Consider the following 72,089-nt stretch of genomic DNA (forward strand, 5'->3'; position numbering starts at 1 on the left):
TAAATTTTATGCAACTTGGGCTCTAAATTAAATGACTTGACTCCCTAGATTGTAATAATTTCACTTAATTGGATGGCAAAGTCCTAAGACATCAGAGCTAACCTTTTGTGATAATTAATATGCCTAGTGTTTTTATAACAAAGGGTTTGTGCTGTTTCAGCCCTTCGTAACCTGGCTTTGTAACCCTTTGTAGCCGTCCTTAATTTCTACCTTAGCAGGAGGAAATACACCAGAGGAGATTCATCTTTTACTACTTACTTCCTGTACTTTGCATAATTTATTTATTTACAATGATAATAAAATAATAGACTTTAAAAGATATGTTTAAAAATCACTTTTTGTTGTGTGGCTTCCACTGATGTCTTACCGAAATTCTTTGCTAGCTGGTGGTGACGATGACACCATGTCTGTCATTAGTGGAATCAGCAGTAGGGGGTCAACTGTGCGGAGTAAAAAGTCAAAACCATCTACAGGAAAACGGAAAGTAGTCGAGGGCATGCAACTTTCACTCACTGAAGAAAGCAGTAGTAGTGACAGTATGTGGTTAAGCAGAGAACAAACATTGCACACCCCTGTTATGATGCAGACACCCCAGCTCACGTCCACTATTATGAGAGAACCCAAAAGATTACGGCCTGAGGATAGCTTCATGAGTGTCTATCCAATGCAGACTGAGCATCATCAAACTCCTCTTGATTATAACACGCAGGTAACATGGATGTTAGCTCAAAGACAACAAGAGGAAGCAAGGCAACAGCAGGAGAGAGCAGCAATGAGCTATGTTAAACTGCGAACTAATCTTCAGCATGCCATTCGGCGTGGTACAAGCCTAATGGAAGATGATGAAGAGCCAATTGTTGAAGATGTTATGATGTCCTCAGAAGGAAGGATTGAGGATCTTAATGAGGGAATGGATTTTGACACCATGGATATAGACTTGCCACCATCAAAGAACAGACGAGAGAGAACAGAACTGAAGCCTGATTTCTTTGATCCAGCTTCAATTATGGATGAATCAGTTCTTGGGGTGTCAATGTTTTAATACCAGTACACAAATAAATCTGTGGTGAAGTCATTTTCTAAGTGGAAGAGGAAATTTTAAAATAAAAGTGTGGTAGATACAGTGAAATTCTGTACAGATTTTTCTCTAAGGAGAATATGACACGCTTATGCTTACCAAGATCCAAGTGCATTGAGGGGCAGTTTTGTTTGCCTGAAAAAAGTAAAGGACAAGTAAACGATTTGATGATAAGCTACAGTTTTTCTTAGAAAGTAAATATTTTATTTATGCGCTGTTAGTTGGCTTTTAAATCAATTATTTCATGCTTTTTTTAAAAAACTATAACAATCTGAAGAGGCATTTGGTACAGATAAGAATCCTCTCACATTTATTTACTGGTTGTACTAATTAATGATGACCTCTGCTGGATTTCTGTTTACATCTAAGAAACGTTAAGGATGAATTTATTCCCTGACCCTGAAATTGTAGGATAGGAATGTTTTTAGCATTCTAAATTTAAATGCTTAAAACATCAATCAACAAAACTTTGTTTTAAATATTGTAATTGTGGAGAAAAGTTAAACTTATAAGCAGAACTTTTACAATTTTTTCATCTAAAATGTATTTTAAGATATTTTTAAAATCCAAGAGCTTCTCTATACTTTTCAGAACTATCCAGATGCAGTGAACTGCCAGAAGGTAACCAGTTTCAAACATGCTTATCCCACTATCAACCCTGAAAGTTTGCTTGTCCTTTAAGATAAAAATGTAATGTTGTGATATTCCTTCCAGTAGTGCCACTGTATTTTGTCTCCAAATAAAAGAAGCTTATTGTAGTATGTTTGCAGAAAAATTCTAAACAAAAATTATACAGCTTATTAGAGTGTGGGAATAGGGATCTAAATTTTAAATAAAATTATATATATATATAAATTGGTGCTGATTTTATAATTGCGCAGTTTGTTTAGTTTTTTCTTACTTTTAAATTCCAACTTAAAATTATGAGGTTTCAGAAATATATTGAAAGTTTAACAATGTTTAAAAATAGAAAAGCATGAGTGTTCATGCTTTAAAATGATTTTTAAATTTGTATTTTATATTGTTTTATCTATCTGTCTTTGCAAGCAGTCTTCAGGTTAAAGATACTTCTAACAGGTTACAGTACATTTCCTCTGTATGTAAATTAGATGGGATAATAGAATTCATAACCCATAATATTCTTTGAAAGCTAAGCTTTAAACTTCATTTTATGTCCTTTCACAAATGAATTAGTTTCAAACAGAAAGTGGCTACTTGCCATTTTGACATCAACTCATTTTGCGAGGCTTAGGCAGCTAGACATCGTTTAAAACAAAATATTAACTTATATTACATGTGTATCTATCTTTTTGTCAGTCGTCTCTCAGTTCTTGAGGTATATTATTTTAATCATTCCATGCCTTAATATGCTTGCAATACAAGAATATCTTCAGATGGGTGAATACCAAAAGGCTTCCAGTTTTTAGAGTCAGAAATCAACAAGCATTGGGCTGTGGTAGCCAAAAACCATAGATTAGCTAAAAGATCCTGATGAAATACAATTATTTTATTAAATCATGGTTAATAACAAATGAAACCAGACTTGTCTAACAGATTTTCCATCAACAAATATTGTTATGTGCAAAAGTATTGCATATGTTGTTGTTTTACACACCACTGCATTTACTAGAACTGCTGAGAGGACTGTATATATGATTTTAAACCTAAGTTGATTTTTTTCCTCACTCTTGAAAGGAGTACTTCTTTGTGAAAGCAGTTCTTACAGCTTTGTTTTCAACCAGCTAAAAATGTTTTATATATTACTCTAACCTGTTGTCCTCCACATTCTATTGTCCTAATTGTACTGTTTTCTGATTTGTATTTATGTCTTGAGACAGTAACTTTTTGAATAAAAATAAACCTACAGTAAAAAAAAAAAAAAAAAAAAAAAAATCACTTTTTGTGTTTTCACATTTTCCTGGTATCTAAAAATGGAGTAGTGAACTAGATGATTTCATAATGTTTATAGCTCAAGAATTCTGTGACCTTTCCTTCATTGAAAATTCAAGGTAAATTTCAGCTCTTTCCAGGATATTGGTTAAGGAGAATTGGTGGGTTTGAATGTTGTCTAACAGTTTTTGAGCTGTCAGCAGAATCTTTTGATAATAATCAATTAAGTTTCAGATTCTGTCAATATTTCCCCTACAACCTAAGAATCAGTGATCTTATGGAAAGAGAAAATTACCCTTTTCCTTTTCAGCAGTTACAATACTTAAAAAATATCTGCATCTCTTCCTCTTCCTCCCTTCCTCCCCTCCTCCCCCCGCCCCCTCCCTCTCCTCTCTCTCTCTCTCTCTCTCTCTCTCACACTCTTTTTCTACCCTACGTGCTGATAGTACTCTTTGTTCATTGACTATGTGGGAAATGATCATCTTTTAATTTTCTTAAGAACTGGAAAAAGTTCCCTCGGAAAAAAAAAGGGCTCTCAGTGGTTAACTGAGTTAAATACAGAAATCAAATTGTATGGGAAAATGGTGAAGCCTTTCCTTACAACTCCCTAGAGATGTTCTCATGAAAAAAGAAAACAGGGGAGGCAGCTTCAGGACAGTTTAACTTTGGCTTAATTTCTGCCATCTTCCCTTCAAAGTCACTATTAAGAGCCACTAAGATTCAAGGGTAGTGGTTCTCCACCTGATGATACTTGGGAGATGAAGTTTATCAGAAGAGATAAAAGTGCAATGTTTTCTTTGAAAATCATTAAGAAGTAGCCACATGTATAATACTGATACAGTAATGCAGGGCAGAAAACGAATTTTTAAATGAGCAATGGCTGTTTCTGAGCTGTGTTCACAGGTAAGGAGCACATTACTAAGATAAATAAAACTTATTTCATCAATTCATATCATGAAAAAATTTCAGTGCAAAAAACCTCATTTATTTTATTTTGTGAAATGTATAAATTTCAAAGAAAAAGTTTAAAACAAAATAAGAAAGTAAATTTAAATATGTGAAGGATTATATATTATGTCATGTTTTAAATCTTTTAGCAGGATTGTGAGTTAAAAAGTTTGAAACCATGATACAAGAATATATTGAACCAGGACATTGAGGCTGACTGTTGTTTTACAGTATTATGGGGCCTCTGGCAGTTTTTATAACAGAAACTTCCAAAAGATGATTTTCTTGAAGAAAATCTTCCATAGAACATATTTCACTGAAGACAGTTCTGGGTTACTTTACTTGAATATAATTCTTCAAGTTTATAATATATTAAAATATGCTGTTATCATTACCATTTGATATTTACTGATTACCTGAACATATGACTACGTAAGACATTCTAAGCATGTTCCATGTATAATCCTGTGTAATAGCACCGTAATCTTTTTTTTTTCTTTTTCGGTACTGATAAGTGAATCCAAGGACCCTTAACCACTGAGGCACATACCCAGCCTTTTTTTGTATTTTACTTAGAGACAAGGTCTCACTGAGTTGCTTAGGGCCTTGCTAAGTTGCTGAGCTGGCTTTGAACTTGTGATCCTCCTGCTTCAGCCTCCCAAGATGCTGGGATTACAGGCATATGCCACTATGCTGGGTAGCACCATAATCTTAATGAGGCCACTACTATTACTAATTGTGAATGAGAAAAAGAGGCTCAATAAAATTAATTAGCTTAAGAATGCACTTAGTAAAACAGTGGTAGTGAGAGGATTATTTGCCCCAGACAGTTTGATTTAGGGGCTACTATTTTTAACTACTTTCCTATTATACTTTTGTGATATTCCTGTTACCCCCTATTGATATTATATATTGATAGTATTTCTATTTGGACATTATTCTTCAGAGCATGAGAAGAATCAGAAGGATAGAGAACCAGAAGAATGTAGAATTGTTGTTTTAGTATCTGGATGTCAGGCTGAGTTCTCAAATGACTGACATCATGGTTACTACACTAACCTCTTGAATTGCTCATTCAAGCAATTTTGGACATCTAACATTGGGAGACCTTATTGGTTTTACATCAATTCACTCAAACTCATTTTCCGTGGGATAAATATGTAAACTATTTTGTGTAAGTAATAACTTCACACGGGCTCAGATAGTATTCTTAGGGGGTAGGTATTTTTACTTAAAAATGGTTATAAACTATTCAGGGTTACTTGGTCCTTTTTGTTAATTCTAAAATGTCATACTGCCATTAAGGGAAATTTAGTGTGTGTTGGCACACAGCTAGGACCTGTGAAATTCTAATGCAAATCCTTTTTGACAGTTGTGTATTCTGAGAAAGCGAGCTTTTATGTAGTGCACTAAAAATAAAATTTAGGAGAAATTAGGATTCTTGTCAGTCCTTCCCTACTCTTAGGATGGCTAGAGATTTCCCATATCATAATACATGACAGAATCTGAGGCCATTCATTCAATTAACATTTTGGGTGCCTACTATACATAAGCCATTATAAAAAAAAAATAGGACATGGTTCCTACTCTCAAGGAAAGGAAACATAACTATAAAATAAATAGAATAAGAAAAAGGAAACATTAGTGGTTCTAATAAAGTGTTATAGGTTTGAATTATAAAGGAGTTAATCCATTTCAGCTGGAGTAATCAGAGCAGGTATCTGGACAGCATGATATTAAAAAATGTCAGTGGAAAAAGTTTCAGTTTATTTGAGGACATGATCTTAGTCAACTCGGCATTTCAAACCAGCTAACCAGTTTTTCAAAAGCTTGTGACTATCTGATGCAATTACTGAATCTTCTTGGCCCAAGCTGAGTTAGTTGGAGGTTAGCTGATTTTGTCAAAGAACTAGGGTCAGTTAACATTTGTGTGGTTCCACGTGCTCGTTTCATTTCTTTCATAAACCACAAGGTCAAATGACCTTTTCAGTAACTTAAATTTTAAAGTTTACCCAGAATGTTTTCTCTGGTTCCTTGTAACTTTGTGTGAGAGAAATCATGAGAAAATTCAGCAGAGGCTTAAGTGTGTCCACTTATGTCAATGAGTCATCTGCTCCGAGTCCTGGACTCCCCACTTCTTCCTGCCTCATTGGTGCTGATTGCTTCTACTCTACTAATCAAAGTGGTTTGTCTGAGCTGTGCTGAAGTTAAGGATCCAGTGAGGGTGAAACACATCACGGGTAATTGAAATTGTCAGCTGAAGTGAGAACCCAAGGAGATGAATGTGGATATGTAACATATTTCTTTAAATTTGTACCTGAACTTATTTCAAGATAAGTATTCAATATTTTAAGTTGGAAACAACCCTGAGTTAATGCTGTATTGAGAGATATCTCATTTCAGAGCAGGGGAATCAAAAATAGTATGTCCAAAAACAATAATATTGGAGAATTTCCCCAAAGTGTCATTTCTGGGTTTCTTATACATGTCTTAGAATCCATCTGTACCCAAAGTAGCCTGATAAACCTGGTTAATTTGGTGGATTTGGCAGCTATGTGGCTTGGTATCTCTAAATAGAAACTCTTGAATCTACTGGTGGACCCAGTGTAGAAGTTGTGATTTGTCAACTGAAGGAGCAGATAAAAAATAAATGGTGAAAAGACTTGAAGATGGCTAAATGGAATGTCTAGCAATCACTTGCTTCTCCACAAAGAAGGACCAAAACAGCAGGTGTTTATCTGCATTTTGAGGTGAGTGACCATAGAGAACACTGGAATTCCAAAGTAGAGAAATGAAACTGAAAAATCCAGACCTGGGATAGCAGCATAACAAGAGAAATGAAATATCCCCTCACTTGTCAATCCTGCTCCATAGATGAGGGAGGGGGAGTCTCCTCTCTGCGTGGGTAAAGGTGAGAGTTGCAGCAAGCCCTGTCGATGTGAACACTGACAATCCTAGCTATTTGAATGTTTCACAGCCCTTGCAGGCCCTTGCCCTAAATAGATAACAGAACTGACATCTGCACAGTAGTCTGGCTTTGGAAAAGAATTCACTTTACCTCCCAGTGAACCCTCAGGGTACTGTGCCAAAAGTCATCTTAGGAAGAGATTTATTGTCTGAATTTGGAATACTTTAGCGGTCAGAAACCCCCTCATATTCCAGTTTGGGACCCCACAGACATTTCACTGTACTGGTTTAGTGGGTGGTTGCCTCATAAGCCGAACTTGTCTTGGAAAAGTGACAGACACAAACCCTCCAAAGAATGCTACCTAGTGAGGAATTATTGTTGCAATGTGGAGGGAAGTGGAGAGTATTGAATCAGGAGGCCTGCCTATGAGACCAGGGATGTGGCCAGTCGCATGTGGTTTCAGGTGGGTTCCAGGACTGAGGGTAGTCGCCTGCATGGTTCCTGCCTCCCCCTTTCTAGCACTGTGCACGAATGCCTGTTGTTAACAAGGCAAAGAAAGAATTCTTGAGTTTCCATTACTCTCCCACCCACAGAGATGTGCTGGGGCAGTTTTGAGCAATGCCACCTCACCTGTCTGGAGCCCCACCCCTGAGGTGCACAGCCTAAGTAGTTTCCAAGAGAAACAGCCCAGCAAAGGTCATATTCCAACTCCCTCTTTCCTGCAATCACCTCAGCTGAGAGGTCATTTTCCCTAATCCAGCCAGGACTCACTCCTGCTGAATCCCTGATGGCATGAGAATTGAAAGAATAGGGTGGAGAAAAGCCCCTGGGTGCCATCCTGTCCCCAGGTATGCCTATGTAGGAGGGGCCTGAGGTTCCACTCTTAGGCGGGCACACCCTTAGTGGCAGCAGAGAGGAAAAACAACTTTTCTTGCCTCCACACCTATGCGAATTCCCTGCATCGACCACCCCCACACTTTGATCATGCACTGCTGACAAGACTGGGTGTGGGTGCCACAGAGGGGTTTGTAATTCCTGCTTCCACCCTGAACCCATACCAGTGTTTAATCAGAGTACAAATACTTCAAGTCCTTCACCACTACCGAATCAGTCAGCACTGTAGACCCATTCAAGTAGCAAAGTCACTTATGTCTGAGGAAATTCCCATCACTCAGTTGGTGCCATCACTCCCATTGTAGGAGTAACCAGATAGGGTGCACCCTCTGTTATCTACACCACACTTTCCTGAACTGCTGGAGTGTCCCCGTTTCTGAGCAACTTGCAAAGGCAGAGGATCTCTCAAACTCTGATAAGGTACTTGCTGTGCCCACACTCACCAAGAAACCTCACAACCTAAGAAACTACAGGGAGATTACACCATGAAACCCAGTTGGAAATAAACTAATACATCATGACACTTCTTTGGGAGAAAGCTGCTTACTCACAAGATCATCCTATAAAAATGATAGAGGTATCCTTTTTACCAGATGTAAAAATATAAACATAGGAACACAAGAAATGTTAAAAACAAAGTAACATGACACCTGAAGTTTATATCTCTTTAGTAACAGATTTAAAAGACCATTCAAGTGGATGAAATCCCTAATACAGTAACTTTTAACAAGCTCAATGAGATTTGAGAGAATATAAATACTTAATTGAAATTAGCAAGAAAATGCAGGATATGAATGAGAAATTCAGCAAAGAGAGATTTTGAGAAGAAATAACAAGAAATCTTAGAAATGAACAATATAAGTCACATAAAAATTCAGTTGAAAGCCTCAGCACACTAGATCAAGTGGAAGAAAAATATCAAAGCTTGAAGACAGGTCTTTTAAAATATCACATTTAGATAGAAATAAAGGAAAAATTAATAAGGGGAAAGAACAAACAGTATACTAGGTCTTTGGTACCCCATTAAAAGATCAAACATCTTCAACATTGGCATACCTGAAGAGGAAGAAATAAATGTTATGAACAGGAAAATCTATAAAATAATAGAAAACTTTCCTAACATCTAGAAACACATAGACATCCAGGTACAGGAGACCTACAGAACCACAAACAGACATGACTAGCAAAGATCCACAACATGACATTATAGTCAAACTATTGAAAGCACAGGACAAAGAAAGAATTTTAAAATCTGTAAAAGAAAATTGCCAACTTGTTTTTAAGGGTGACGCCATTAGACTAACAGAGATTTTTTAGAAGAAATCTAACATGCGAGGAGGCTATAGATGATGTATTTCCAGTGCTAAAATAAAATAAACGCCAATCAAGATTACTATACTCAGCAAGTCTATCCTTCAAAATCTAAGAAAAAATAATCATCCTTCAAGATAAGAGAAGCCTAAAGGAATTCATAATCACTAGACCAGTCTTCCAAAAGATGCTCAAAGGGAGTCCTACACCCAAAAGTGGAAGAAAGATAACTACCATCAAGATAGCATGCAAAAGTATAAATCTCGCTAGAAAAGTAGATAGACAAATGAGAAAAAGAAAAGAAGCAAACATTATCAATACAATGCAATAAACCCTCAAACCACAAGGATGAATAAGAGAGGAAATTGAGTAAAGTATATTCGAAACAACCTTCCAGAGAGTCAACAAATCAATAGGTTCCAGTCCATACTTTTCATTAATAACTCTGAATCTTAATTCTCTAATTAAAAAATAAAGGTTAGTTGAAAGGATTAAAAATAAAAACCTTACAATATACTTCCCACAAGAAACTCTTCTACCAGTAAGGACACACAGACTGAAAGTAAATGCATAGGAAAGAATATTACAAGCAAATGGAATCTGAAAACAAGCAGGAGTAGTGTACCTGTATCTGGGGTGGGTAGGGGGAGACTTCAAGATAAAAACAGCAAGAAGAGACAGAGAAAGTAACTTCATAATAATCTAGGGATCAATTCATAAGGAAGATATAACAATTCTAATGCACTTAATAGTGGAAAGCTCAATTTTATAGAACAAATGCTATTAGATCTAATGGGAGAAATAGGTTCTAATAGTTGCAGATTTTAATACCCAGCTCTCACTATTGGATAGACCATTCAGACAGAAAATCAACAAATATCAATTAAATTATATGTAGGTCAAACAAACTTAGATATTTATACAACATTCTACCCAACAGATGTTTCTCTTCATCAGTGCCTGGAATTTTCTCTAGAATGGGCCATATATTAGGGCACTAAACAAGTATTAACAAGTTAAAAAAATTGAAATCATATCCTGTATCTTTTCTTATCACAATGGAATTACAACAAAAATGAATAATAAGAGAAACTTCAGAAATTATAGAAAGATGGAGACTGAGCCACACACTTTTGAACAAACAGTGAGTTGTTGAGTAAGTCAGAAAGAAAACTTAAAAATTCTTTGAAAGAAATGAAAATGGAAATACTGTGGGATATGGCAAAAGCAGAGGGAAGTTTATAGCAATGAGTGCCTATATTAAAAAAAGAAAGATTAAAATTAAACAAACTAAAATCATACTCCACATTAGTAGTAGGAATGTTGTAAAGATCAGAGTAGAAATAAATGAAATAAAGTCTAAAAGAACAATACAAATAATCAAAGAAACGAAGAATTGGTTCTTTGAAAAGCTAAATAAGATCACTGAACCTTTAGTTAAACCAAACAAAAGAGAAGACACAAATAAAATTAAAGATGAAATAGGACATAGTACAACTGATACAGCAGAAATTCAAAGTTTTGTTAGGGATTATTTGAAAAACTATATGCTAACAAATTGGGAAAAACTGCAGGATATTGGCATAAAAACCAGAAAAAGAGACCAATTAGAACAGAATAGAGAATCCATGCTTCTACAGCTGAACCTCAACAAAGGTGCTAAAAACATACTTTGGAAAAAGAACAGCCTCTTTAACAAATGGTACCAGGGAAAACTGGACATCCACATGCAGGAGATTTAAGATTAACTCCTGTCTCTCACCTTGTACAGAAATCAACCCAAAATGAACCAAAGACCTTAATGTAAGACCTGAAACTTCTAGAGGAAAGCATAGGGGAAACATTTCAAGATCCTAGTACAGGCAATAATTTTCTGGCTGGGATTCCAAAAGCATAGGAAAAAAAAAAAATCAAGAATTGACAAATGGGATTATATCAAACCAAAAAGCTTCTGTGCAGCAAAGGAAATAATAAAGGGAAGAGACAACCTACAGAATGGCTGAAAGCACTTTCCAGTTGTTCGTCTGACTCAACTCAAAAAATTTAACATCACCCCCTCTTAAATAACTCAATTAAAAATGAGAAAATGATCTGAACAGACACTTCTCAATAGAATACAAATGACTAATAAATGTATAAAAATTCTTAATATCATTAGCAATCAGGAAAATACATATCAAAACTTTAATGAGATACCGTCTCACCCCAGTTAGAATGGCTATTATCAAAAAGACAAAAACTAAGTGCTGGTGAGGTTGTGGAGAAAAAAGAAACCTTATACACTGTTAGTGGGAATGTTAATTAGTACAGTTACTGTGTGGAAAGTTAAAGAGTCTCCTGAAAAAACTAAAGACTATCTACCATATGTTTTAACTAGTTCACTCCTGTGTACATATTTAAAGGGAATGAAGTCTGCATACCAAACACATTGCATACTCTCATTTATTTATTTAAAATATTTTATTTTTATTACTTTATTTTTAATAGATTTATTTACTTTTTGCTTGTGCTGGGAATTTAGGTTTATCCTTTCTTACTTAATTCATTTTTAGTACTGGGGATTAAACCCAGGGCCACTTAACCACTGAATCACATCCCCAGCCCTTTTTATGTTTTCTTTCTTACATTTTGTTTTATTTTTATTTAATTTATTTTTATTATCTTGCTAAGTTGCTGAGGCTGGCTCTTGAATTTGTGATCCTCCTGCCTTAGCCTCCCAAATGGCTGGGATTACATGTGTGTGCTACCAGGCCTGGTTTGCATACCACAGTTACTGCAGCTCCATTCACAATGACTAAAATAGGGAGTCAGTCTAGGTGCTCTCAATGGATAAAGAAAGGATGGCATATATACACAATGGAATATTATCAGTCACAAAGAATAATGAAATTATGTCATTTATAAGAAAATGGATGGAATCAGAGGATATCATGTTGAGGGAAATAAGCCAGACACATAAAGACAAGTATGTGGAAAAAAGATGACTTGAAAGCAGAAAGTAGAAGGATTACTAGTGACTAGGAAGGATGTGGAGGTGTAGGATAAGGGGGAGAGGGAGGGAAGTGCCAGGTGGATGGACTTGATCAATGAATGATGTATGAATGTATGGAACCATCACTGTGAAGACCATTAATTTATAGAATTAATATGTGTTAATAATTTCAATACAAAAGTAAAAAGAAAATTTAAGAGTAATTTTTGTATAGTAATTTTTTAAAATTGTAAACAAATGGGATACATGTTGTTTCTCTGTTTGTACATGGCCTAAAGGCATACCATTTGTGTAATCATAAATTTACATAGGGTAATGTTGTTTGACTCATTCTGCCATTTTTCCCTTCCCCCCAAACCTCCCACCCCTCTTTTCCCTCTATACAGTCCTTCCATCCTCCATTCTTGCCCCCCTCCCTAACCCTAACTCTAACCCTAACACTAACCCCTCCCACCCCCCATTATGTGTTCTTATCCACTTATTAGCGATATCATTCGTCCTTTGGTTTTTTGAGATTTGCTTATCTCACTTAGCATGATATTCTCCAATTTCATCCATTTGCCTGCAAATGCCATGATTTTATCATTCTTTATGGCTGAGTAATACTCCACTGTGTGTGTGTGTGTGTGTGTGTGTATATATATATATATATATATATATATATATATATATATATATATACCACAGTTTCTTTATCCATTCATCAATTGAAGGACATCTAGGTTGGTTCCACAATCTGGCTATTGTGAATTGAGCAGCTATGAACATTGATGTGGCTGTATCTCTGTAGTATGCTGATTTTAAGTCCTTTGGGTATAGGCCAAGGAGTGGGATAGCTGGGTCAAATGGTGGTTCCATTCCAAGTTTTCTAAGGAATCCCCACACTGCTTTCCAGAGTGGCTGCACTAATTTGCAGCCCCACCAGCAATGTATGAGTGTACCTTTCTCCCCACATCCTTGCCAACACCTGTTGTTGCTTGTATTCTTGATAATCGCCATTCTAATTGGGGTGAGATGGAATCTTAGGGTAGTTTTGATTTGCATTTCTCTTATTACTAGAGATATTGAACATTTTTCTATATGTTTGTTGATTGCTTATAGATCTTCTTCTGTGAAGTGTCTGTTCATTTCCTTAGCCCATTTGTCAACTGGATTATTTGCATTCTTGGTGTAGAGTTTTTTCAGTTCTTTATAGATTCTGGAGATTAGTGCTCTATCTGAAGTATGATTGGCAAAGATTTTCTCCCACTCTGTAGGCTCTCTCTTCGCATTGCTGATAGTTTCCTTTGCTGAGAGAAAGCTTTTTAGTTTGAATCTATCCCAGTTATTAATTCTTGCTTTTATTTCTTGTGCTATGGGAGTCTTGTTAAGGAAGTCTGATCCTAAGCTGACATGTTGAAGATCTGGACCTACTTTTTATTCTATAAGATGCAGGGTCTCTGGTCTGATTCAGAGGTCCTTAATGTATTTTGAGTTTAGTTTCGTACATGGTGAGAGATAGAGGTTTAGTTTCATCCTGTTGCATAAGGATTTCCAATTCTCCCAGCACCATTTGTTGAAGAGGCTGTCTTTTCTCCTTTGCATATTTTTGGCCCCTTTGTCTAGTATGAGAAAATTGTATTTCTTTGGGTTTGTGTCTGTGTTCTCTATTCTGTACCATTGATCTACCTTGCTATTTTGGTACCAATACCATGCCGTTTTTGTTACTATTGCTTTGTAGTAGAGTTGAAGATCTAGTATTGCGATACCCCGTTTCACTCTTTCTGCTAAGGATTGCTTTAGCTATTCTGGGTTTCTTATTCTTCCAGATGAATTTCATAATTGCTTGCTCTATGTCTGTAAGGAACATCATTGGGATTTTAATTGGAATTGCATTGAATCTGTATAGCACTTTAGGTAGTATGGCCATTTTGACAATATTAATTCTTCCTATCCAAGAACATGGGAGATCTTTCCATCTTCTAAGGTTTTCTTTAATTTCTTTCTTCAGTGTTCTGTAGTTCTCATTGTAGAGGTCTTTCACCTCTTTTGTGAGATTGATACAAGTATTTTATTTTTTCGATGCTATTGTGAATGGGGTAGTTTTCCTAATTATTCTTTCCAAAGATTCATCACTTATGTATAAAAATGCATTTTAGATTTATGTGCATTGATCTTATATCCTGCTACTTTACTGAATTCACTTATGAGTTCTAAAATTTTCCTGGTGGAATTTCCTGGTTCCTCTAAGTATATAATCATATCATCAGCAAATAGGGATAGTTTGAGTTCTTCTTTTCCTATTCATATCCCTTTAATTTCTTTGGTCTGTCTACTTGATCTGGCTAGAGCTTCAAGGATGATACTGAATGAAGTGGTGAAAGAGGGCATGCCTGCCTTGTTCCAGTTTTTAGGGGGAATGCTTTCAGTTTCTTACCATTTAGAATGATATTAGCCATGGGCTTAGCATAAATGGCCTTTACAATGTTAAGGAATGTTCCCACTATCCCTATTTTTTCTAGTGTTTTGAGCATGAAGGGATGCTGTATTTTATCAAATGCTTTTTCTGCATCTATTGAAATAATCATATGATTCTTGACTTTAAGTCTATTGATATGGTTAATTACATTTATTGATTTCCAGATGTTGAACCAAGCTTGCATCCCTGGGATGAAACCCACTTGATCATGGTGCACTATCTTTTAAATATGTTTTTGGATGCGATTTGCTAAAATTTTGTTGAGAAGTTTTGTGTTGATGTTCATTAAGGATATTGGTCTGAAATTTTCTTTCCTTAATGTGTCTCTGTCTGGTTTTGGTATCAGGGTGATATTAGCTTCATAGAATGAGTTTGGGAGGGTTCCCTCCTCTTCTATTTCATGAAATACTTTGAGAAGTATTGGAATGGGCTCTTCTTTAAAGGTTTTGTAGAACTTGGCTGAGAACCCATCTGGTCCTGGACCTTTCTTTGTTGGTAGGCTTTTGATGACTTCTTCTATTTCATTACTTGAAATTGATTTCTTTAAATTGTGTATGTCCTCCTCGTTCAGTTTGGGCAATTCATATGTCTCTAGAAACCTGTTGATATCTTTGAAATTTTCTATTTTGTTGGAGTATAGATTTTTAAAATAGCTTCTAATATGTTTTGTATTTCATTCGTGTCTGTTGTGATATTACTTTGTTCATTCCAAATTTTAGTGATTTGGGTTTTCTCTCATCTTCTCTTTGTTAGTGTGGCTAAAGGTTTATCAATTTTGTTTATTTTTTCAAAGAACCAACTATTTATTTTGTCAATTTTTTAAATTGTTTCTTTTGTTTCAATTTCATTGATTTCGGCACTGAGTTTAACTGTTTCCTGTCTTCTACTACTTTTGGTGTTGGTCTGTTCTTATTTTTCTAGGGCTTTGAGCTATCGTGTTAGGTCGTTTATTTGTTGAGTTTAACTTCTTTTATTGAATGCGCTCCATGAAATAAATTTTCCTCTAAGTACTGCTTTCATTGTGTCCCAGAGATTTAGATATGTTGTTTCTCTGTTCTCATTTACCTCTAAGAATATTTTAATTTCCTTCCTAATATCTTCTGTTATCCACTCATCATATAATAGCATATTGTTTAATCTCCAGGTGTTGGAGTAGTTTCTGTTTTTTACTCTTTCATTTATTTCTAACTTCAATCCATTATGATCTGATAGAATACAAGGTAGTGTCTCTATCTTCTTGTATTTGGTAACATTAGCTTTGTGGCATAATATATGGTCTATTTTAGAGAAGGATCCATGTGCTGCTGAGAAGAAAGTGTATTCCCTCTTGGTTGGACGGTATATTCTATAAATGTCTGTTAAGTCTAAATTATTGATTGTGTTATTGAGATCTATGGTTTCTTTGTTCAATTTTTGTTTGGAAGATCTGTCCAGTGGTGAGAGAGGCATGTTAAAATCATCTAGTATTATTGTGTTATGGTCTATTTGGTTTGTGAAATTGAGAAGGATTTATTTGACATTCATGGATGAGCCACTGTTTGGGGCATAGATGTTTATGATTGTTATATCTTGCTGATTTATGCTTCCCTTAAGCAGTATGAAATGTCCTTCTTTATCCCTTCTGACTAACTTTGGCTTGAAGTCCACATTATCTGAAATGAGGATGGATACTCCAGCTTTTTTGCTGAGTCCATGTGCATGGGATGTTTTTCCCCATCCTTTCACCTTTAGTCTATGGGTATCTTTTTCTATGAGATGAGTCTCTTGCAGGCAACATATTGTTGGATCTTTCTTTTTAATCCAATCTGCCAGTCTATGTCTTTTGATTGATGAATTCAGGCCATTAACATTCAGGGTTATTATTGAGATATGATTGTATTCCCGGTCATTTGGTTCATTGTTTAAATTTTATTTATTTATTTATTTTTTGACACAACTTAGTTCCTCCTTTATTTGACAATTCCTTTAGGATAATTCCTTCCTTTGCTGATTTGCTTCTTTGTTTTTCATCTCTTCCTCATGGAATATTTTGCTGAGGATGTTCTGTAATGCTGGGTTTCTTTTTGTAAATTCTTTCAGCTTTTGTTTATCATGGAAGGATTTTATTTCATCGTCAAATTTGAAGGTAAGTTTTGCTGGGTATAAGATTCTTGGTTGGTATCCATTTTCTTTCAGGGCTTGAAAAATGTTGTTCCAGGCCCTTCTAGCTTTTAGGGTCTGGATTGAAAAATCTGCTGATATCCATATTGGTTTCCCCCTGAATGTAATTTGGTTCTTTTCTCTCACAGCCTTTAAAATTCTGTCTTTATTTTGTATGTTAGGCATTTTCATTATAATGTGCCTTGGTGTAGTTCTGTTGTAATTTTGTATATTTGGAGTTCTATAAGCCTCTTGAACTTGATTTTCCATTTCATTCTTCAGATTTGGGAAATTTTCTGATATTATTTCATTGAATAGATTGTTCATTCCTTTGGTTTGTTTCTCTAAGCCTTCCTCAATCCCAATAATTCTTAAATTTGGCCTTTTCATGATATTCCATAGTTCTTGGAGATTCTGTTCATGATTTCTTACCATCTTCTCTGTTTGTTCAACTTTGTTTTCAAGGTTAAATATTTTGTCTTCAGTATCTGAGGTTCTGTCTTCCAGGTGTTCTTTCCTATTGGTTATGCTTTCTATGGAGTTCTTAATTTGGTGTATTGTTTCCTTCATTTCAAGGATTTCTGTTTGTTTTTTTTTGATATCTCTAACTCCTTATTGAAATGATCTTTTGCTTACTGTATTTACTGTTTTAACTGTCGATTGGTGCGATCATTCAATGCCTGCATTTGCTCTTTCATCTCATCATTCAATGCCTGCATTTGCTCTTTCATCTCATCATTTTCTTCCCTGATCATTTTAATTATGTACATTCTGAACTCCCTTTCTGTCATTTCTTCTGCCATGCTGTCATTGGATTTTAGTGATGTAACATCTAGATTTGTTTGGGACATTTTCTTCCCTTGTTTTCTCATATTGTTCAGGTATCAGTGGACTGCCAAGATATTGCAGATTTCCTCTATGGACTTATAATGTCCCTGAAGATTTCTAGTATATCCCTTCTTAGCCTTCAGTAGCCTGAAATCTTGGAGGAAGTTGATAATGCGATGCTCCACAAGGATGCTGCCTCTTTACGGGTGGTGGCCTTCATGTGGGGTATATTCCCTGCTAGTGGGCAGAGGTGCCTCCACTTGTTGACCAATGGTCATCCAAAGGGGAACTAGGCTGCGAGCTGAGGCAAGGCCTGTTTGGGCCTGTGTCTCTGCTTTTACTGTCCTTGTGGGAAAACCTCACCCAGCAGGGAAGACTCACCCGGTGGGGAGGTCTCGCTGGTCAGTTCCCCTCCTAGAGGTTACTCTCAATCCACAACTACTGCCTGGGCTGGGCTGCCTTCCTCTGCAATGTTCCTAGCCTGGACCTACCTCCAGGGCCTGGGAGCCTCACCCTTCGCAGACGAGCCTCCTTAGTCTGCCTCTCCTCAGAGAATCTGCCTGCAGTCCTGGAACCTTTACTCCACCCCTCAGCTTGTCTCTGTGCAGCTCTTCCACCAAGAAGCCTCCTAGGTCCTGGGACCCTGCTCTGCACCTAATCGTCTGGCTATGCGGCCCCTCCTCTGAGCAGCCACCTGGAGCCCCGTACAGTCGCTCCAAGCGACCCGCCACACACCTCTTCCTCCAGGTGTTCCTGTGCGGTTGCTAGGAGTCCAAGCAACTCATTGCACGCCTCCTCCTCCTGGCAACCACCCATAACCCTGGGCAGTCACTCCGAGTGCAAGCGACCTGCCGTTCTCCTCCTCCTCCTCTGGGCAGCCCCCCCCCGGTGTTCAGGAGCAGTCGCTTTGAGTCCAAACAACTCACCACTCACCTCCTCCTCTGGGCAGCCACCCGGAGCTCTGGTGCAGTTACTCCGAGTCCAAGTGACCCACCTCTCTCCTCCTCCTCCTCCTCCTCTGGGCAGACCTGGTGTTCAGGAGCACTAGCTCTGGGTCCAAACAGCTCACCAGGCAGCTCCTCCTCTGGGCAGCCGCCCGCAGCCTCAGTGGTTGCTCCAAGTCCAAGCGCTGTGCTGAGCGGCCTCCTCTACGATGCTCCCAGTTGTCCGAGTTCACTGCTCCAGTTGGGGGAGGGGTGTCTCGCTGGGCAGCTCTACTTCACAAAGTTCCCTGCGTTCCGGGACTACCGTCCCATCTGGGATGCCTCCCCAATGGGAGAGACTCACCCCGCAGCTTTGAGTTGGTCCCAAGTCTCTCAATATCTCCTCTTTTGAATCCTGAGTCCTGGAGCAACATGAAATGCAGCCACCCTCTAGTCCGCCATCTTGAAACCCCCTGTATAGTAATTGTTAGTAATTTTCTAGTAATTATTGTATCTCCTCTATTGTGTTCAGTGATGAAATAATTGATATTTGATATATTTATTCAGTAAATTCTTGAATGAGTACATTTATTTATTTAATAGTCAATATATGGTACTTGGCTTATTGAATAAGAGAGTAAAGTATATGTGTGTATACATATTCCTTTATTACATTTATTAATTGGGAATTTATGGTTTATATCAAGACCATAATTACAGTGCAGTGATTCTAAATTTTGAAGCTCATGTTAGAGCACTTCATCACTTATACAAATTATGAGTTTCCAAATTCACACATCTGTTGCATTCTGTAGCATCTCATCGTAACCGTTGGTTGTGAAGTTTAAGCAATGCTTCTAGAAGACACTTAAAAGTGTCGGACATAATTGCATGTTGCCTAGTTGCACCACACTGCTAAACATTTACAGGGAAAACTGCAGGTGCCATTCTTTTAACAAATGGTAAATGTTAATCAATTTTCCATTAGAAATACAAATGCATAAATCTACTTCCCAGCCAATTATTTATTTAATTCCAATAAAGAATATTGTTCTTTAAATCAAGTGAGGGAATCTGTGTAAAATCATTGGTTTCAATACCCAGTCACTTACTATAGTGGTATTTAATAATTCAAAAACACGAATGGTGTGAATCTACTTCATGCACAACCATAGAAAAGAAATGATGTACCCCATTTGTGTACAATGAATCAAAATGCAGTCTGTAAAAAATAAAAAAATAAAAAAATTTAAATATCTTTATGAATCAATTATAAACTTTTTGAAAGGAAGAATAATAAACTTCTTGAGATAGAATAGTAAACTTCTTGTGAAGATGAATGAAGTTGTCATGTTCACATAGAGTAAGGCTTTGAATAAGATTTATGTTCCTTAACTGTATGTCAACCTGATTATTCATTAAATTGAATTAAATAATTGAATACAGTTAAGTATGCATAAAATTTGTATTAGATATTATTTATATGAGTCCCATTAAATTAAGTTGGTTTTCTTTTCTTTTCTTTCTTTCTTTTTTTTTTTTTTTTTGTATTATGAACTTCTTATTGGTCTGATGAAATCTGTGGCCTACTCAGAATGATGTTTTTAAATGTATAAAATAAAATGCATAAAATTAGGAGGTATCAATTTCATGGATGCTTTGAATTCCCTAAGTAACTTAGTCCATAGATTGAGGTTATGAACCCCTGGACTTTGGGCATGGGAGCCTTATAAAATGTGAAAGTCATAATTGATAAAAACTGTTATTACTATGTGTACTACTCCAGGGAAAATTCCATGTTTTATTTGTGGTAAAAAAAAAAATCATAGGGTAGAATTCAGTTTTCTTAAAGTACCAACAACATTGTTGGTAACTTATGCCGTGAAACATACATTTTCTCATTATGTAAACAAGAGTATGACTAATAAGTAAAGGACATTCACAGATTCTTACAGGAAAATTTATCTCTTGAAGACATATTCAGTCTTTTCATGCATAACATACAACAGAAAACATAAAGATGTATTCATAACTACTAAAAAAAAAAAAAGGAAGAGGAATCAATTTACCATGTGTTATTTTAGCTCTTTCTTCTATTTCACCTGAGATTTTACTAAGATTATAGTTTTAGAAGCCATAGCAGGAATGGGGCAGGGGGCTGGGGAGAGGGTGCAGAGCAGAAGGAAGAGAAGAAAAACCTCTGATTGAAGACAAAGCTTCCCTTCATTGTGCAATCCCAGACATGGTGTTAGCTTCCATTCCTCATCTTTTATTCCAGACAATAGAACCAGTCAGGTCTGCAGTGCTGTATCTAAGATACTGCATCCTACTTTGACAAATATGTCAACAGATAATGTGTCTCCTTTCTTCTTTCCTGAAGCACTATTGCTTTATTATTAGAGCTTGGAAATTAACCAGAAGGAAACTCTCCAAAGAATTAAGGCACTTAAATGGCATGTTTTAAATCTCTCTCTCTCTCTTTTTTTCTATTTAGCAGTGGAAATGCTCTAAGGATTTCTGGATAATTAGTTTTGTGGAAAATCATTCTTCCTTTAAAGTTTCAACTAAAAGAATGTACGTTAAGCTTCTACCTACTACATTAAATAGATTCAACTGTCAAAAGCAAAACTGTGTTGTATTGTTTGTTAAAAGATGCAGAATTCCTGAGTAGCAAGCTTCAGGGAAGGCCATTGTTCTGAAATGTTTTTAAATCGCTCGTTTTTAAGGCTACTTTTTAAAATGATAAAGTAGAGCACTCATATAATGTTCAAAATTTAAATTTTATTCATTGTGTACCAGATATAGTTCTAAGGGTGTCAGAAGCATTAACTCATTTAATTCTTGTTAAACATATTAATTAGGTATTATTAGCATTGCCATTTTCCAGCTTAGGAAACTAAAGCAGAGAGGAAAGAGGTTGTTCAGGGTCCCACAGATTGTAGGTGTAGCAGTCAGTATTTTTTCCTAGGCAGCTGCCTGTAGGACTATGCCACACAGTCTCTAACAAGCCCTCTTTGAGACCCAAAGACGTGACATAACGTGCCAAGATTGCTTAATAAGTGGTGGAAATGGGAATTGACAACTTCCTAGGATTTCTTTCCAAAGGTTTTGTTTTTATCTCAAGTTGACCTCGAGGTAAAAGTTAAAGAAAATAGAATCATTCACTTCAAAGAACAGCTGAAAGGCGGTTTGGTTTTTATGCATCCTGATAGATAAATGGTTGAAATGTGAAAAATGGATGACTTTACTATTTACAAATACAATACAAGCATATGGGCAGCATGCTGTTCCTGGATGAGCTTTTTGATTTGGGTCTTTGATCCATCTTCCTTTGATAAATCTTCATTCCTTTGCTCCCTTGCCCTGACCCTCAAAAGATGGTCTGGGGTCAGGGCTGAGACCTTGGTGACCAAAGTAAACAATTAAATGTACTTGGGGCTCCATTGGTGAAAAGTCTGCCTCAGTGCTTCACAGGCTAGTGCTAGTGATCGTTCAGAGAAGTACAGGGCTGTGGTGCTATCTGGTGGCATCTTACGGCTGTAGTTCTAAATGGAGGTAGGCTTGCACTACACAAGTCACCTGGCGGGAAACTGACCCACATTCACTCAAAATCACATGACGTTTTGGCCTCCTGATAAATCTGAAAATGACAACATGTGAAGATATTATCAGTAAGAGAAAGCAGGATACCCTGTTGGAGTCTTGATTTTGATGGAACGTTCTTTTTTCTTTTGAATTTTAAAGGATTAAGTGAATTAGGATATATTAAACCTTTAGTAATATTTGGGGTATAATAGGAAAAAATATCTGTTTCTCTGCTTATTTTCAAATTTTAAGTACCTACTGTGTGCCTGGCATTCCTGGGCTTAATGTGAGAAAGCAGAGTTCTTGCAGAATGACCAGGGTCTTAAGAAATACACTAAAAAATTATGAACAAAAATGACTACTCTAACCATTTTAAGCATACAATTCAGTGGCATAAAATATATTTATGATATTGCGTGATCATCACCACTATTTCTAGAATGTTTTTATTATTCCATATAGAAACTTCGTATTCATTAAATAATAACTCATCATTCCTCTCCTCCCAGCCCTTGGTAAATCATTCTGTCTCCATGAATTTAATAAAATTCTGGGTACCTTCTAAATATGGATTCATAATATTTGTCTTTTCACGCCTGGCTTATTTCAGTTGGCATAGCATTTTCAAGCTTCATCTGAATTATAGCATGCATTAAATCCCTCCCTTTTTAAGGTTGATATTCCATTGTATGTACATACTACATTCATTTACACAATTACTTGTTGATGGACACTTGGATTGTTTCTATTTTTGACTGTTGTGAAAAATGCTGCTTGGAATATGAGAACACGAGTATCTGTTTGAGGCCCCATGTTCAGTTCTTTAAGAACCTGGAAGAATTTCTGGATCACAAGATAATTCTGTTTTTAACTTTTTGAAGAGTTTTCCACAGTTGGTCATTTTACATTCCACCAGCAACGCAGAGTTCCGATTCATTACATCCTCACCAGCAACTTCTTAATTTTTTTATAATAACTATCCTAATGGGTTTGAAGTGGTATATCATTGTGATTTTGATTTGCACTTCCCTAATGACTAGTGATATTGACATCTTTTCATGTACTAATTAGCTGTTCCTGTATTTCTTGAAGAAATGTCTATTCAGGGCCTTTGCCCTCTTTAGTTTTTTTTTTTTTGAAATGGTATCTCTCACTGTTGTCCAGACTGGTCTCAAATTCCTGCACTCCAGGGAACCTCAGGTTTCAGAATAGCCAGAACTCAGGCGTGAATCACTTCATCTGACTTCTTTGTTCATGTTTTGAATTGAATGTTTTGTGTTTCCATTGTTGAGTTGTAGGAGATCTTTATAAATTCTGGATATTAATCTCTGATATATAACTTGCACATATTTTCTCTCAATGACTGGGATGACTTTTCACTCTGTTCATGTATTCTTTGATGCACCAAGTTTTTAAAAATTTTTTTATTTGTTCTTTTTATGACAGTAGAATGTACTTTGACATATCATACATACCTGGAGTATAACTTCCCATTCTTGTGGTCATAAAGTGGAGTTACACTGGTCATGTATTCACATACGAACACAGAAAAGTTATTTCCAATTCATTCTATTGTTTTTACATTTCCATTCTCCCCGCTCACTCAATTCTGTCCTGTCCAATTCAGTGAACACTCCCTCCAACCCCTGCCGCCTATTGTGAGTCAGCATCCACACATCAGAGAAAACATCCAGCCTTTGGTTTTTTAGGATTGGCTTATTTCACTTATGATAGTCTCCAGTTTCATCCATTTACCTGCAAATGCCATAGATTCATTCTTCTTTAAGGCTGAGTAATATTCCACTGTATTTATGTACCATATTTTCTTTATCCATTTGTCTGTTGAAGGGCACCTAGGTTGGTTCCATAGCTTAGCCATTGTGAATTGAGTTACTATAAACATTGATGTGACTGGGTCACTGTAGTATGTAGTATGCCCTTTGGGTATATGCTGAGGAGTGGGATAACTGGGTCAAATGATGGTTCCATTCCAAGTTTTCTAAGGAATCTTCATACTGCTTTCCATAGTGATTGAACCAATTTGCAGTCCCACCAGCAATGTATGAGTGTACTTTCTTACCCACATCATTGCCAGCATTTATTGTTACTTGTATTCTTGATAATTGCCATTCTGACTGGAGTGAGATGACATCTCAGTAAAGTTTTAATTTGCATTTCTCTAACTACTAGTGATGTTGAATATTTTTTCATATGATCATTGACCAATCATATTTCTTCTTCTGTAAAGTGTCTGTTCATTCCTTTTCCCATTTATTAATTGGGTTTTTTGTTGTTAAGTTTTTTGAGTTCTTTGTATGTCCTGGAGATTAATGCTGTATCTGAGGTGCAGGTGGCAAAGATTTTCTCCAATTCTGTAAGTTTTCTCTTCATGTTCTTGATTATTTCCTTTGCTGTGAAGAAGCTTTTTTAGTGTGATACTGTCCCATTTATTGATTCTCGATTTTACTTCTTGTACTTGAGGAGTCTTGCTGAGGTATTCGGTTCCTAAGCCAACATGATTGTTTTAGTTGGCTTTTTCGCTGCTGTGACTAAAGGATCTGACCAGCACAACTGTAGCGGCGGAAAAAGTTTATTTGAGGGTTCAGGGTTTCAGAGGTATGAGTCCATAGAAGACTGAACCCATTCCTTGGGGTTCGAGGTGAGACTGAGCATCATGGTGGAAGAGTGTGGCAGATATAAAAATATACCCAGATATAAAATATATACCCTAAAGCCACCCCCCAATTCCAATCTCCTCCAGCAATACCCTACCACTTCAGTTACCACCCAGTTAATCCATATCAGGGGATTAAATCACTGGTTGGATTAAGACTCTTACAACCCAATCATTTCTCTTCTGAACCTTCTCGAATTGTCTCATGTGAACTCTTGGGAAACACCTCATGTCCAAACCATAATGATGATGTAGATTTGGGTCTAATTTTTCTTCTGGTGGGTGTAGGGTCTCTGGTCCAATGCCTAAGTCCTTGATCCACTTTGAGTTGAATTTTGTGCAGGGTGAGGATAGGGGTTTAAATTCATTTTGTTATATATAGATTTACAGTTTTCCCAGCACCATTTGTTGAAGAGGTTTTTCTCCAATGTATGCTTTGACGCCTTTATCTGGTATGAGATAAGTGTATTCATGTGGGTTTGTCTCTGTGTCTTCTGTTTAGTACTATTGATCTTTGTATGTGTTTTGGTGACAATACCGTGCTGTTTTTGTTACTATAGCTCTGTAGTATAACTGAAGGTCTGGTATTGTGATACCTCCTGCTTTACTTTTCTTGCTGAGGATCACTTTGGCTATTTGGGGCCTCTTATTTTTCCAAATGACTGCTTTTTCAATTTCTATGAACATCATTAGAAATTAATAGGAATTGATACAGCAAATTTTGATGATTTTTAAAATTTTGGTGGGGCGGGGGAGATTTTGGTGAAGTTCAGTTTATCTATTTTTTCTTTTGTTGCCTGTACTTCTGGTATCATATCCATGAAATCACTGCCAAATCCAAAATCCTGAGGAGTTTCCCCTATGAAGAAATACTGTATTTTTTGGTAAAGAAAAATTTTAAGGGAAATAGAGAACCATCAATGTCAATGTATAATCATTTCTAATTGAAGAGGGTATATACTAGATAAACAGAGAAGAGAATAAACAATCCAAGTGTCTCAATGAAATCCTAACTTCACACCAGTTTACTTACAGCAAGAAGAAACAAATTGCAAGCAGAAGATGGGATGGTTACCCAAGTAAAAACGAGCACTAGAAATAAGACAAGTGTTTGCAATAAGGGACTATTAAATATCCATTTCAAATAAATAATTTGGATTTATGTAGGACTCTGTGTGTGTGTGCGTGCACGCGTGTGTGTATGTGCCTGTGTATGCATGTGTGTATGCGTGTGTGTGTGTGTGTGTGTGTGTGTGTGTATTGCATACCAAATCCAATTACTCTTTCAAGAATAGGAGACAGCCTGTTGAGAGTTGATGAATTGATGGCGGGTAGGGGTAAGCAGTCAGCAATTTTTGCAAGCAAGGAGATCTAATTTTGCAATCTTGGAGGCTCTTCTTTTTTCGTTTGAAAATGTCTATGTGCATGATTTTATTTCAGTGATAAAAATAATGTATTTGCTCTAGTACCCATGTGTCCTGGTTTTCAGGGCACTTGCAACTTCAGAACATTATGTCCTGTTGAAAAACTAGAGACCTTGATATTTGGTTTAGAAAGGAAGGATTTCCAAAGTACCTAGATAACATTTTTAATGCTGTTGACAATTATCATATCAATTAAGTGCCTTTTAAATCAGAGTTCGAATTCATAATTAAATGCTAGGGAGTTCCTTGAAATGATTCTGGGTTTATTAAAGACCCAGTATTAAATTTCACTGCTACCCTACCTTCCAATTCTTGTTTCTTATATAATTCTTTGTTGGCCTGATATTTAGACACACATCTATTTATCCTCTATTTCCTGATTTTCTTCTTTGAGTTAATTGATAACTCGCATTTGGGAGAGGCAAGTTCACGAAGGATCTTGTGTGTCTAGGCAAGATGTATGGACATTATTTGGCATAGACTGAGAAGCCATTGAAGACAGGACCTTATTGGTTTGCCAGAAGGCTCGCTTGGCAGTGTAGTGGAAAAGGTTTTAGAAGTGGGTGGGATGGGGCCCACCATGAGCTAAGCAGTTTTGTTCCACCGAATGCTTCCTGCCATGATGTTCTGCCTTGCCACAGGCCTTAACCCCATTTTTCAGTTTGTATTTGAGTCCGTTCAGGTAGGTCACAATTTTGGAAAACTTTTGTGTCCATCTCATTAAATTAGTTCCTGTTATGGTTGAGATGTGAAGTGTCCCCCAAAAGCTCATGTGTGAGAAAATGCAAGAATTTTCAGAGTTGAAATAATTAGGCTATGAGAGGTGTATCCTAATCCGTGAAATAGTCCATTGATGTAGATTAACCATGTGGTAATTGTAGGCAGGTATGGAATGGCTAGAAGTGGTAGGTCACTGAGGTATATACCCCTTTTGTCCTTGGTAAGCAGAGCTCTCTGCTTCCTGGTTGCCATGTTCTGAGCTTCTTTCCTCTGCCATGATATTCTGTATCAACTTGGGACCCAGAGCTATGGAGTTGGTTGACCATAAACTGAACCTGAAACCATGAGCTAAAATAAACTTTTCCTCCTCTACATGGTTCTTGCCAGGTCTTTTGTTCGTGATGAAAAAGCTGACTAAAACAGTTACCATGTGTGGTAGGTGGAATAACAATGTCTAGGTCCTAATCTCTGAAACCTGTGAATATTACTTTAAATGGCAGAAGAGACTGCAGATATGATTAAGTTAAGAACCTTGACATGTGGACATTATCCTGATCAATCGGTGAGCACTAAATATAATCGCAAGTGTCCTTATAAGGAGGCAGAGGGAGATTTGATGCAGGAGACAGAAGGCCACCTGACAGAAGCAGAAGAAAACAGAGAGAAAAACACTACGGTGCTGACTTTTGAGATGGAGAAAGGGGAGCTGCGAATGTAGTTCAGAGGTAGAAAGCACTTACCTAGGGTGCACGGAGACCCTGGATTTGATCCCTAGCACCACCACCAAAACAAAACAAAACAAAACAAACAAACAAAAAAAAAAAAAAAAAAAGGAGGAAGGGACCATAAACCAAAGAATTCAAGTGACTACTAGAAACTGGAGAAGGCAAGGAAAGGGATTTTCTCCTGGAATGACTTCTACACACTGATTTCATCCGAGTGAAAGTGATTTGAGACTTCTGGCCTCAGAATCGAAAGAGTAAATCTGTATTGCTTTAAGTTACCACACTAATAGCAATTTGTTATAGAAGTCATAGGAATCTAATACACCATCATTCAAAGGTATTTATTAGGGTAGGAATTCCATTTTTTGTAGAAGACAAGGTAGTTCAAGGTCAGAGGCAACATAAACGGTAGAAAAAGTGGTGATCTGGGAATTGGATTCTAGACTGTTCTGCCCAAGACTTTGAGCCAAGTCGCTTGGTTTTTCTGAGATTCAGTTCCCACATACATAAAATCACAGGAATGAGTGGGATCAATTATCCTAGAGAGATTTTTATTCAACTTACCCTGTTTTACAAGATGAAATCAAGTAAGATGGATAAGGAAATAGGTCAAAAAAGGACACCAGATTCTCAACAGCCTTCTTAATAAGGCTGGGAGGGGCCTCTGACTGGGAATATTTATTGAAAGTTTATTTGGCTTCCACTGGGTGGACAGCTTTATGATGAACAGCTTCATTCAGTCTACACAATGATCTCTATGAAGTAGTTTTGGCCCCTCTGTTGTGTTGGTGAAGAAATGAAAGATTAGAGGAGATTTGGCTTTACCCAGAGTGTAGATTTGGATTTAGGTTAGCTGACAGCAAAGGCCATTTGTGTGAGATGCTCTTCTCCTGGAAGGGTAGCTTGAGGTGATGCAGTAGGGCACTCAAGACTTAGGGAAGGTGTCCAGCTGTGTCTCATCCTGAGTCCTCCTTTTCTTTAAACTGTTGAATGTTGGTGTTGTCTTGTTGGAGGAAAGAATAACTCATTACTTTCATGTTGGGGTTTCGGAAACTGCTCTGGTGCAGTTTAGTTGAACAGCTACTTCTCCTCTACCACCCAGAGTCACTTTATATGTGCCTTAGAATTTGGAAAAATTGGAATTTTTGCTGTACTAGTAGTATATAACATGTATTTTAGTATTTACCTAAATCGATAATTCTTTTCTCTTGGTTCTTGTTCTTAATTCTCTCTTAGGTTATGTTTTCAGTTCAAGAATGGGTTCATTGCTTTTTTTTTTTCTTTATAGACTCCCTAATCCCTAGTACATTGTTGAGTATATTTTATAAGTATAATTTATTTGAAGCTTTCAATGGATTGTAGAAAGGAACATGGAAAAAAATGATTTTTTTCTAATTTAAAGTGGGGATCATAGTACTTACCTTACATGAAGATTGAGTTTGTATATATAAAGCTCCATGCAAAGTAGTTTTGATTTTTATTGAAATAAAGGGAGTTCAAGGTTTCACCTAGTTTAACATCTCTTCAATGAAATTTATGTATACATTCTAGTGAAAAGAAATTTTATTTTGATTATGAAAAGAAAATTACTAATTGTAAAGACTTCAGTTTTGTAAGTCAGTGTTTCTGAAACAGTAATCTCTGGGCATATATTTTGGGATCCATGAGAATGATTTACTTTGAAAGGGGCCAACACATTCCCTGAGGTTGAAACTTATTTAAAAATGTTTTTACCCTGTGTCCAGGATGACTTTGTACACGTTATAATTGGCCAAGGTGGATGTGTGCATACATAGACACACTCAGACACATACACTTTTGAACCAATTGAGAGTATGTTACAGACATAATGTTCCTTTAGCACTTTTACTTCAGTGTATGTGTCTAAAAGAAATAAGGCTGTTCTCTTCTATAAACACTGTGCGGTTGTTACAATCAGTGGGAACTGGGAATGTAGCTCAGTGGCAGAGCACTTGTGATCATTTGCAACAACAAACCAGTGGATTTCATATATGATCATTAATATGATTGATGATGCAGTACCTTTGTAAAGACAGATGTTATTTAAATTTCTCTGTCTTACTAATGTCATTTGTATCAAAAGAAAAATGTTGTTATTTTTGGCCTGGGTTCTAATTCCGATTTTCCCCTCTGCCCACACACATTGGCCATTTGTTTTATAGAATTACCCTCAATTGGGTTTGCTTACTTTTGCTTCTTCATGATTTGCTTCATGTAATGTATTTGCCAGGAATACCACAGAAGAGGTTTTTGAATCTTTTTAGTGCTTTAGATCAAGAATCTAATATTCATTTGCCTGTTACTGATAATGGTAACTTTGACTTTGGAGTTTTTATATGCTCTGCATATGAACCCTTGTTTGGTCATGGGTTGCATAGATTTCCACTCTGTGGCTTGTCTCTTCATTCTTTTAATCACTATCATAGAACAGAAGTTTTTTATTTTGATGTCAATTTTATTATAACTTTCTCCTTTTAGTTATGCTTTTTGTGTCCTATTTAAGGAATGTTACCCAATTCCAAAGATTATAAAAATATTCTTATATAATGTTTTAAAAACTCTTCTTTTGCTGTTCACAACCACATCAGGAATTAATTTTTCTGTATGGTATGGGGTAGGAGTTACATTGTTTTTTCCATGGGGATATCAATTTTGTCTACATGATAAATAAATCACATTCTTTGCTATATGTAGGGAATTTTGACCATAAATCAAGTGTTCATATATGGTATGGGCTGCTTTGGACTTGATATTCCATTTTATTATTCTATTTGTCTGTCTGTGCCAATATCACACTAAATAATCTTTGTAATTTTTGATTTCTGATAGAACAAATCACAGAATTTCTGCCTTCTTCAAGACTACCTTGGGTATTCTTGGTCTTTCCTATTTTTATGTATATATGTTAGAATTCTCTTGTTAATTTTTATACACATATGGAACTATTGAAGTGTATTGCATTCATTGCATTAATTGAGGGAGAATTGACATCTTTATTGAGTTTTCCAGTTCACATACTATCTCTGTCTGTTTATTTAGGTCACTTAAATTTCTCTCAGTAATGTTTTATAGTATGTTTTGTTTTCCTTAACAAAGCCCTCATTTGTCTTTTAATTGGATCATTTGGTTCATTTGCATTGACGCAATTCCTGGTGTATTTGTGTTTAAGTCAGTCTTTGCTCTCTATGTCCCCTTCGTGCTCTGTCGTTTCCTTCTTCCTAGCTTTAGTTCTGATTTTAGATTCCCATCATTCCATCTCCCCCTCTGCTGCCTCGATATTTTTGCACCTCTGACTGTGGCAGCCCTTGGAGCTCACCATACCCACTTTTGACTTATTAAAACCAGTTTCCCTGGTTGAGGCTGTGACTCATTGTTCGTAGCTGACAGTCACAGTGGTGTGGGATGCACTCCTGCGAGAAGCTCATATCAGTGCTTTATTAGCTTTTGCCACTTTTCTCTCCTTACTTGGGCATAGCTGACCAACCATCTTATGGGGCCCTTAAGAGCAAAAAGGAGGGGTGGTGAGGACGATGAGGCTGGAGGCCAGGGCAGGTATCATCATGGAATTGAAGAATCTATTTTTGGTTTTAGGGGTTTTAGTGACATCACCTTTTCCTATGCTCCAGTTGTTTCTTTTAGAATTTTAGTCTCTGGTTCTTTGCCACTGACCTCCCCATCACCTTCCTGTCATCTCCACCCTTCCTGCTCTATCTCCTCTTTCTTTCTTTAGTTCTCTGGTAAATTTACTAGGGCTGCCATTGAAAAGTACTACAAACTTGCTGGCTTGAAACAAAGACTTTTTAATCTCACATTTCTGGAGCCTTGAAATCTGAGATAAAGGGGTCCTTAGGTCATGCTCCCTCTTATGTCTCTACAGAATACTTCCTTTCCTCTTCCTATCTTCTAGTGGGCTCCTGCAATCCTTAGCATTTCTTGACTTGAAGACATATCATTCCAGCTCCACCTCATCTTTATAGGATGTCCTTCCCCATGTATCTCTGTGTTCTCAGGTGGCATTCTTCTCTTTGTGTGCCTGTGTTAAATTTCCCTCTTCTTATCAGGATACCAGTCATTGGATCAGGGCCTATCCTAATCCAATATGACCTCATTTTAACTTGATTAGATCTGTAAGACACTATCATCAAATAAGGTCGTATGCTGGGATCCTGGGTGGACATGACATTTGGTATCACATGATTCAGCCTAGTGTAAATTCACTTCCTCAGCATGATATAGTATAAGTAGAAACGACCTGGAAGTTCAAAGTCCTAGTTACTAATTCTGCTATTAATTATGTGGATGCAAACTTTGTGTTTTGAGAACAGCAATTCAAATCTCAGCTGTCACCTACCCTTGCTCACCTGGACTTTGTCTGTAAACTGAGCATAATAATACCTGTCTTTGTGAGACCCAGTGGCTTGCACTTGGGTCTTGGTTAAGGCCGGAGGTTTGCTTGAGCCCAGGAATTCTAGGCTAGTCTGAACAACACAGGAAACTATGTCTTCTAATAAGCAAACAAACAAAACTTTTCTTCTAGGGAGGACTGAATAAGAACATGCTTTTTAAATGTTTGACTTAGTACTCATTAAGTGGTAGGTACTTAACAAATGTTGGTTTTCTCTCATTCACTCCCCCTTAGTTTCTCTGCAGTAAAATTAAGTTGATTTATTTTTGAGATCCTTCTAGCTTCAAAGTTCTGATAGTTTCTTTAGGCAATTTCTTTTTCTTAATGAACCTGACCCATCTCTCCTATCTTTTCTCTTTAAAACCTGACCTTTTCATCTTAATGTCCACCCCCATTCTTCCTCCAGTCCTTTTCTCCCCATTTTTATCCCTCAGTTTGTTATCCATTGTCCCAGTGTCTTTATTAATAACACTTCCTTCCACTTCCAAAGTGTTCAGGTTTGGATGATGACTTATGTGATCATGTGTGTTCTCATAGCACGTAGGTCTGACTCTGTCATCACAACATGTATTGTGCTATATTTTAATTGCTTTTTGGGTTTGTCTCCTGGCAAGATTGAGGGCATTCATTGGGTATGATTTTGTTTTGTTTCATTTGTTTTGTTTCCTCAAAGTCTAGGACGTACCTGGCACATGGGAGGTACAGAGCAATGTCTGTTAAACATGTGAATGTTTTTGAAAATTGGCTTCTTTCATTCTGTGCATAGCATCCACCTTTAAATTGAAGTAGATCCCTGTCTTTTATGAAAATGAGAAATGAACCAGACAAGAGCACCGCTCCTCTCTCTGCCTTCCCTTATTTGTGGGCATTAGCACAGAGATCTCATTTTACCTCCAGATTAGTGACTCACTTTTTCCTCTTGCCTCACCCCAAGCTATTTTAATTCTTTGAAAACTGTTGTTATCCGTTGCAAGACTGCAGTGGGGGCTGTGGTGGCCTGCTTTACAGATGTTGAATGCTTGCTTCAGGCATGTGTATCTCCGTGATTAAAATCTCCACCCCACGCTCTTGGAGGTGTCTTCACTGCTGTCTCTGCTTCAGACGCGCTTTATCTGCCATCTTGTTTCTACCTTTGAGGCCACACCCCCTGTTGGTTACATCATCTGGTGGCTGTGTCTATACAAGTGAACTTAAGTAGATAATGAAGTCGATGATGGATTTAATTTAGGCCTCAAAGCCACATTTGCTTGATATTTCTTCCTGTTGCTGTCTGGCTCACTGTGTTAACACCCCACCCGCCTTTTTGTTGGTACATTGGGATCTGCTATGCCACAGGGATATTTTCTAAGCCTTGTCACTTTGCAAAAATAGTGGGAAACACTTCCCTTCTTGGAAATTATGAAATCTAATCCATTTGGATTTACTGAATGGGCTGCTTGTTCTGCTGATTGCTAAAGTTCATCCCTTTTTCAGTGTTCAACAATGTTTGAGAACCTAAAAAGTAAAGTAATAATACTAATAATTATTATCTTCAGTTCTGTTGAGGCCATGGAGGCATGCTGCTTAAATCAGCTTTCATGAGTCCCTGCTATGAGGAGTGCGGTTAACTGAGTCTGTAGCTGTAACATCTGCCCCTGCATTTACCTCTCAATACACTCTTCCTAGGCTACTCCCTGCTAGTGACCGAGCAAGGAGTACTACAGCTAGGCCATTTTTGCCTTCTTGAATGGGTAATGTTTACTGGGGACTCCCAGGTGACCTGGTTAAGACTCTCCTAGACCTGCACTGCAGTCTGGCTCTTCTACACTCAATCCCTCTCCTTTCTCCAGTGCCAACCTGTATCACAGTCTGAAGGCTCTTCCTACCTATGCTGGCTGCCTCTCCCTTTAGTCCTTCACAGGAATTACTCCCAAGAAATCTCCTGCATGAACACTTTCATCTTGGTGTCTGTTATTGGGACTGACACAAATTCCCAGTCCAGAACTGTAGATGGGACATGTGCACAAAGAACACAGAAAGTTTTTCATTCCATGCTGTTTTAGAATTCAATGGTAGAATTAAACTACAATAATTATACACAAGTTTAGCTTTTAAAAAGTGTATATTTTATATTTCCTAAGTTATGTCATTTCCCTGAGGGCAATTACCATTAACAATTTAAGTCATTGTTCAGTTTTCAGAAAACAATCACAAATAAAAGCAGTTGAAAGAATAAAAACAATAGTTGTAGAGTGGCAGTAATAATTCACGAAGGGTCCTCTCCATCTAGGTACTTTGCACGTATTTTTTTCTAATCATTATCACTCTAAAGGAAGGTATTGCTGTGACTCTCATTTTGCAGATGGAAGTGAAAAATGAGAAAGTTAAATGAATTGCTCAAGATCACACTGGGGCTAGTGAGTGGCTGTACCAGACTCTGTAAGTAGCCTGGGGAGCTTGAGGAGTGTCCTTCCTTGTCACCTCAAGAGTCTATAGGCTTATAAGTTCTAAGCATTTTTATACAGTATTTTTTTTTTAGGAATTTCCAAAACAGAAAGTTGATGTCTTTGAGATAAGTTTCTCCTTTCTTATTGGATCCTTCAGTTTAAGATTGGACAGTAAGAAAGCAACACAGAAAGAAGGCAGACACCAAAGGTGTCTATAATATTGTATTCCTCTGTTTATGTGAAATATCCAGCATAGACACATCCATAGCAGAAAGTAGATTAGTGGCTGTCAGTGGATGGTGTAGAAGAGAATGGAAAGTGAGAGCTAATGGGTGTGAAGGTTGATTTTTTGGGTAATGAAAATATTCTAAAATTATATAGTACTAATAGTTGCATGACCTTGTGAATACACTAATATACTGAATTGCATGCACACTTTAAAAAGATGAATTTTTTGATGTGTGAATTATATATTCATTAAAGTATATGTAATATAGTTATGCATGGAACATTGTAAGCTTTCAGATTTCTCTTAAAAATCCCCAAACTAATTACTGTGTGTGGGGGCACATGCCTGTGATCCTAGCAACTTGGGAAACTAAGGCAGGTGTATCACATACTTGAGGCCAGTCTCTGCAATTCAGTGAGAACCTCAGTAACTAAGTGAGATTCTGTCTTGAAGTTAAAAAAAAAAAAGACTGGGATGTGGTTCCATGGACTCAATTCCCAGGGCAACAAACAAACAAAACCCCCAAAACTATTTGAGTCAGACGAAATTACTCACATAACCAATGTTTAATGTTTAATTTATGATTCATCTCTGGGTTCTTACTTTGTCTTCTGAGAGGCTGAATGGCTTTCCTACTCTCAATGAGGTGCACACTTAGGGATTTCTTAAAGGTTTCAAACAACCTATTTGGATATGGACGTCTAAACCAAGTGGCCAGTCAAGTTCTCAACTCTGCACTTACTTGGTCTGGATCTAGTTGTTATTAGACTCTGATGATGCTCCAGTGACCACAGTGAACAGGATGACTCAGAAAGCTGTTTTCATAGGTGCAGCTTGAGCAATTTCTGTTCCCAGGTACCTGGCTGGGACTTTGATTAGGACATGCTTGCATGTCTACTAGGAACCCAGTGTGATTTTGCTGATGGCCAACACTATGCACTCAGTTGGCAAACAAGGATATGGAACTTCCTGTTCTTGACAGAGTACAGAGAAACCGATTCTTTCTATAGTTTCCTTATTCCACTGGATGTGGGGTGCTTCTGCAGACTCACTACGGGCTGGGAGTCTTCCCATTCACGTTCTACCTTAGCTGTGGCAGCCGGTGCTGTAATGTTCTGAAATGTGTTGTTGGGGTGTTTGTGTCTCAATTTTCCTAACTGCAGAATGAGGTTAATGACAGTGGACCCAGATGTGCTCATGTGGAAAGAGTTTATAGGGACTTTATGAATCATTGTTTCCAATAGTAAACTTAGAGACAGGGAGTGACATAAGTAGGAAATGGCAGAACTGGGATGAAACCCAGGTCTCTAAATTTCTAGACAAGAATTCTTTTCACTTGAATTCCCATAAGCAGCTGGCTATATAATCGCAGATTTGGAAATCACAAATAGAACAGGGATTGACTTGTCAACTCGGAACCTTCTTCTTTACTCTATTATATCTGCAGCAATTCCTCAATCTTGTGCCTGTGTTTTCTTTCTCTAACTTTCTTTCTAGGCAATTTCTAGATATTTTAATAAATTTTCATATGTTTCTCATATAGATGTTCAGAATTCAATTACTATATTTCTAGTCTGTTCCACAAACACTTTTTTGAGTATGTCCTAGGCTTTGTGGTGGCATTCAGGAGACAAAAAATGAGTAAGGAATTTATCGTCTAGAAGAGGAAAGAAATGACATCACAGAAAGGTAGCCACTACAGTGGAAATGTGCCTAAGGTACTAAGCAGAGAAAATGAAAATAATAACTTCAGGGAATGAAGTGTGGAAGGCAGGAGGGGGAGGCTGACTTCACAGAGGAAGAGGTATGTAAGTTGGGATAACAATTAGAATTTAAAAATTACTGAAATACTGTTACATTATGCTTCTACTCAGGCACTATTTTAAAAAACATAGCATAACAATATTTGTATCATAAACATTTCTAAAAGATGATAGGTAGGTACAAATTGGAACTTAGGTTTCATACTAAAAATCAAACCGGGAAAGTTTAGGACTTGGCTCTAATACTATTTCAGTAACATGCCAAGGGTAATGGCAAACACTGCTGTTCCTATAGCCAGAAAAAAGATGGATGTGGCTGTAAAGGTTAGGGTTAGGGTGACAATGATATTGTTAATACGCATTTTTGAGTATTTATCATGTGCTGTACTTTATTTATGTTACAGGCATTGTGTTATTCAAGCCTCAAAATAACCATATAAAGAGGTCATCAGTATTACCGGTGAAGAGAAGAATGGAGGGACTTTAGATTACATAGAAATGAGAGGGAGGAGGGGGCGGGGGTATAAAGATGGTGGAATGAGGCAGACATCATTACCCTATGTACGTGTATGATTGCACGAATGGTATGAATCTACATTGTGTACAACCGTAGAAATGAAAAGTTGTACCCATTTGTGTACGATGAATCAAAATGTGGTCTATAAAAATAAAATAATAATAATAATAAAAAAGTATTACAGATGAGAAAACAGAGACTGGGAGAGGTTAAATATTGACTGGTCTAAGGTCTGAGAACCAAGGGGTGGGGGGAAGCAAGTCAGTATACCACCCCAGTAGTGTCTGATTCCAGGGACTTAATTTTAGCTCCTACTCTGTGCTGAATGGGAACAGGGTTGGAATAGAACCCAGAATTTCTTCAAATTCTTTAAATCTCCTCACAGAAATTCTAGCCTTGAGGATAGGCTGGAGATGTGGGATTAGATCAATCAGTTGATACTGACTGAGTCCCTGAAAGGTGCTGATCATCATGTGGGGCCCTGTAAGGGGTGCAGAGAAACATGAGCTTATGTCCTAGAGGATTAGAGTCACCTGGAAGAACTGAGACCCCATGAGAGCAAGGTTATGAGTCCAGTGTCTCATGGCTAGCCAGTGGGACCCACGACACGAATGGAGGACTTCGGACACTGGAGCTAGTGCTCTCTCTCACTATCCTTTAAGATAGGTTTTGGCATTCATACATAAGTGTCAGTATCTGTAGGACCAGAACCTAAAGAAACATCTTACACAACTTTTAGGTGAAGGTTTCATTGCATATTTTTCTTATGTAAGATATCCTTCCCCAACTGTATGTCAGAGGTGATGCCAGAAAAAGATGTTTGAGACTATGAGCCAGAAAGAGTTCTAGGTTCCCCCCTTTGAGGTGACCCCTTATTCTGTTTCTACTCTTCTTCAACACTGACCTGTGAACTACCTGATGTGTTTTTTTAAAAATGTCCTTCTTAGCTTACATTTGAAATCATGCTACTTCATTCCTTTCCATATCTGGATTGCAAGATACCTACAGAATGAGCTAGTTTTCATATAGGTCAGAGTTTAAAACCCATGGTTGAAAGGTCTGAAATTGTATACATCTCCTGACTTTGGGGAAAAAAATTGGTAGTAGCCTAGGCTAACAAAAGTAAAAATTCAGATGAAAGCTACATAAAAACCTAGAAGAGAAAACTGGTGTCCTGTGGTATCCTGGGAAGGCCAGTGGGTCCATTTTATTCAGATGTTCAGAGCTGGGAGGGTTATGGTACATCACGTGTACATGCAATAGTATCCTGATTGTGCTATAGCCAGGACCAGTTTTATTACCAGATGGCTGAGACTTAGGGGACTTCAGAAAGAATTCCTGAAGTAAACCCTTCTCCACCCCTACAGTTCTACCAGCAGTCTCATTCTCTCCAGTTGAAAAGGTTTTCTGAGAGTTTGCTCTTAAAACATAGTTACCCGTTACAGTAATAGCATGTCAGGCTTTCGCTTGATGTCTGAAAGACTGGCTATTACTTCACTGACCATTTTAATGGGTTATTAATTAACATTCAATTCTTGGACTATCAAGCAGGAATAGCCTTGACTATCTTGGAGTCCAACTCTCACTCTATTTATAAGGGAACCGAGGCCCCCAGGAGTTAAGTGATTTGCCCAAGATCACCTAATAGTGAAGGAATGAGAAAGTAGGACTTTTTATTTCCACTCATCCTTCTGAAAGATTTTGTTTGTTTTTCACTACTTGTACAAGAATATGTACAAGAATATGTGTGTGCATGTCTGTTCTTCATAAAAAATTATACATCATATCAAACTACAGAGTAAAACGTCAAGATCTTTTTTATTCCCCTGTAAGAATGCTATTGAAACATTTTCTACGCACATATGTATATGGATGCATATATAATAAAATAGTGAACTTCTTAGTTCTTTTATATTAATAGAGAACTCTTGCATGCATTTTCTGCAACTTACTTAATTTTGTTCTTAAAATTTATATTCTGTATAAGCATTATATATGCATATTTAAAAACTTAAAAAATAAAAAAGTGTAATGCTCCTCACCTACTTTGTCTCAAATCATAATTTCCCTTGGAGGCATTATTACCAGTTTCTTGTGTGGCTACCCAGACAGTCTTTGTACACAGAAGTCTTTAAAACTCTGTTTAAGAAAACTAACAGTAGCATATACATATATGTATTTATTTGCACCTTGCTATTTTTAAACATAATATACCTTACAGGTTGTTATTAGCAAATAAAGTATCTCCTTTAAAAAATGGTTATAACAGTATAATATGCTACATAATTTAATTGCTTCTTTACAATGAACTCTTCTTTGTCCAATTGAATATAAAAATAAGTATTTTGGGATTTTGTTTCCTTATGCATTCTGCCATACCATGTAAAACTTGTATTAAATTAATTTGTGTGTTTTTCTCCTGTTAATCTTTTTTTATTAAAAAAATTTTAATCTTTCACTTGATTTTTTTGTGAACAGACCATTCAAGCACAAAACAAAATCACATTTCCAGTAAGTGATAGCATCTTAAAAACGTATGTCAGTGTTTTTCTTTGAATTTTTATGAGATCTGGGACTTGGATTTCTTCCCTGATTTTTTTAAGGGATCTAGATCATGATCACCTGGACCTTTTAGGTGTCCTTGACCCAGATGGCAATCTTTTGGCTTTTTTGCTCACATAGGAGAATCTTTGTGAGGTGACCTGGACCGTGAGCTTTCTTTACGAGATCTTTCTGGACTCTCTGATGGCTTCGATTTTGCTGATGGGGATTTTGCTCGTCTTCCACTGCTGCTGCGAGCTGGGCTGGGGGATGTACTATGTCGCCTTTTCCTCTCTTTCCTTGTTGGAGTACATGCATCTTTTTCCCTCTTGTCTTTGGATGGAGATTCCAACTTTTCTTTATCCTTTTTATCTCTTTCTCTTGTTGAAGAAGTTTATCCCTGTAGTGTTCTAATTGCTCTTGGCCTGGATTTTTAGGTTTTTTTCCAGACTCCAATTCATCCTGAGACTTTGAGCTCAGTCTGTTAATATATCTTATGTCAATTTAATTTCTGAACCCAGCTGGCATCCCAAGAGAATGGACGTGTTCTTTCACTGCCCTGACAGCAACCCTTGACAAATTCCCCTGTATGGAGGTAAGGAGGTTGTAACATTTTACCTTCCCTAGCAATGCCTGAGAGCAACTTGCCTTCCTATGACAGTATATAGAAATTTGCTCAATTCTTTTTCACAGCTGCTTGATCCTTCCACAAATGGTTGTATCATATTTTGTTTAAACAATTCCTGTATTGATGGACATTTCCTTTTTTTGTTATATAAGCAATGATGCATTGAATATCTTGTGCAAGTGTGTGAGCATCTCTCTAGAAAATATCTAAAAGTAGAAACCCTATTTTTCATTTTTGTTTGGTGGTGCTGAGGATTGAACCCAGGGCCTGTGGATGCAAGGCATAGAAACCCTATTTTAGAGTTTATGCCCACTGTATATTTTGATAGATGATACCAAATGGTTTGATCATGAATAGGTCAAAACAAATCGTTCCCCAAAGTATAACAGAGAATCTGTTTCCAAATGTTCTCCCTCAAATTAAGTATCATCTATGTGTATTATTTAGTTTTGCCATTCTGATGGTTAAAAACTTAATTCATGTTTTAACTTTAATTTCCCTGGCAGTAGTGATATTGAGCATGCTTTCATTTATTTACTTTCTGAAAAGGACAATAATCTCTAGAGCAACATTATTTGGATGCAGGCTCCAATGCCATCCCGTCATGACTTCTAAGTAACCACCCCTGTGCAGGTTACCTAACCTCTCTGTGCCTCAGGGGATGTTAGACATATTTCAGGAGATAATACTTGCAAAGTGCCAAGAAAGGTTTCTAGCTTACATTAAGTGCTCACTAACTGTTACCTATTATTGCTAATGTAATTACTTATATTTCCTCTTCTGTGAATTGCCCATTTGTATCCTTTAGCTGTTTAAAAATGGCTTTGTTAATTTACAAACACACTTTAATGTTCTAGTTATTAAGCTTTTTTGATATCTATATCATCAATATGTTCATTGCTTGTCTTGTTTTTGTTTTGGATTTTTTTTTAAAAAAATGCAGGTTTACATTTTTATATAGATGTATCATCAATCTTCTATGAGTTTTAGGTTTTATGATAACTTTTACTGCTCCCGTATGATAAGTATATGCTCCTATACTTCCAGCACTTTAAATTTCTTTTAAATGTTTAGCTCTTTAAAATCGATTTTATTAGTCTTGATTATAAACATTAACTCATATTAATTGCACCAATTACTGGGTTTCACTGTGACATTCCCTTATTCCCCTCAGTCCCCTTACCCTTTCCTAATCCTTCCCTAAAGTTTCCTCTTTTACTCTCAGGTCTTTTCTTTCTTTCCTTTTTTCTTACCTTCTTTCTTTCTTTCCTCTTTTTTTGATTCATTGTACACAAATGGGGTAGAACTATTGTTTTTCTGGTTGTACAAGAAGAAGAGTTGTACCATTTGCACAATCATACATATACATAGGGTAATGATGTTTGTCTCATTGTGTTATCTTTCCTTCCTTCCACCCCTCCCCACCCCTCTTTTTCCTCTATACAATCCATCTTTCCTCCATTCTTGCCTCTCTCCCACTCCCCGTTATGTATCATCATCTACTTCTCAGAGAGATAATTCAGCCTTTGGGATTGGCTTATCTCACTTAGCATGATTTTCTCCAACTGCATCCATTTACCTGCAAATGCCATAATTTTATTCTTCTTTATGTCTGAGTAATATTCCATTGTGTGTGTGTGTGTGCGCGCGCACGTGTGTGTGCGTGTATATATATATATATGTATATATATGTATATATATATATATCTCTCATCACAGTTTCTTTCTTTATTAATTAATTGAAGGGCATTTAGGTTGGTTCCACAAACTAGCTATTGTGCGTTCAGCAGCTATGAACACTGATGTGACTGCAGCACTGTACTATGCTGATTTTAAGTCCTTTGGGTATAGGCCAAGGAGTGGGATAGTGGGATCAAATGGTGGTTCCATTCCAAGTTTTCTAAGGAATCTCCACACTACTTTTCAGAGTGGCTGCACTAATTTGCAACCCCACCAGCAATGTATGAGTGTACCTTTTCCCCCACATCCTTGCCAACTCCTATTGTTGCTCGTATTCTTTATAATAGACATTCTAATTGGAGTGAGATGAAATCTTAGGGTGGTTTTGATTTGCATTTCTCTTTTCACTAGGGATGTTGAACATTTATTTTTATATCTGTTGATTGCTTGTAGATCTTCTCTGAAGTGTCTGCTCATTTCTCTAGCCCATTTATTGATTGGGTTATTTGTATTCTTGGTGTAAAGTTTTTTGAGTTCTTTATAGATTCTGGAAATTATTGCTCTATCTGAAGTATGTGGCAAAGATTTTCTCCCACTCTGTAGGCTCTCTCTTCACATTGTTGATTGTTTCCTTTGCTGAGAAAAAGCTTTTTAGTTTGAATCTATTCCAATGATTGATTCCTGCTTTTATTTCTTGTGCTTTGGGAGTCATGTTAAGGGAGTCTGGTCGTAAGCTGACATGATGAAGATTTGAACCTACTTTTTCTTCTATTAGGTGCAGGGTCTCTGGTCTGATTCCAAGTTCCTTGATCCATTTTGAGTTGAGTTTTATCCAGGGTGAGAGATAGGGCTTTAGTTTCATTTTACTGCATATGGATTTCCAGTTTTCCCAGCACCATTTGTTAAAGGCAATCTTTTCTCCATTGTATGTTTTTGGCACCTTTGTCTAGTATGAGAAAATTGTATTTATGTGGGTTTGTCTCTGTGTCCTCTATTCTGTACCATTGGTCTACTTGTCTGTTTTGGTGCCAATACCATGCAGTTGCTGTTACTATTGCTCTATAGTATAGTTGAAGGTCTGGTATTGTGATACCCCCTGCTTCACTCTTCCCACTAAGGATTGCTTTAGCTAGTCTGGGTCTCTTATTCTTCCAAATGAATTCCATGATTGCTTGCTCTATTTCTATGAGGTATGTCGTTGGAATTTAAATTAAAATTGCATTGAATTTGTATAGCACTTTTGGTAGTATGGCCATTTCGACAATATTAATTCTGCCTATCCAAGAACGTGGGAGATCTTTTCATCTTCTAAGGTTTTCTTTAATTTCTTTCTTTAGTGTTCTGTTGTTCTTATTGTAGAAGTCTTCCACCTCTTTTGTTAGATTGATTCCCAAGTATTCTATTTTATTTTTTTGAGGCTATTGTGAAGGGGGGTAGGTTTCCTAATTTCTCTTTCAGAGGATTCATCACTTATGAATAAAAATGCATTAGATTTATGAGCACTGATTTTATATCCTGCTACTTTACTGAATTCATTTATGAGTTCTAGAAGTTTTCTGGTAGAAATTTTTGGCTCTTCTAAATACAGAATCATGTCATCAGCAAATAGGGATAGTTTGAGATGTTCTTTTCTTATTTAAATCCCTTTAATTTCTTTGGTCTGTCTAATTGTTCTGGCTAGAGTTTCAAGGACGATGTTAAATAGAAGTGGTGAAAGAGGGCATCCCTGCCTTGTTCCAGTTTTTAGGGGGAATTCTTTAGGTTTTTCTCTATTTAGAATGATGCTGGCCATGGGCTTAGCATGGATAGCCTTTACAATGTTGAGGAATGTTCCTCCTATCCCTAATTTTTCTAGTGTTTTGAGCATGAAGGGGTGCTGTATTTTATCAACTGCTTTTTCTTCATCTATTGAAATAATCATGTGATTCTTAACTGTTAGTCTGTTTATGAATTACATTTATTGATTTCTGGATGTTGAACCAACCTTGCATCCCTGGAATGAAACCCATTTAATCATGGTGCACTATCTTTTTAATATGTTTTTGTATATGATTTGCTAAAATTTTGTTAAGAATTTTGCATCTATGTTCATTAGGGATACTGGTCTGAAATTTTCTTTCTTCAGTGTATCTTTGTCTGGTTTTGGTATCAGAGTGATATTAGTTTCATGGAATGAGTGGAAGGGGTTTTCTCCTCCTCTATTTCCATTGAATACTTTGAGTAGTATTGGAATGAGCTCTTCTTTAAAGGTCTTATAGAACTCAGCTGAGAATCCATCTGGTCCTGGACTTTTCTGTGATGGTAGGTTTTTGATGACTTCTTCTATTTCATTGCTTGAAATTGATCTATTTAAATTTTGTATGTCCTCCTGATTCAGTTTGGGTGGATCATATGTCTCTAGAAATCTGTTGATGTCTTTGAGATTTTCTATTTTGTTGGAGTATAGATTTTCAAAATAGTTTCTAATTACTTTTTGTATTTCAATAGTGTCTGTCATGATATTTCCTTTTTTCATCAAGAATTTTAGTAATTTGAGTTTTCTCTCTTGTTTTCTTCATTAGTGTGGCTAAGGGTTTATCAATTTCATTTATTTTTTCAAAGAACCAACTTTTTGTTTTGTCAGTTTTTTCAATTTTTTCTTTTGTTTCAATTTCATTGATTTCAGCTCTGATTTTAACTATTTCCTGTCTTCTACTACTTTTGTTGTTGATCTGTTCTTCTTTTTCTAGGGTTTTGAGCTGTAATGTTAGGTTGTTTATTTGTTGACTTTTCCTTCTTTTATTGAATGCACTCCGTGCAATGAATCGTTCTCTTAGTATTGCTTTCATAGTGTCCCAGAGATTTTGATATATTGTATTGTCATTCTCATTTACCGCTAAGAATTTTTTATCCCCCTCCATGTCTTCTGTTATCCATGCATCATTAAATAGCATATTGTTTAATCTCCAGATATTGGAGTAGTTTCTGTTTTTTATTTTATCATTGATTTCTAATTTCATTCCATTATGATCTGATAGAATACAAGGTAGTATCTTTTTTTTTTTTTTGTATTTGCTAAGAGTAGCTTTGTGGCACAACATATGGTCTATTTTAGAGAAGGATCCATGTGCTGCTGAGAAGAAAGTGTATTCACTCATTGATGGATAGAATATTTTGTATATGTTTGTTAAGTCTAAATTCTTGATTGTGTTATTGAGTTCTATGGTTTCTCTGTTTGATTTTTGTTTGGAAGATTTGTCCAATGGTAAAAGAGGTGTATTAAAGTCACCCAGAATTATTGTGTTGTGGTCTGTTTGATTCCTGGAATTGAGAAGGATTTGTTTGATGTACATGGATGCACTGTTGTTTGGGGCATAAATATTTACGATCGTTATGTCTTCCCGATTTATAGTTCCCTTAAGCAGTATGAAATGTCCTTCTTTTTCCCTTCTGACTAACTTTGGCTGGGAGTCCACTTTGTCTGAAATAAGGATGGAAACCTCTGCTGTTTTACTGAGTCTGTGTGTGTGGTAGGTTTTTTTCCCATCCTTTCACCTTTAGTCTGTGGATGTCCTTATCTATGAGATGAGTCTCTGGAGTGCATCATATTGTTGGGTCTTTCTTTTAAATCCAATCTGCCAGTCTGTGTCTTTTCATTGATGAGTTCAGGCCATTAACATTCAGGGTTATTATTGAGATATGATTTGTATTCCCAATCATTTGGGCTTATTTTTGGTTTTTAACTTGACTTGGTTTCTCCTTTATTTGGCTATTCCTTTAGGGTAGTTCCTCCCTATGCTGACTTACATTGTTGTTTTTCATTTCTTCTTCATGGAATATTTTGTTGAGAATGTTCTGTAGTGCAGGCTTTCTATTTGTAAATTCTTTTAACTTCTGTTTATCATGGAAGGATTTTATTTTGTTGTCAAATCTGAAGGTAAGTTTTGCTGGGTATAAGATTCTTGGTTGGCATTCATTTTCTTTCATAGTTTGAAATATGTTGTTCCAGGTCCTTCTTGTTTTTAGGGTCTTGGTTGAGAAATCTGCTGATATCTGTATTGGTTTCCTCCTGAAAGTTAATCTGATTCTATTTTCTTGCAACATTTAAAATTCTGCCTTTATTTTATATGTTAGGTATTTCATTATAATGTGCCTTTTTGTGGATCTGTTGTGATTTTGTGCATTTGGTGTCCTGTAAGTCTCTTGTATTTGCTTTTCCAGTTCATTCTTCAGATGTGGGAAATATTCTGATATTATTTCATTGAATAGATTATTCATTCCTTTGGTTTGTATCTCTGTGCCTTTCTCAATCCCAATAATTCTTAAATTTGTTTTTTTCATGATATCCCATAATTCTTGCAGGTTCCGTTCATGATTCCTTACCATCTTCTCTGATCAACTTGTTTTCAACATTAAATATTTCGTCTTCAGTGTCTGAGGTTCTGTCTTCCAAGTGATCTAGCCTGTTGGTTATGCTTTCTACTGAGTTTTTAATTTGGTTAATTGTTTCCTTCGTTTCAAGTTTTTCTGTTTTTTTTTTTTTTTTCCAGAATCTCTACCTTTTATTGAAATGGTTTTTTGTTTCCTGCATTTGCTCTTTTAACTGTTGATTGGTGTGATCATCCATGGTCTGCATTTGTGCTCTTATCTCATCCTTCACTTCTTGGATCATTTTAATTAGGTACCTTCTGAATTCCCTTTCTGACATTTCTTCTACCATACTGTCATTGGATTCTATTGATGTAGCGTCTATGTTCATTTGGGACACTTTCTTCCCCTGTTTTCTCACGTTCATGTATCTTCTCTATCTGAGGTATTGCAGTTATCCTCTATAGACTTATAGTTTCCCTGCAGGTTTCCAATACCTCACCTTGAAGTGAGAGATCAATATTAATAGTACACCATACAAACAATATGCATCCTTAACTCAAATAGTCCCTTTTAAGATATTAACCACATTATCTTAATAAACAGAGATTATGAGTTTGATTATTATCTACAGCTTAACCAAAAGGTTTACAATAAAGACCACAATTTCTAATGGTGGACAAAGAGAATGGGGGGGGGGGGTGTAGGCTATAATGTTAATGAGATAAGAACTGAGTCTATAGAGGTACTAAGTGGAATTAAAAGAAATTGGTTGTTAGCCTGAGAAAAGGTAGATAGAGTCTCCAAGGAGACAGATAGGTAAGAGGTAAATAGGGTGAGAAAAATATTAATAAAAGTAGGAATAATAGTAGGTGTTATAGGAATAATTATAATATTACTACTAGTAAGAAAAATCTACAATAAAACTGTACTGTACTGTTCAAACCTCCTAGTAGCTTGATGCCTGGGAGGAACTTGATAATGCGGTATCCCAAGAAGTATGCTGCCCCTCTAGGAAAGGTGGCCTCCAGGTGGGGTTATAATCCATTCTAGTGGGCAGAGGCGCCCCCAGTGTTGATAGATGGACAACCACAGCACGGGAGCTAGACTGCAGGCTGGGGCAAGGCTGTATGGGACTGGTGTATCTGGGCCTGCTTTTTTGGTGCAGGAGTCTTTCTTTCCCTTCCTTCCTTCCTTCCTTCCTTCCTTCCTTCCTTCCTTCCTTCCTTCCTTCCTTCCTTCCTTCCCTCCCTCCCTCCCTCCCTCCCTCCCTCCCTCCTTCCTTCCTTCCTTCCTTCCTTCCTTCCTTCCTTCCTTCCTTCCTTCCTTCCTTCCAAAAACTACATGTGATGCTTATCTTCCTATGTCTTGCTTATTTTGTGTAACAAGATGATCTCTAGTTCCACCTGTTTTCCTACAAATTACATGATTTCATTTTTCCTTATGACTGAATAATGTTCCATTGTGCATGCATATACCATGTTGTCTTTATCCATTCATCTACTGAGGACAGCTCAGGTGATTCTATGACTTGGCTATTGTGAATAGTGCCACATAAAGCTAGGTATACAGGCATCCCTTTTCCAGACTCACTTCATGTCCTTCAGATATACACCCAGAAATGAATAGCTGGTCACATGGTAGTTCTATTTTTAGTTTTTAAAGGAAACTCTATAAAGTTTTCAATAGTGACTGTACTGGTTTCAAGTTGCACCAACAGTGTATAAGGCTTCCTCTTTCTCCACATCCTTGCCAGCGTTTATTTTCTGTTTTTTTTTTTTTTTTTTTTTTTTTTTGTAGTTTGTTTGTTTTGATAATAGCTATTCTGATTAGGGTGAGATGGAATCTCAAGGTACTTTTGGTTTTATTTCCCTGATGGCTAGATATGTTGGGCACACTTTATATATTTATTGGCCTTTTGCACTTCTTCTTTTGAGAAGTATCTGTTAAGATATTTTGTCCAGTTTTGATTAGATTATTTGTTCCTCTTATGCTGTTTACTGAGGTCTTTATATGTTCTGGATGGTCACCCTGTTAGATGAATAGCTAGCAAAGATTTTCTTCCATTCCATAGATTGTCTCTTCACTTTTTTGATCATTTCCTTTGCCGTGCAGAAGCTTTTTAATTCTATGTAATCTCATTTGTCAATTTTGGCTTCTTTTTCCTGAACTATTAAGAGTTCTCTGCAGGGAATTATTTCCTGTGCCATTTTCTCCCAATCCATAAGCATGTAAAATATTTAGTGTCTTCCTCAATTACTTTTTTCAGGGGTTTTAAATTTTCATTGTAGAGGTCTTTCACCTTCTTGGCTAGGTTTATTCTTAGGGCTTTTTTTTTTTTTTTTTTTTTTTTTAAATCTATCGTGAATGGGTTATTTCCCTTTTTTCTCAGAAAGTTCCTTTTTTGTATAGAGAAAAGCTACTGATTTTTGTATCATTGAATTAGTTTATCAGTTCTAAGAATCTTTTGGTAGAGTTGTTAGCATTTTCATATTATCTACAAACAGGGATAATTTGATTTCTTGCTTTCCTATTTGTATCTTTTTTCTTTCTTTTGTCTCATTACTCTGGCTAAAATTTCAAGTACTATATTGAATAAAAGTGATGAGAGTGTACACCATGTTTTGTTCCTGATTTTAGAGAAAATGCTTTCCGTTTTCCCCCATTCAATATGATGTTGGCTATGGGTTTGTCATATATTTATTCTTATTATGTTGAGATATGATCTTTATCTACCTGGTTCCTTCAGGATTTTTAACATGAAGGGATGTTGAATTTTATCAGAGCATTTTTCTGCATCTATTGAGATGATAATGTGATTTTTGTTCTTGATTCTATTTATGTGCTGCATTATGTGCATTGATTTGTGTATGTTGAGGCATCCTTGCATCATTAGAATAAAACCAGTTTGATCATGGTATATGATCTTTTTAATGTGTGATGTTGAATTTGATTTGCAAGTATTTAATTGAGGATTTTTGCATCTGTGTTCATCAAAGATTTGGCCTAGAGTTTTCTTTTTGTGTTGGGCACTTGTTAGGTTTCAGTTGCAGGGTAATATTGGTAATTTGTAGAATGCGTTTGGAAAGATTCCTTCCCATTTTATTTTATGGACTAGTTTGAGGAATATTGGGGTTAGTTATTTTTTAAAAGTCTGATAAAACTTAGTGATCAATATATCCAGTCCTGGGCTTTTCTTTTTTGGGAGATGTTTTATTACTGGTTCATTCTCATTGCTTGCTTTTGTTCTGTTTCCATTTTTAATATTCTGTTGTTCAATTTTAGTAAGTTATAGAAATTTGTCCATTTCTTCTAAATTTTCTGACTTATTGGCATATGCGTTTTGAAAATGGTCCTTAATGATCACATTGATTTCAGTGATTTCTATTGAAATAGTCCCCTTTTTCACATCTATTCTTTTTTATGTGGGTCTTCTCTCTCTTTATTTTGGTTAGTTGGCTAATGGTTGGTCAATGTTGTTTATTTTTTCAAAGAAACAACTTTTGTTTCATCAATGCTTTGTAGTTTTAGACTCTATCAATTTAATTTTGCTCTAATCTTCATTATTTCTTTCTCTCTATTGATTTTTAGGTGTGCTTTGTTCTTGTTTTTCTAGAACCTTGAAATGTATGAGGTTACTTGAGATATCTCAGTTTTAAAATGTAGGCATTCATAGTTGTGATTCTCTTTTAGTACTGCCTTTGCTATATCCTACATATTTTAGTATTTGTATTTTGATTTACATTTGATTCTAGGAATTTTTTTTACTCCCCCCTGATTTCTTCAGTGACTCACTATTTGCTCAAAAGTATATTAATTTTCCATGTATTTGTATAATCTCTCTTGCTGCTAATTTCTAGTTTCATTCTAATGATCTGATAAGATGAAAGAAGTTATTTCAAAAATTTTGTATTTGTTGAGCCTTGCTTTATGGACTAAAATATGATCTGTTATGGAAAGAGTTCCTTGTACTAAAGAAAAGAATGTTCATTTTTCAGTTGTTGGATAGACTATTCTGTAGAAGTCTATTAAATCCATTTGTAATTTAATCCTGAAATTTATTTGTTGATTTTTTATCTGGATGAACTATTTATAAGAGTGGGATATCAAAGTTACCCAATGTTATTGTTTTGAGGCACAACTCTTCTTTTATGTCCAGAAGTGTTTGTTTTATAAAATTGTGTGCTGTGATGTTCAGTGCATATATATTGACAATCATTATATCTTCTTGATGGATTATTCCCTTTATCAATATGTTGTTACCTTCTTTGTTTCTTCTGACTTATTTTGGCTTGAAGTCTTTTGTGCTAGATGTGAGTATAGCTATTCTTGCTTGCTTTCAGTTTCCATGTTTGTGAAACATCATTTTCAGTCTGTATACATCTTGGCCAGTGGTTTGAGTTTTCTCTGGGCAACAGATTGTTTGGCTTCATTTTTAAAATTCAGTCAGCAGGTCTGCGGCTTTTAATTGGAGAATTGAGAACATTCAGGGTTACTATTGAAAGGTGTTATGTTTGGGATCTGAAATGTCCCCTAAAGGACTCATATGTCCCCACGGAAGCAATTTACAGATGTGCAGCTTTTGGGAAGTGATTGAATCATGAGATTTCTGACCTTGTCAGTGTATTAATCCATTGATAGCTGAATGGGTAACTGGCAGGTGGTGCAATCTGTAAATGGCGGGGCAAAGTTGGAGGAAGTAGATCACTGCAGTATTTATTGTCCTTAACTTCCTTCTCTCTTTTCTCTGTCCGCTTCCTAGCTGCCATGAACTAGTAGCTTTCCTCTACCATGTCCTTGCCTCAGGCCTAATGCTGACCATGAACTGAACTCTAAAACCAGGAGCCAAAATAGTCCTTTCCTCCTCTAAATTGTTTTTCTCACATATTAGTCAAAGTGACAAGCTGATTAACACAAAAGATTTGTATTAATTTCTGTTATTTTGTTGTTTTTCTTCTGGTTGTTTAAAATAATCTATGTTCATTTCTTTCTCCCTTATTCATTTTAGAGTTTTGATAGTTAACTGAATTAGTAATATTTGATTCTTTCCTAATTCTTGTTTATCTGCTCTTTGGGAGTTATTCTTTCCAGTATTCTCAAGATTTTATTTGTTTCTCCTTTTTTGTGAAGGATTCCTTTAACGATCTGTAATACTGGTTTAGTGCTTATTTTATGCTAGGGAGAGCTTCATTGCTTCCTCAATTCTGAAGGAAAACTTTGCTGGGTATAATGTATGTTTGGTAGTTATTTTCTTTCAGGGTTTAAAATACATCATTCCGTCCTCTTGGTCTTTAGAGTTTTGGCTTAAAAATGTGTTTACTTTTATAAGTGACTTGGCACTTACCTTTTGTAGCTTTAAATATTTTTTCTTTGTTTTGTACTTTTGGCAGATTAATCATAATATGATTTGGAGAGATTCTTTTGTGGTCATGTTTCTCGGGTTCCAAAAACATCCTGTATCTGAATATCCATGTATTTCCCAAGATTTGAGAAATTTTCTGCTATTATGTCAGTGAAGGGCTTCCTATGCCTTTAGCCTATACCTCTCTGCTCCTTCATCTGCACTTATGATTTGCACATTTGGTCTCTTAATTGTGTCCCATGGGTCTCGTATGTTTTGTTCATTCTTATATTTCCTTTATTATTATCTGAATGCAATAATTCATCAACCAAGTCCTCGAGTCCTGAAGTTCTAATATTCCTTCTTCCACTTGAGCTGTCTGTTGGTGAGGCTTTCAAGTTTTTTTTTTCTTTTGACTTTGAGCTTTTTATTTTCAAGATTTCTGCTTGGTTCTATTTTGGAATCTCTACCTCTTCATTGAATGGCTAATTAATATCCTGTATTGTCTTCCTTAATTCACTTATCTGTTTATTTGTATTCTTTTTGAATTCATTGATCATTTTTACCATCATACTTTTAAATTCTTTTTACAGCATTTCATCAGTTCAGTAACATTAAAATCAGTTGCTAGAGAGTTATGAACTTTTGGAGAGTTGGATTCTTTTTTTTCATTTTCTTCTTGTATATTTATGTTTAGCTTTGTGTATCTGTTAGTATGTATATTCTTTCCACTTTTATGTGAGGAACTTCTTAGGGCCTCTTAATGTGCTTTGGGCTATTGATTTGTTTAATGTTAAATTTATTTTCAAATGGACTTAGTAGTGTGGTTTTCCTGTGGCTTCTCTGGCTGTAATTAATGGGTTTCGAAGCTGTGCATACTGCATTGGAGACTGAGGAATCCTTCTTCTATAGGCCTCAGAAGAGTCAGGCTTCTTTGATGGTTCAGGCAGGTGTGTTATAGACAGTATATTATATGGACTACACCTTCTGGGTTACTCCTCCAGGTTTGTCTATAATGTGCTATCTACAAGAGTATGGGAGTGACCTCTGCTGAATTGCCTCAGTGCAGTTGCTGCAACAGTTGTGTTATTTTTCTCTACTGTTGCCATGGGGGCAAGTGCCTACGTGTGAAACTTTGGGTGCCCCCAGCTGTGTCTACCTGAGTTTAGATCAGTGGTTAAGGGCTTTTGCCTCCTCTATTCTTAAAGTAAAAATATCCACCAAGGTTTGAGTGGGACTAGGTCATGGCTGAAGTAAAGTAAGATTTCTTTCTAGTGTCCTGTGGGTGTAGATCAGCAGCAGAGCATCCACCCAATCTGCCTGAGGTGCTAGGCTTGATCATCTGCTGTATTTGGAGGGAAGAAAACAAACAATAGTAAACACTCACAATATCAAAACAAACCCAAGATAGAAATGCAGAACAATCAATTAAAAACTCCACTACAACACCAATACTGTAGAAAACAAGGGGCAAACATATTACAGAACAAAGTTAAAGCTTTTTAAAAAGTAAAATTCATGAAAAGGGGGAATAAAAGAGAGAAAAATAAAAAATCCTTTTAGATTATAATAAACATAAAAGAATACAGACTCCTAGTCCCTGCCCTCCCCCACAAAAAAGGGAGTCAAAATTCCCTCCAGCTGAGGTATTAGGATTGCTAACACTTCTTCCAAGTGTGCCTTTTATTCCAGAGTCTTCTTCATTCTGCTCAGTGTCAGGGTCAATGCCTGCACTACAGCCAGTCTTTTTTACGAGCCAAGCTTCAGCATTATGTGGGCCATGCCCAGTAGGTCTGTACTCGGTCCTGTGCATTTCAGAGTGCTCGAATTTGGACCTCATCAAACTTGAGATGTGGCCAATGTCTGAGCTGTACCAAACTTTTCTCATCACCTGAGCTTCAGCATTATGTGCCCTACGTGGGTGGGTGTGTATATTAAGTCCTACAGACTACAGTCTTTGTGTCTGGGGTTGTCGTAAATGTCTAAATCACAGCTATACCTGAGATGTCTCAGGGTGTGTGTGTTGTGGGGGCGGCGGGGGTGGGGCGGGGAGGGTGCCGTCACACCAGTGAGTTCCAAGCTGGAGAGGGAGGCACAGGAGCCTTTTGCCACCTTGGTCCCAGTGTTCTCAGACCTGGCTCTTTGTTGTGCAACCACGTATTATCTTGCTCCATTCTGCTCCTGGTGGCAGAGGGCAGGCCCACCAAGAGCTGTGTCCTGCACTCTTTGTTCCAGTCTGTGTTCCTCAATGCTCAAACCACTTGACAGGCTCATGTCTGTTTCTTCCCAGAGCTACCACTCCTTGGGTGACTGTCTCCCACTCAGTCACTTTGGCGGGATGTCCACAGGGATCCAATATGGTGAATGTTCTGAGTTTTCGGCTCCCTAGAGCTGTTTGGTCCCTAATGATAGGAGCTCTTTCAAGGTGCTGTCTGGTTGTAGCACTCAGAGTTTGCAGAGCAATTGACTTTGTTTTCTAAACCTAGATCATAGTGCAGGAGACTCAGATTAAATCCCCAAACTGGGACTGAAAGCTTCCGTGAACTGTGGATTTCTGCTGTGACTAGGACTGCTGGGTTGCAGCTTTTGTCAGGGTTAAATGCACTCTTGGCCTACCTTATGCTTGGGGTGTTTGGCTCCCTCCCCTTGGCCACCTGCTTTGACTTTTTCTCCACATTTTCCCATTCTCCCTGCTGCTTAGATTTCCAGTCTCTTCACTATGGTTCTCAGAGTTTCTTCCATCTCTCCTTGAAAGGTAGTTTATTCTTTTTTGCCCTGACTCTTCTTCCTCACAGAGTGGCAGAAAGGGAATTTCTATCCTGTCGTCTTGCCTCCTCCCAAGCTAAACGTTTGGGAAGGGAAGAATTTTACTTATTTTATTTTGCTTTGAATAAATGGTTAATGAATTGTTACATAGTATTTCTGTCTACACCACAGTTGATTTATTTTTTATTTCATTTAATTTCACTGGAGAAAATTTATATTTATGCACTCTATGTCCCCAAATCCAGTTATGTGGTGATTTTTCTCACCTTTTCAATTTCTTTTAAAATATCCTTCTTGGGGGTCTGGGGAGATAGCGCAGTCGGTAGAGTGCTTGCCTTGTAAGCACAAGGCCCTGGGTTCAATCCCCAGCACTGCCCCCCCCAAAAATTCTTCTTTTTTCGTAATTTAGATCTTATGTATTTTGAGTTAACTTTATTCCTAGGCATTCCATAGTTTCATTAGTACTATGAAGAGTGTCATTCTTTGGATACTTTTCAACTGGTTATAGTTCATACCACATAAAGGAATAGATTTTTCTATGGTGCTATTTTATCTGATGATTTTGCAGAGTTTTCTAAGGTATGTATATTGTGAGAAAAATGTGATGTATAAAAGTCTTCCCTGTTTACTAGTTCAATACTTTTAATATTTTTATAGTTTTAGATTGATATATTTTACTTTATTTATTTATTATTACTTTTGTTGAGCTAGGCATCTAACTTAGGGCTTTGTGCATGCGAGGCAAGTGCTCTGCTGAGCTATATCACCAGCTCATGATGTATTTTTAAACCATGTAACTTACACAAAACTTCCTAAATAGATTTTTTTCTTTGTCTTGATTAAACATTAGCTGTTATTTCCTTGCCACCTTTGCTTAGCATTTGCACATAGTATCTTTTTGTATCTCTATTTTCATCATTTTTTTTTTTCATTTTCTTTGTCTCCCCAAATAGCATATATCTAGATTACAAACTAATTCGAGGCAAATTTGGTGCCTTTAGGTTTATTGTGATTTCTGATATATTTGAACTTATCCCAACATCTTCTCCCCCCCCTTTCATTCTCTCCTTTAATATCTCTCCCTCCCTTCTTCCTCTTTTCCTTCCTCCCACCTTTTCTTCTGTATTATTTCTTCTGTATTATTACCTTCCTGTTTCTTCAGAGGTGGTGAGTTATTGGAAACCTCTTTTTTTCTTGCTTCTCTGAGAGGAGAGAAGAGTTGGTAGAATCTCCAGGTTTTTTTGAGTAAAGGCTTTCCTTAGGTGGTTTCTGTGCTAGTTTACCGAGTTCTGTTGGTCTATCCATCAGAGGACCTCTGTCTTCAAAATCTTATGCAAGATGCTTGCCTGTGCAGATTTATGTGATTGGTCTGTGTCCTTAGCATAGTGGTTCTCCAACCTGATATCATTAGAATCATCTAGAAACATTTTAAAGATACAGTCTTCTGGACACGATCCTGGCCCTATGTGAATCAGAAACTCTGAAAATGGGGCTTAGGAATTTGCATTTTATAAATCACCTCCAATGAGGTTAGATGTACACAAAGGTTGAGAACAATTATCTATCATTTCAACAGATACATTAAATATTCAAACAAATATATTTAAACACACATTTAATCTAGAGTTCATCAGTATCTATAGCTTCTCTAATGAAGACATATCATCGATTCTGCTTGTCTCTGTCCATATCACTCCCACGGTGTTGTAATTATTTGAATTCCCCAACTTGGATGAATGCCTTGGATTCATATTTGTGAAACTGCAAAAGGTAAACAGGCATTAGTGTTTCTACAAACTGTGAGTCCCATTATATTGTGCCCATGTGGAAAGGCATGAAGTTTATTGAAGGAAACTGGACTCAAGAAGAGAGGTATGCCATGTCCCAGGACATCTGAATCAGCTAAACACATGTCCTTAAAATGTTTCCTAATGCTCTGCCTCACTTCAGCAGACAAGAGGGATGCATTTGTGGGACGTTTAATCTACTTCCAGCCACCATAATGGTAGTTTTAGAGTTCCAAAGTTAAACAGAATCCGTGTTGATGAAGGGGATGTTGTTATTCCATCCACAGTGCAGCGATGTCTCAATGAAGCAGCTAGGGATTTCTATGACATTACAGGCATTCCACCTCACCTAAAAGCTGTGCCTCTGTAGCTCATATTGGTCGCAAGACTTTCTTGGGATTCTAAGGACAAGCATATGTGCTTAGTCACTATCATGCTTAAATTTCATGCTGGCTTATGTGGGTTATGTACATCTATATTCTTTTTAAGTCTTTTAAAGCAAAATCTACAAAGGCTATATCTGGGACATTTGCTATTACATATATAAAATGTTCCAATTTGTTGGAAAACTACTTTGAACCACTTATTCAGAGTGGTCAAGTGTTTTTAATTACCTAGTCAAGGAATTCCTTCTGCTTTCCCTCCTGCTTCCTCAGCTGGGACAGCTCTTGTTTGCCCCTGTCTATTCCGAAAGTACTGGTGCTCCATTCTGATTGCCAACTAGTTCCTCCTTGCACATCCACATCATGGTTTTGAGACTGACATTATCTCAGGCACTAAGGAAAACTGTGTGTCACTAACAAGTTTTCCTTGAATATGTCTTTTTTATCAGAAAGGAGAGTCCTTTTTTAGAAGTCCGAGGAAGAATTCCTTTTAATGTCACAAGGAATTCTTTTGGTAGTCATATGACCACTTTTGTTTTGAGGGACCAGGGCACTGGAAAAAGGAATAATATAGAAGAAGAAATGGAATTCCTACAGTTGACTAAATAGTATACTTTGGATCCAAACAAACAACAATGAAACAAATCAAGGTGCTATGGAAAAGGAGGAAGTGTGTGTGTGTGTGTGTGTGTGTGTTTGTGTGTGGTGTGTGTGTCTGCTGGATAGTCTGTGCTGTTTCTTTGCTTAGCTCGTTAGTTTATATTCACGTAATTATATCATGTATGAATAAGCATCTCTTGATTTGATGTACATGAGAATCACCTTGGAGCTCATATAAAAATGTAGATATTGTATTCTACATCAAGCCCTCTGAAGCTGCTGGGCAGGTTCATGTCAGTGTGTTCTGAATACCCTCCTTTTGACATAACATTGCATTTTAAGTTTTTCCAATGTTATTACATATTTTACATTCACCATTTAAAAATATTTTTAGTTGTAGATGGACACAATAACTTTATTTAATTTACTCACTTTTATTTGGTGCTGAGGATCAATCCAGGTGCTCACATGTGCTAGGCAAGCACTCCACCACTGAGCGACAACCCCAGCCCCTATGTTTTTTATATGATTTTTAATGGTCATGAAATTTTTTTAAAATTTATTTTTATTGTAAACAAATGGGATACATGTTGTTTCTGATTGTACATGGAGTAACAGCATACCATTTGCGTAATCATACATTTACATAGGGTAATGATGTTTGATTCATTCTGTTTTTTTTTCCTTCCCCCCACCCCCCACCCCTCTTTTCCCTCTATACAGTCCTTCCTTCCTCCATTCTTGCCCCCCTCCCACCCCCCATTATGTGATGAAATTTTTAATTCCACTATTGTTTGGAATTTAACTTGTTTCAAGCTTAATAATATTATTAAAAATCCTGATAGAAGCCTCTAAAATTCATGAACTGAAATCTTTTTGCATAATTAGCAATATTTAATTTCCTAGGGAATCTCTGAAGTGGGGTTATTGAATCAGTAGGGCCAAATATTTTGAAGACTCTTTGTATATTGCTAGATGATTTCTATAAGCAACTGTAAGATCCAGAACTTTTATATGTTATTAAAAAGGAACATTTTCTCAAAAAACAAAAGTTGTTATAATAAAAACAAAATTAATATAAAACAAGTGAACTGTTTTTCTCATAGTTACCCTATGGATCTACCCTAGAGTGATGTTTTAATAAAACAATCCAGAAAGCAAAAAGTGATCCTGAAATGACTTGTTTTTAGTTGCACTCTGGAGTCCTGGGAGGGGGTGCACAGCCCTGAGTAATGCTTCCTACTGCTCTCTCTCCCTTCTCATCCTTTTCTTTGTACCCCATGATGCTTCTCTTATCCAGCTCTGGAGAAGCCTTAAGATATTGCTTGTTGCCTTTCCCTTTCCATTTCTATGTCACAAAAGACAGAAGATGAATCTGGATATGGCAGAGAAGTTTTATGAGTCTTGTTGGGCAAAATGGGGAACCCGCGTTAATAAGAACAGGAGAAATGCCAGGGACATTCATACTTGTCCCTTGGTACCTCAGATCTCTGGCTATCCCAGATCATCCTACCTGGTCAGGTTAGGCCCAGGGAAGGCAAGATCCAAACCCACCTATTCCCTGTAGTAGGATTAAGCTTGTTACAAGTTTACAAAATGCAACTCCTAGGAAGGAAAGAATACATAGACTATTATTCTTATTAACTCAGACATAGCTGAGATTTGTTTCATTATTTAAGGAGAGTTTAGCAAACACACTGGAATTAAACAGAGAAAAAACTTTTAACAAAATAATAAACATCCCTGATATTTAGTATTGAATTATTGCCAATAGCATAAGGAACATAATTTCTCAGGTTACCTTTATTACTATATGTCATAGCAGTAGAACCCAATATCAGCATGATTAGGAAATCTGGATTTAAATCCTAGTTCTGATTTTAAAGTTTGATGGCCATGTCATTTTACCTCTCTAAGCTAAGCTAAGTTTCTTTACTACAAGTAAAGAAAGTAGATTATATTGTTAAAATGTCCCTTATTACTCTGAAATTTTATTTTTCTTTATATTCTCAAAGGATCTAGGGTCAAAGATCCTGATTGTGGGTTGCAGATACGTTAGAAGGAAATCCAGTGAACTTTTTAGAAGGAAATCTAGAGAACACAGGTAAATGAGCAAGAGATTAAAAATCCATCTTCCCCAACTCCACGCTCCACAATAAGATGTATGCTTTTCTTGAGGAAAGTTACTTCTCATTTTCTTCCACAAATTTGTGCCCAGTGTAAACCCGAGAGACCCAGTTCAAATCTCTTCTTTGGAAGGTGTCCTTTGAGACGCTTCCTTGGTTACAACAAATGTCACATGGACAAAGGAAGATTTCCTTCCTTCCAACCCACTGTATAAATCCTCATACAATGGAATGTTGAAACCCATCACTGCAGGAAAAATGTGAAATCTGGTAGAGGTTAAGTCCCAGGAAGAACTGGGAGAGGACTTGAAATAAAATGCCTCTCTATGACACCTGGGCCCACAATTTCTTACTAGAGTTGGCCTGGCCCAATTTGGCCTGGCTACAAATATTAAGTCACCTCAAATTGAAGTAAATAAATGATCTATTTTTTATAAAGACGACACATCGAAACATTCTCATGTTACAAGTTTATACTTTGATTCATAAATGGTTAACTGTACAGCAGTTTGGTGAAGAGGAATTTTGAAGGAGAAACTACAGAAAGTAGTAGTGGGCAAGGATGTGACCCCAAGGCACATCTTCTTTAGAAGAGAAACTTCTGAGTCCTTGAGGAGGGTAGCACAATGGTAGTTTCTATGAAAGCTGGGATGTAGCTGGTTTGAAGTTTTCCCTGGGCCATTCTGTGACCTCTCAATACAGTCTTGAAGCTCGCAGATGGTAGGGACCCAGGTATGTGAGTCCTGAAGGGCAGAGAAAGAAGCAGAGTTATAGGGCAAATAGGACAGGCAAGACACGAACCCAGGATGATGAGGCACTCCTGCTAAGATGACAGAGGAATGGGGAAATAAAAAGACATCCTGTTGGGTGGAACCCACATATTTTTCAATCAAATAAATAAATGCTTTTCTCGGAGTGCAAGATGGACATTAACTAGTTAGTGACTTGTCTTTAAACTGAGCTTTCTCACTGTACCTCCTCATACCTTTTGAGTATTTATTTATTCACTAAATAAATCATATACCGTCATTATATACCCACATTTACATACCACCGGGAATATATCATGTGCTATTGTAGTCTCTGACCTCAAAAAGTTGTCAGTTACATATCCAGCCAGCCAGAACAAGGTAATTTATATATATATCAAGTGCCATAGTATTGTCAGGGATGGAATTAATACTAATACTTAAAGTTAGAACTATGGAGTAAGGTATGACAAGAGAAAAGTTAGAATAACTGGTTTCCAAAATCCTTTCTATGTTTTAACAGAGCCTAATTGTGTTTGTTCTAAATTTCCTTTTCAGGTCCCATGAACCTCATATATTTGTTAAACAAGCTAATATTTCATATTTTATGTGTCGTAGTTGCCTTTTGATTTAAAATTAATAGGAGTGGGTTTTATTATCTTCATTTTATCTATAAGGAAAATGTGGCACAGAGAAATTAAGTAACTCCCTCTAGGTTGCATAGCTGGGAAGAGGCAGAACTGAAATTTGAACCAGAGAATCCATTTCTACAGACTATGGTCTTAATAATTTCACCATGTTGCGTGGTTTTAAAGTTGTATATGTATTTGTTCACAAAAAAGAGAAAAAATTTGTGAATAATGAACACAAAGTCTAATTTCTATGTAACTTTCTGTTTAATAAGAAGAAAGTTCATCCTCCCCCCTTAAAGAAACAAGACATTATTTTTTAAAAATAATTTTTGAACCTATATAATTTTGATTTTCACTGCAGGACATAAAATCACAGACTGAAACAGGAATGATTTAGGTATTACATTAAGATTTCTTCCAAAGTTCAAACTTCATTTCTGTGAAGCCCAAGACTGTTTATATGAGTACCTGGGTAAAATGACTATCAGAGCTGCTGTTTTCTAGGCTGTTCTGATCTTTTTCTCATTAATCTACTATTAAGGGAATAACATTAATACATTCATACTGTGCTGGTTGAAATGGGTATATATGGCAGTATAGACTTGGCACCTTGCATTAATGAGCTTATAATTTAGTTGGGGGAGACTAAACATTCCCTTTAAATGAGCTTCACAATCTAAAAGTTCGTAAACAATCACCCAAACAAGGAATTCAGGGAGCTGAAAGGTTAGTGGGTGGGGTTTGGCTAGATAAGTAGAAGGCCCACCATCCAACGCAGATTCTCTTGTCCTTGTCTGTTTTGGGAGCTTCACCTATTTGCTCTGCCTCAACTTCTGCTGCTGCACCTGACAGAATCTCATGACAGGTCCATGAGCTCCTAGCACCAGAGACTGACCAGCTCCATTCCTCGACTCTCTGGCTTCTCCCACCACTCTGAGATTTACATGATAGACCATATTGCTGAGCATGGAGTGTGGCTTCATAAGCAGCCACCAAAAGGTCCAAAAAATACAACCTAAAAATGCAACAAAGTTGATTTTGGCCAAAGAAAAGCAGGATTTGGAAAGATTTGGGTTGGTAAGTACTCTTCCCCTTTCTTTCTCTCATAGACCCATCTGATGTATAGTTTCCTGACCACTTGTGCTGTGTCATCCTGGTTGGCTAAGCAGGTGACCTCCAGGTGAATGGCTGAGACACTTCAAGCTCATTGTAAAGTAGAGGTCATTGTTGTCATGCATTATCTCCATTGCTTCTATTTTTCTGTTTCCCTTTCATTTTTTTTTTTTTTTTTGCCCTGGGATTGTACTTCCCCTAATAAACTAATATGCTGTAATCTTTGCCTCAGTTTTGGTCTTCCAGAAGTCTTTGAGTAAGACAGAAGAGGAGACAAACTTTGTAGGGTATAGAATATGCAAACATGATCTGAACTGAGAACATTTATGAGAAAAGTGGCCAGGGTCAAGTTTTGGAGGGCTGTGGATTCTTTGAAGGCCTTTTAGCAAAAGAGTGGCTTGTTGCGAACTGGGTTTTAAAAAGGTAGATCAGGCTGAGAGATAAAAATTGAAATGATGGGGGAAACTGGATGCGAGAAAACTAGTAATGATTTCTACGTGAAGATGAGGCAGGATGAAGAATCTTAGAATCATGTTAGCCATCTTGATGAAACTGGAAACAAGACAATTGACTAGGAGTGAGGAAGAGGGAGGTAAAATTGGTGGGGTGATGGCAAGGAGAACTCCTGTGAACTTCCCTAAGGTCATGTCCCTGAGCATCCACCATCCAGATGGGGTCCCTTTGCTTCTTGCTGGTCTGGCTGTGTGGCTTGCAGTCTTCCGGCTCTCCCTCAGTCTGCTTCTGGGGTGCCCACAGAATTCCTTGTTTCATGATTAGCTTGTGTACTCTAAACAGATTGCCAAAAGACTGATCATATGCTTATGTGGTCTATTTGATTTGAATTTTGTTAATTCAATATTGTTAATTTCATAAATTAAGAAATTAAAATTAATTTCATATTTTGTTAATTGAAACTGCGATCACAGAAAATGTTGCTTGTAGCACTTTTAGTGACCAGCTAAGCCTGATAGTTATATAACAACTGACTTTTCTCCTGGCCATGAAGTCAAAGTAACCACAGAAGAGTCAGATAGCTGTGACTTTTGTCTAGATCTCACTGCTCCTCAGAAGGCAGAAGGTGATTGAGCAAGTCACACATTCATTCTGAATCAGAAATGTGAAAGTGTGTGCTCAGTTAGTCTAATTTAAAAAGTCCTCGACTACATTTTAAAATATGTTTCAGTATCTTTTAAATTTTTGGATACTTGATGCTCTAGCCGGTTATGGAATTCTTGGGTTTATGTTGAAGCTCCTTGTGTTCAAGGTTGTTTTTCTAGAGGAAAGAAAAATTAACATTCCAAAATATAACTTAAATGTACAGGTGGACAGAGGTAAACTATAAACTAGCAGAGAAAGTGTATCTACACAGTCTCTGAATTGAGAAATTTAAAGAATCCTAAGTTAACCGCCCCCACATACACAAACCCACGAAAACCACAAACATGGAAATGGGTCCCCTAAGGAGAAAGGCGATTTGTTGTATATGATGTTGCACATGATTTCAGACTCTCATGTGGTGAGTGACTCAGGTAAGCATCTGCTTTTGACTCTGTTGGTCTTCCTGCGGTGGCATAGGTGTGAAGGTGGCTTCTTTGAGGATGGTGTTCTACTAACTCTTGATGTAACAATAACGGTGATGCTGACGATTCTGACATGCCTGCTTTGAGCCCCCACTACTGCTCTTGCAGAGATCCAGCCTCACCCAGAGATGAGTGTCTCAGCAGCATTTGACTATACTTATTGGTGAAGACTCAGCTGCTTGTCATCAGTAATAACAGGTTTCGGTTTCATCACAGGAAGAAGAACAGCATTTAGAAATCAACCAAAAGCTTGTGGGAATCACCAGTGTCATGAGCAGAAGGCCAGACACAGTTGTAGGAGTTTCAGAAGTGGGGGAACTCACATTTGAAATGGTAGGTTAAAAAAAAAAAAAGCCACCTCAGTGAGGAAGTGAAGCGTGAAGCACAAGGGACCTATGGAAGAAGCGGAAAGAGACAGAGACTTTATTTAGTTTTTAATGCCTGCGCACAGGAGAAAGTGTGTACTGAGTTGTCTCCATTAACCAGATCAAGATTTCTGTGCCAGCAGCTTTGAGCACTGTTTAAAATGTTGCCACAAGGTCATGGGCCCTCTGCAGACCCAACTTCCTTCCTGTTATTCTCAATTTTCTCACCACCAACTTCTCTGTCCCTGAACTTGTTTGGCTCTCTCACCTTGCCTCGGCCCAGTGGGATTTGGCTTAGGTCTATTTAACATGGTTCTGATCTGCCAACCTCAAATTATTGCCTGTGAATCTCACAGGTTAGAAGTTTCCTGTGTCTGAGCTGCCCTTGTCCTCAGTCACAGAGGTCCAATGTTTCTTGTTCCACTGAGTCTGTTGACAAAGCTTTCTTCCATCGGGGGAAAAAAACCACAAAGCAAAATAAAATAAAACCTGACCAACTAGCCACTCAGCCTACCCTAAACCCCAAAGCATCCTCACCTAGAGAGAAGGATTCTAGTGGCCCCCAAACAGGCTGCCTGCATCCCCGGGATGATGACCCATTGCAGGAGTTTCCCAGGCTGCAGCCACTATGCACCACTGCATCTGTGGGTGAAGAAAGTGCAGCAGAGCCAGCAGCAGCACAGATGCCCAGCTAGCTTCTGTGCCTTTCTTCTAGTTCTTTTTTAAGAATCTAATTATGTCTTTTGATTTGCAGAACTGACATCTGAAAGGTGTCTGAGAGTGGCCCTACAAAATAATTGGTATTTGCTCTGAGTTCAAGGATTCACCATCCTCTTTTTATGTACATACACACACACACACACACACACACACACACACACACACACACACACACATATATAAATGAAAATGGGACAGAAATATGTCTCCACCATCATCCTTCAAAGATAATCAGTGACTTTGCCAAATCCAGGATGTTTGCTTAATTCCATGGGAATCTCTGCCATTTACAGTGTGCTTTTTATCCTTCTTTTTCATCTCCTACCTAGGGGTGTTTCTATAAACCTGGCCCTGAGTGTTCTGCTATTTTCTTTCTTTACTTTCTCTCTCCCCTGGGGTATTAGTAGGTTTATTTCAAGGTCTCAGCTCTCACTTCTCTGTGGATTATGCTTGCCTGCATTTCTCCAGACTTGGACTTAAACCTGAGCTCCCCTGATACTCCCTGTGTAGATTCCCCTATACACGTGTTCAGGTGATGAGATCATTCAGGAGTCATTATCCAAGCTTGGAATTATCTTCCTTTCAAACCTTCCCAACTTGCTCCTGTAGGGGTGCCAGGCTAGCTCAGGTGCAGGTAAGGGCCACAGAGTCAAGACCCCCAGACTCCGGGAGTTGGGTGGAAGCAGGCTTGTGGCGAGCAGCCTGCAAACTCGTTTATTGCAGGGATAGCCATACATTTTATAGGTTTCTTGCCCAATCACAATGTGCCATGGGGAATCAGACCAGGCTCCTAAACAGGTTCCCTTGGTAACACTAGGTCAATTTGGGGCAGTTGTTTACTTTCCTAGGTGGCCAGAGCTGCTCCTCTCCGCAGGTTTTCCTGATGAGCGTGAATGTGTGAAGGTTTTCCTTACATACTTGAGACATTCACTGCTACAGCCAAGAACTAGGATTTCTCCCAACATGCTCCCACTTTTATATTACTAATCTTGAAACAGTTGATCTTTTAGCCCCTATCGACATTCATTACCTTCTCCTATCAGATTATCTTAAATAGTTCTTTACTCTTTTTTCCTTTCTATTTTCACTGCCATCTTCAAACTTCTTGTTCTCCAATAATAACCTCTTATCTTCCGACCTCTAGCTAGGCTCATAGTAGAACATCATTTCTGCCACGAAACCATTTGTTGCTTTACGTTGCCCTACGAGGGGAGAACCTGGATCGTGGGTTTTCCACAGAGAGCCGGGCTTGGTAAGGAGATGGAGTGTGTGGTAAAGGCAGCTGTGACCTCACCAGTGGAGGTTTCTCAGGTGTCATATTGAGCTAGGCTACTGCTCTATCAAAGCTGGTACAAAGATCGAACTCACAGACCTGGGCTCAGTAGCCTTGCAAATTTCAGGTAAATTTTTGATCTCTACTGTATTCATGAAAAATAAAATGGGAAGATGGAGACTAGAAATGGGGTTTTGCCATAGTAGGCTGGATTTGAATTAGACAAAGATGTGAAAGTTGACAAGAAGCATGGCCTTGGTACCAGGCACATGTTGTTTTTACCACTCCTTAAATCAGGGCTAAGATCTTTCTCTACCACCTTATCCCTCTTCCTTCATTTGTTTTTCTCTGCTGGATTTATTCCCATCTAACATATTCTATATTTTAGTTGTTTTTTATTTCCCTCAGCTGGCATTCAAGCCCCATGAGAGCAGGAATTTTTGCCTGTTTGTCTACTGCTGCTTCTCCAGTTCTCAGAATTATATCTGGCACAAGGTACATGCTTAAGATACATACAAATACATTTATATGTGTTTATAAATAGTTGTTGAATGGAGAGATTCTCCAGTAAAAAACCTATTTACTATTGGCCAGTCTGATCACTTCAAATATGTTAAATTTGTTTCTTTCCTAAATAATTATTTGTGCTATTTATCTGAGTAGAACTTCTTTTCTTTTCCTTTTTTTTGTTCAACTCAAATTACATCTCATTTAGGGCCCTGGTCAGATAGCAGTACCTGTGAGAAGTCTTCCCCAGAATCTTAAACTATAGCAATCATTATTTTCTCTGCTCCTCAGGCTCTTCTTTCCACCATTCATGTTTGGAATTATCACAACCTCCGAGGCTGAAGTGCTATTCAGGGCCTCCTTCTGGTCTGGATCTCACACTTCCTAACTTCATCTTCTTTTCAATGTTATGCTCCTTAGGCCTTAAAAGATGTTAACTTCAGCTGGGTGCACTTTTGACCAACATACCATCTAACACCTTTTGGATGTGACACCATGGGAAAAAGTCAGGCCAGTTACAAGCTCTAGGAAATCATAGTTTAGAGTACAAACTAATAAGATTTTAAACTGCATGAAGATAGAAACATTAAAAAAAAAAAATATATATATATATATATTGTGTTTGTGTGTGTTTCTTCAAATAATGCCTCAAATAATACTAGGTACTTTATGAGCTCAATCAAGGTACCAGATGATGGAAGAACTTTAGCACAGGCAGGAATTTATTCTATTCTAATCCAGCCACCTCATTTTATGAATAAGGATACAAAAAGAGTGGTTCACAAATTGCCTGGCATACAGTTACCTAGAGAACCAGGATCTTTGATTCCCTAGTCAAATACATTTTGCTGTATCCGTGTATTATTGTCAGAAAGAGAGAGTTAAAACCAAGGCTGATATATGTGAAAGTAATTGAGTTAAAAAGCACTGATTAAACTTCTAGAGGACCGATATCAATAAAATGAATATCTAATATGGAAGTGATTACTATTCCTTGCATGTTCCCTTTAATTAGTATTAGAGAATATAAAAGATTCTCTTGTAATAAACACATTCTACCAAATGTAAAATTCCTTATAGTCACCAGTTTGTGACTGATGGCCTCCAGTTACCAATCAAAAGTCACTGCTAGGACCATTCTTTGAGATATCTATAAATACTCTGGTGGTCCTACCTTGACTATTCCAGACTATGGCTTTGATCCTCATCTCCTCTCTTATCCTGTTTGCTTCCATTTAATTGGCAGACATCCTTGGAGAGTGAGAAAGTGCACCCTTAGGGGACTTGGCTTCTATTGAGCCACATTTAGATTACCATAGTAGCTACCACAAGAATCTTGGTGTCTTCGTTTGGCATTCTCAGTACCCCTTCCTTCTCAGCAAGACTAAGCACTTGCTTATTCTCTTTCTTTTAAATTCCAAGTGATGGGTCAGTCAGCACGTGCAAAAGGAAATGTTTGGAACAGGACTTTTCCAAAGTAGAATTTAAGGGGAAGATTTAAAAGTAGATTTTGTGAGAAAGAGAGAGAGAGAGAGAGAGAGAGAGAGAGAGAGAGAGAGAGAGAGAGAGAGAGAGAGAGATATTTAATTGCTGTTGCAAAAAAAAAAAGTCTGTATGAAGTAGAAACTGGTTTCAATAACATTAGTAGAGAGTATGTTCTAGAAAGTGGAGGTAATTGGATGTAAAATTCTGGCAGCAATTTAATAGAATAGTTCCAGATTGTTAGGCTGAGACCAACACCTAATGAGAACGAAAGCCTTATTCATGGGAATTTTGGACAATACCCACATCAATATTACACTGGGCATAAACCAAATTGAATTGTTTTCACAAGTGTTGTAAAGTTTCATATGGTGTTATGATTTGGATGCCAAAAGTTCATGTGTGAGACAACGTCAGAAGGTTCAGAGGAGAAATGATTGGATTATGAGACCCTTAACCCCTGATAGGGATTAACTGAGTGGTAACTGAAGGTAGTAGGGTATGGCTGGAGGAGGTGGGTCCCTGGAGGGCATGGCTTTGGGTATATATTTTGTATCTGAAGAGTGGAGTCTCTCTTTCTGCGTTCTGATCATGATGTGAACCGCTTCCCTCTGCCACACTCTTCCACCATGATGTCCTGGCATTGGACAGCAGAATGGAGCCAGCTACTAATGGACTGAAACCTCTGAAACCGTGAGTCCCTCAATAAACCTTTCCTTCTCTACAGTTGTTCTGGGCAGGTCTTTCAGTCGCAGCAATGTAAAAGCTGACTAAAACATATAGTAACAGCTTTTTTCTATGTGCACTTCAATTTTACAGCGAGTGGCATAGACTAACTAAACGCAGAAGAGAGCATTCATGCAAGATACCTCTTTGATATATTGATGCATACGCTTCAAAATAATTACACTATCATTGCATCTAGGACTTTCTGCAACTCCAAGGTGGTGGTTATGGAAAGCACTGGCCCCAGTGTCAACCTCTAGAAAGCAGCCACTACCTTCTATGTGTGTTCTCCTTTTGAGTTTTTTCTTCATTTTCCTTAATCAACTCTGCTGTTGCTGCTGCTTCTAAAGGTAGATTTCCCCATCATTAAAAACTGAATAATTTTGAGCTTTAGCTCAGTTACAGTACTTCTTTAAATGCATTTAATCTTGGCAGAGTTTTTCTCATGGGAGTCTTGTGTGGAGAAAATCAATGGAAGCCTAAATATACTTACAAAATGATTTCATACACAAAATATTGCTGGCAACTATATGTCCACCATTAAAAATTGGAATTAAAGAATAGTAATTGTACACAGAGACCTGGGAGTGGGAGGTGAAAAAGTATTCTGGGGGTTCCCTTTGCAAAGGAAATATTATATCCTTTTTAATTTTTCCCCATGGCTGTCATGTACACGTGACAAGTGAGGATTGACCTTCACACAGAGACGGAACATTTCCAAGTGCCTTTAGGAAGATTACTTACATTAATCTAGGATAAGTCGCTACTCTTTCTCCCTTATTTAGTTATTAGAAAATGACCTGTGAGTTTTGTCTTCCGAGATGTCTGGTCGTTTTCCACTAACCATAACCCACTAAGCTGGATTTAGTTTAATGTTCTGAGAGGCTCCCATTGTGGCAGAGATTGAAAACACCACCCAGGGGCATATGAGGCTGCACATATTTGAAGAATAGAAGTTAGGAGCAGTCAAAGAACATGCAGACATTGGGATGAAGTGCTGATTTGGAAGCATGATTAATGCATGGATTTTTCCAGACTGCCATGTGGATTGGCATCATGGGGCAAACTTCATATTTTGTCTTTACTGTGTACAGGCTTGGTGGCTAGCTTCCTTTCCAGATGAAAGGTATCTGGCTATTCTTGGGCTAGTGACTTACTCATGGACGAAGAGGCCAATCAGCAATCCTAGGTATTTTAGTGATGGTGATGAGAAGAGAGAAGAGGGGAAGGAGTACTTTTTTTCTTGAGCACCTCACCAGCATGGAATTAGCAACAGCTTTTGAAACTTGACCATTTTAAGTTGAAAACTGGCAATTTCACTTAAATCATGGGGAAATTTCTTTTTTTCCCCCTATTAAAATCTTCTAAGTGTTCAACTAGATTATATAAAACTGTCGTTCAACAATCTGTAAATTTTCTCTCTAGACCTGCTCATGCTCCAAGGCTTTAGAAGTGTACTAGCTTTTGGTTCTTGAAGAGCGGGAACTGATTGTGGCTCTATAGCTAAACAGAAACAAGCTGTCTCATCTCAACTGACCTTTTATTTGAGAATGCCTATACTTTTTTCCTTCCTTTTGAGAGTGCATAGTAGAGTTGGAAGGCAGGACAGGGCCATGTCTGTTACATTCTGTAGTTGGAAGGAGCAGTCAACAGGTGACCTTATCCTTATGGTGCTTGATGAAACAATAAATGGTGTCACTAACTCACTAACCCTTATTGTTCCTTCTTACCCTCATGAATATGGGGATTTTTGAATCCTTAAGTAGGATTCATTTGCTTGAACCTGGGATTATCTTCAAGTTGTCCCCACCACAATTCCACAGAGCAGGATAAATTTCTGGATGGCTGTGCTAAGTGAATCTCCCTGTTCTCCCAGCAATGGGAATGATCCAGAATTGACCAAAGTTTCTGGACTTTCCTCTGTCTGGATCAGGGACAATCCTTGAGTTAAGACATGAAATCACAAGTTTCTGAAGTACAGATCTGGCTCTGTTGCTCCTCTGAGGTTGACAAAATGTAGGCATTTAAAAAAAAGATGGTATTCAACAAAAATTAAATTTTGACCTTATATTTGATTCATCATTGAGATATGTATTTCCATAGGTCATGGTGGGATAAGTTTCCCTAAGGCAGAGTGGGAAAGATGTAGATTGGTGAATGCACAGTGGAGAGTTTGTAGAGGTGACAAGAGAAGGAATGACTTGTGAGCTGTTGTCAAGAGGAATGAATGCGAAGAATGATGTTTCCTTCCTGTTACATTTTTCCTTGCAGATACTTCGACTATGAAATAGTTTCAGTAAGAAAGACAGAATGAGTTCTGACAGGAACTCAGCTCAGGTTGGGAGCTGCTGTGACAGGCAGAAGAAAAATGAAGCCAAACAACATGGAGATGTGTCATCACTACCGGGTTTTACCTTGGTCTACATTCAATTATCTATGACTGAATGTTTTCTCATTCAAGAAACAAACATATAAGTTCTGACTTTGAAGTAATGAATGAGCTTTCATGTGCAGTGTATGAATGTGAGTCCTCTTGCTCTCTCCCACTGTGGACTCATGGACTCATCCATGTATTCAACAGTCATATATTGAGAGCTCATTATGTGTTCTGAATGGTAGTAGATGCTATAGGTTATCAGTTACATATTTCCTAGAAGTTTTGTAATAGTGAACAGTTGGTTTTTTATTTAAATTTGGTTTGGTTTTCTGACTTAAAGGCTTCAAAACAGAAACTCCTGAATGACTAGAAAAGTTAGAGATAATTCTGATTAATCAGTAAGTTTTATATCTTTTTAGATTCATATTTCAGTGGCCCAATAAAAGCACTGCCTTATTCACAACTTGAAATATAGTCTTGTTATTGCCAGCAAATCATGAGTAAGACAAGACATGGTTGACTCTTGAAGTGCTCTAGTTGTAGTTAAGAAGTAAAGATTATGAATGAAGTGTGTGCTTACTTTTCTGTATAATTAGCAACATCTACAGCAATTAGACCCTACCACTTCTCAGGATGGATTTTGTGCCTATCATTATTTGCTTTTCAATACTGTAGTAACTCCTATATAAAGTTACAGTCATAAGTGTGGGAGATGGGATAGCAAAGGAGACCGTGGATCAAAGATCAAAGCAAAAACTGTTAAGACATAAGGAAAAACATGCTAAAGCATAGAATTGGATGGAATCGTGGGGGAGGAAAATCACAACTGTGATCTTTCAAGAAAAGAATTATGAATTAGCTACCTTTCTGCTGGTTACAATCAAAGGAATGTAGATGATGAGGAACTCTGATGGAAAGGAAACAGTAAGCAAGAGTCAGTATGTGACTTGTGACCTTTTAGTACACGGAAGAGGAAGAGATCAATACCTGAGCAAACAGAGCCAGGGTCAGTGTTGTTGATGAGGACAGACAGTGGTGAAGCTGGTGCTCAGACAAGGTGTTTTGCCCATCTCCCAGGCTCTCTGTTTGCTGTGCAAGAGGGTGACCTGTGGAAGGAGTGGGTCAGCTACCCAGTGAAGACATGGCTGAGTATGGGAGAAGAGAGAAGGTGTAATTTGTAATATTATCTCAGGAAAGTCAAGAGGCTGAACAAGAGTCCACATCTCAAGTGTCTGCCAGAGAAAGGAGGAATGAATCACTAGTTGTACCTAAGGAGAGTGAATTCTATATACTTCGTTTACCCAGGGAGTTTTGGCATCTGCACACAATCTCTTAATGTTAGAATTATGTGATAATTTGAAATTTTAATTAAACATCCAAGTAGAACTTCATTAATAAAATTTCCTTACAGGAAGATTGTACATATTTGTCATATTTTGTATCATATTTCAAATGACCCCCAGTGTTGTGAAATGGAAATTTCTAACTGGTGGCATTTCAAATCACTG

The sequence above is a fragment of the Sciurus vulgaris genome (assembly GCF_902686455.1).
Source record: "Sciurus vulgaris genome assembly, chromosome: 10".
Taxonomy (NCBI): Eukaryota; Metazoa; Chordata; class Mammalia; order Rodentia; family Sciuridae; genus Sciurus; species Sciurus vulgaris.